Raw genomic sequence first — 68,090 nt, forward strand, 5'->3', positions numbered from 1 at the left:
CCAAATCATTGAGATCCCTAATTTCGTCCCTTACTCCATTGATTTGGAAATCCTACACTTGTTCTTGTCCATCAATTTTGTAAGTTGTACCATTCATCTGTCAATTTCTTCTTCTTGCCTTTCCCATTACACCAGAAGCACCTCTCTCATGAAATACTTTGTGTTCCTCTTACTTGAGTAATGTGCGGGAAGGGGAGGATTGTTTCATATTAACAGCGATCTGAAGGTAAGCAGACGACCATTTGCTTTGACATTTCTTCCAAGTTTATGAAGCACAAATCTTGAGGGCCATATGATTATTTCTCATGAAGTCTTACTTCCATCTTCTATATTGGTGCTCTATCACTAGGAATGAGAACCTAGATGCTGCTTTGTTCATCAGGTTAAAAAACCCCATTTTGTTAGTCTTTAGGCGTACTCGCCGAGAAGCTAGAACCAGTGATGAGATAACAATAGAGATGGCTCATGCTCAGCTATTTTTACTCAATCTTAAGATATTCTTCAAGGCAGACTTTCTGGTTTAGCTAATGCCTGATTCTAATGTTATTGTATTTTCTGAAGTTGATTGTATAATTTTATTGTATTTTCTCGTTTACCTATGAAGTTGCCTTGAGGTTAGAATGGCTGGAAATACGTTGTTCTAATGTTTTTTTTGGGAGGTATTAATGGAAGTAATTGTCTTCTTAGGGGCCATAAGTTTGGTTCATCGATAGCTTTTCTTTGAAGTTCCCATGATTGAGAGTTGTGTCCTTGGGTACTTCTTGTTCATGCAACATACTCTATTGTCCTATGAAGGAGTGTCTCACGTGACTGAACTGGAGAATGAAAATGATGAAAGTGCAGAATATTTTTTTGTATTTTTGGTGGAGAAAATTCTATAGTTTCTTTTCTTGGGCAATCATTTGCCTTGTTTGGACTTAAAGGCAGAGGCACAAAAAGATGAATCTGAGCCTTTATATATTCTTGTAGGACTCTCATGTTTATTTTTTAAAAAAATATGGGAAATTGGATGTCTTTGAGAGCAGAATGTAGGAATGCGTATCTTGTTTGGATATAATGCTATTTTCAATCTTGCTATGTACTTTTCTTATTCATTTTTTTAATATCAATTTCTTATTTTCTTTACAATTTTAGTCTCACTTAATATCATTATTTAAAGATTGTTTTGTGTAGAATGAAGGTCCCTTGCTGTGTTTAAATACACATAACCCAGAAATTGGTAATCCTTAAGTTTGACTACATGCAGGGCTCTCTCTTCTTTTCTTTTCCCTTTTTTTTTTTGAGATTTTACTGGTTCTTTTTCTGTTTTTATTTTACAGCAACGTCCATGTGGTTTTCCATTTTGCCTTATAAAGACTTCTTGATGCACAGGTTGATGCAGTGGTATACTTGGTGGATGCTTATGACAAAGAACGCTTTGCTGAATCAAAGAAGGAATTAGATGCACTCCTGTCTGATGAAGCCCTTGCTAATGTCCCTTTCCTCATTCTGGGTAACAAGATTGACATACCATATGCTGCCTCAGAGGATGAGTTGCGTTACCACCTTGGGCTAACTGGTGTCACCACTGGCAAAGGGAAGGTAAATCTTGGAGATTCTAACGTCCGTCCTTTAGAGGTGTTTATGTGCAGTATCGTGCGTAAGATGGGATATGGTGATGGCTTCAAATGGGTCTCTCAATATATAAAGTAGGCTAATCGTCAGCAATATGATAGTTACAGTCTTACTCTCCTTGCTGAGGGGAAGCAGACTCAATTTTATCTGTTCACTGTCCCAATTTATTATGTCTCTAGTTGGCTTAGATTTGTATGGTTTGTACTTTCAGTTTGCGTCAATTGGAGAATTACGCAATTCTTGATGCCGTGTAAAATTTACTTGTAGCCAGGACTGCCCAGCGTTTAGATTTGTCACTAAAACATTTTTCCCCAGCTGCCAATCTGCTCTTTTATTGTGGTTGAGATAAAACTGAGGCATATCCTCTACAATTCTCTGCTTGTAGGAAATAATACCATGCTGAGTTGTGGACACCTTCTAAATCCCAGCTTGTTTTGTGTTCTTGCTGATCGTAGCACTTCAAGAAACAACATTGCCAACAATGATTTTGTAATCGCAGGGTGCCATCCATCTCTTAGGATTAGTCTGATGGAAAGAAGGGGGGAGGTGGTGGTGGTGTGGCTGCACATTGAATTTGATGGGAATAATGTTCGGAACAGGATGAGCAGTAGTTCAAGGCAATGTGCGGTTTATGAGCAGCAGTATCAAGCTTGTGTGTACCATTTGCGACTTATCTAAATTCAAGGCATGCCCAGTTTTGGCCTTGGTTTTGGTTTCGATCGGTACCCTCTTTTCGTATCTCTGGATCACGATCGGGCTCAATGGAATTCGGTTTCGCCGCAGCTCATTACTGGTGGTAACATAAGCTGTCAGTCCAAACAGGTAGCAGCAAGAAGGATCATGAGTTTATGGGATAATTGTAGAAACATCCCCTGAGATTTCTGACATTTGCACTGACCTCCCCTGTGGTTTGAAAAATTACACTGACTTCCCCTGAGGTTACTAACTCTTTGCAAATTCAGTCCAATCGATTAAAATATTATTTTAGGGAGTGAAATTAGAATTTTTTTATCAAATTTGTCCTTTGTACTGCATGTCTAATGAATGACAAAATACTACAAATCAATTAATAAATTAATAAACTTTAAGGAGTATAGTTTATAGATAAATATGCATTATCTATTTAAAGTACCGGCTCTTTATGGATATTTTATTTTTAAACATTTAATTTAATACAAATATTTACACTCAAATACATATTTGTATTTACTTTCAAATATTTAAATTTTGTTAAATACAAAAACTACCAATCTCTCTTTTCGTAAAAATATTAATATAACGCTTTTTAAATTTTAGTTACAAACATTTATGTATTTAACATAAATTAAATGATTCAAAATAAAATACCCATAAAGAGCCAATACTTTACTCATGTAATGGATGAAAGTCATAAAAAATTAATACTTTATGGGTCATTTTTAAAATATATATATATATTTAATTTATATTAAATAAATAACCTACCGATTTCCTTTTTGCAAGAATATTACTGTAACACTTTTTGAATTTTACTAACAAACATTGATATATTTATCATAAATTAAATGTTTGAAAGTAAAATATCCGTAAAAAACCGGTACTTTAAATGAGTAATGCATGTTTGCCTATAAAGAGCCGGTAACTATTTAAAGTATCGGTTCTTTAAGGGTATTTTACTTTCAAACATTTAATTTAATACAAATATTTACGTTCAAATACAGATTTGTATTTACTTTCAAATATTTAATTTTTGTTAAATACAAAACCTACCAATCTCTCTTCCGTAAAAATATTAATATAACACTTTTTCAATTTTAGTTACAAACATTTATGTATTCAACATAAATTAAATGATTTAGAATAAAATGTACATAAAGAGCGAATACTTTACTCGTGTAATGGATGAAAACCATAAAAAATTAATACTTTATAGGCCATTTATTTTTTTTAAAAAATTTAATTTATATTAAATAAATAACCTATCGATTTCCGTTTTGCAAGAATATTACTATAACAATTTTTTAATTTTACTTACAAATATTGATATATTTATCATAAATTAAATATTTGAAAGTAAAATACTCGTAAAGAGCTGGTACTTTAAATGAGTAATGTGTGTTTGCCCATAAATTATACTCCTTAAAATTTATTAATTGTTAATTGATTTATAGTACTTTGTCATTCATTGGATATGTAGCACAAAGGGCAAATCTGGTACAAAATTCTAATTTCACTCCCTAAAATAATATTTTAATCGTTTGGACTAAATTTGCAAAGAATTAGTAATTTCAGGGGAGGTCAGTGTAATTTTTCAAACCACGGGAGAGATCATTACAATCAGTAGTTGCCAGCGAGGCGATTGACATCGAGTCAACCATCTAATTACCTTTTTACTATAGTAATTATCTTAAATAAGATCTTATTCAAACTCTCAAGATCAAAGGCAACGAAGAAGTACTGTAAATAACTTGGTAAAAGCTGAGAGAACAACAAAAGTAAAGAATAATGAAACATATTAATATTGCAACGCAATTGTATTAGTAATTTATTGCATAATTACCCTAAAACTTTTTTAAAGTAGTAAGTTTTATAAAATTTAACAGAACGTATGAGATATACGACATTCGAAGTAGATAAATTGACATTGGAGCATAAGAAAAGGAACCATGATATAATACTCATCTAATATCTGATACAATAATTCAAGAAAAAACACCACGAGTTCATATAGTATTTTGACTCCCCATTTATCAACGTTTATTTTTGTTTACTTTTGGACTTACGTTCAACAATTAATAGAACCTGAAGAATGTTTTATGCTGATTTTGGACACCGCAAAGGAGGCTAAAGTTAAGATTAAAAAGAAAATTGGGGGGGGGGGGGAGGTGTTGAAGTCGAATTCACTTGCAAAATCGAGTCAACCATGAAGTTCATTTTTCTCAGACTTTAAAAGAATCACTGCAGAAAACAACTTGAACCAGCTAATTGCAGCCTAGAAAATAAAGGAATGAAGCACTGGATCAATAACACTGGATTACATGCAGGCTATCAAACTGGTCTTGAGCAAGGTTAAGGAATAAGGATGGGGAATGATCAAGGTCCACACTTCTTGCACTCAAGTTCTAAACATGGTAAGGAAACAAGTCTCAAATGACATCGGCATAGCTGCACATCTAAAGGATATCAAGGACTTTAACTCAATGTTGAGGAAATGCCCATTTAATAATCCTTCACGTGAACTTGAGAGACCAAGTATAAGATTGAGTAAACTTGCACTAGATATAGCTAGCTCTTGACGAGGAATTTCTAGATGCTCAATTTAATGTTTGAGTACGCTTTTGTATAGTTCAAATTAAGCCCTTGCTCATATAATGTAATTTTGTCCTATAAATCTCTCTATCGTTTTTGCAGCTCTGCAATAACAATAGTCTGGACCATAATTAAGAAAGTTGATTCTCACTTTTAGGCAGAGATGAACCTCAAATAGTCTATGCAAATTTGTTACTCCTTGTGAACTTCTTGTTGCAATAAACCCCACGAAAACAGTAACGAACGACAAGAAATAGACAGCGCCCAATGGGCGATGGGCAATGGCAGGCATTAAAGTAACAGGAGCAATTGCGGTTCAACTGTCCCTTCCCCTCCCTTTGACTCTCACAATTCCTGGTTTGGTAAGACTCAGCATGCCATGCCACTGTGGCTCCACAAAGGCCAACTTCATCCAAACCATTAACCAACATAATCAACTCAGAAACTCCAATCTCAACCTTAGCCTGCTTGGAAATTATGAACACGTTTTGTTAGTTACCCCACTGCGTTAGATATGAATGAGGAGCAGGTGAATGAGGAGCTGTTAAGAATTGATAAATGCATAGATTAGGGACAACTGACGCATATGTAACTAACCGTACCATGAAAATGAAGAAAAAGGGCATTCCCAATCCCATCCACCTGCTATTCGGATCGGCACTTCCAAATACCAGCACTTAGGTGTTGCAATCAACCAGAAATGTATCCACATACGCATTTATTGTTAATGCCCAGTCCACCATTCCACCTATCACTAGATGGAGCGGTTTAACAAACACCTTCCTCCCGCAACTGACAACTAACACTTCGAGAGAGTTGACCGACCTCTTTAAAGATGCTGCTCTACCACAAAATTAATTCTAAGCTTCTACTAGTAATTAAGTACTAGTAGAACTAAGTGCAACAGAAAGGAAACGCATTTTGCTTTTACTCACAAAGGAACCCCTTTCCTCATTCAAGTCGTCATTAATTCTTCTTTTATTTCCTTCCAAGAAAAAAGAAACTCCAATTCTTTTGAGTTCTCCCCAGATTCTATCTGACCCCTGCTGATAAAAATTTAAAAAAAAAAAAATTTACTACATGGGGAATGCAATTCCAAACCGCCTTCCAGAAGCCACCGCAAAAGTTATTCTACCCGACGGTACCATTCAGTACTATGACAAACCTTTGACGGTTGCAGAGCTGATGTTGGAGTATCCTCAACAAGTGGTGATCGAGTACCAGCAGCAGCGGCAGCACATGATTATGAAGAAGCCTGCTCTGTTGCCAGCCGATAAAAAGCTGGAGATGAATAAGGTTTATCTCATGCTTCCCATGAGGAGAGGCAAACCTGCTGCTGCAATATTGTCATCCCAGGAAGCTCGCCTGCTTCTCCTCAAAGCCAACTCTATTCTGAAATCCAACTCCTTCATATCTTCTACAACTGGGTTTCTTCCGTTGTTTGCCAGGATCTGCGCAGCAGGCTCCGGATCAGAGCTGCATGATCTTCAGTGTTCACCACCGGAGGGGAAAAAGAAGCCAATACTATCATCAGGTATGGATCATCGTCATCATCCTAATAATAATGATAATGCTAATAATAGTTGCGGCAGGCAAACAGAGGAGGTGGCAAACTGCAAACCAGACTACTTCGGTGATGTATTAATGGAGGAAAGACCAGTGTTTCTGAGCAGGCAAATGTCAGGAAAAGGAGGATGGAAGCCCAGTTTAGACACCATCACGGAGAAGACCGTCCAGACAAAGCTTCGCCATTGGTTGTTTTAAATATTTCGAAAACTTCGTTCCGCGTCTAGCTTTGTCTAGTTATTATAGTCGCGTTCGCGCATGTATTCAATTGGGAATAGGATGGCAATGGGGCGTGGTGGGGCGGGGGTTCCTTTCCCCCATCCCCCGCAGCGTTGTCAAATAACCCCCGTACCCCGTCCCATCCCCCGCCCCTTGCCCCCCACGCTTCGCCCCGTTCCCGTTCTCGTTCTATTTCTCCGGCGAGAAAAGAAATCAATTTATCGTAAAATATTTATTTATAATAATTTATTAAATTTTTTATTACGTTGCACTTGATTGTCCTTTTATATATATTTGATTTTTCAGTTATCAGCTACTAAAATATATCATTTAGAGTTATTTCAGCATTATATATATATCTATGGCTATCTTTTTTTTTATAATACTAAAATCTTAAATCATTTAATTACCGTAAAACGAGTATTAATACATAAGATGTCAGAGATTCATATCCAAAGTCACATCATAACTTTACAACAACATAGAGCTTTTCCCATTAAGTAATAGCATTCACAGGTCTCCTGAACTAATTAGTTAAAGATGATCCCCACCATAATAAGTTATATCCATGACTATCTAAAAGGATTGAACAACTTAAAAATTTATGCACACAAAAGCCTAGTACATGAAGAAAAAAAAAATCAGAAGCAAGCCTATACGAAAAGCAAAACTCTCCTTGTATGTCCAAGCATTTTTTAGAACTAACAGGAGAGAGAAAGAATTTCCAAACACTAACAAAAAATACCTTGAATAGTGAGGAATTTTGTTACTTTTGTGTATTTATATATATATATATATATATATATATTTTATGCGGGGGACGGGGCAGGGGTAAATATTTTGCCCATGCCCCGCCCTATTTGTATCCTCGCGGGTGTCCGCTCCCATTGCCATTCCTAATTGGGAGCGTGTTCTGGGGCATTGAAAGCGGGTGAGAGTTTTTAAAAGTTGATACTAAGTTGCCACATTCCTAGCTACCTAGTATTGTACTATTCTTTCCTGATGATGATCTATGGAACGTATTTGATTTAAGAGATGCTGCCTTATTAAGGTTGTGTTTGGATTGCATTTTTTAGAATTTTTTATAAAAAATATTACTGTAGTTATTTGATGTATGTGAGAAAAAAAAAGTAATAGAGAAATGTGATTAAAAAAACAACCCAATTTCTTTGTTAAACTTTTTGATCGCTTTTGGGTGGTAATAAAGGAAAACGACTCGGTGCGCTTGGGGTTCCGTACGATTCGGCATAGTTGTTGTACTTTTTATATTATTTAATGTATATTTACATTGCATTGTTATATCCTAGTAAAAGTGATATATATAAATAAAATATTTGATACTTATTTAATATAATATTATAATATATTTGTATACAAAAAATTTAAATATGTACAACAATTGGACGAAACTACATAAAGCACGATCGCACTAAGTCCTTGTTCAGTAAGAAGCTAAACATATGAGAATTTTTTTTTCTCGGATTCCAATTCTATTCCAGGCGACAAAGCCCATCATGATTTTATGGAGTAAAAACTTTCAATAGATTTTCTCACGCTCCGCATCCTATTCTATTTTCTGTCCCTTTTTTTCTTATATTACCATTTTTTCTTCATGAATACTTTTTTTTTTTTAATTTTTCTTTATTTTCTGATGTTCCAATACTACTGACAGGGTGAAATATAAAATTCAACAAACTGAAAAAGATAAAACATCACAAAAATGGGAATGTTATGAATTTTCTATTATATGTTGTTTGTCAAGCCTATTGACTTTTGTGTTTTACCCTTTTGACAATTATTGGAATTTAAGAAAATAAAAAGAATATTTGTGAAGAATAAAAGAAAATATAATGAAAAGTGGAAGGGGATAATATAAAAAATGTAGTAGAAGATTTATTGCGGATAAGAGAGAATAATTTATTTTGAGAGTGCAGAGTTTTAACACATCTAAACTTAAATATGTACAATCATCAAATAATTTTAAAATTTTGTGTGGACAAAACTTTAAACTTAATATGGTATTCGCTCAAAGGTAGAATTTGAGTAATCAGTGAAAATGTTCTACAAAAAGGATAAATCCGACTTATGAGTCCATTATTATATGGCAATTCAAAAGTTAAGCGGTTATTCTTTATAGTTGCTACTACATGATAACCCAAAATAATAATAACACTTTCAAATCTTACCATAAGTACCTTTTTGTTTGAGTGTGTACATATATTTCGCTGACCAAATTACTTCATCAAGTAACACCCGCTCCAATGTATTGTTAGCACTGGGCCTCGGAAATGTATTGGTAGACCCGTGAGCCGCACGACGAAACCGGCCGTAGGGCATGAATTGCTAGACCACTTGGAACCATACTTGAATCATTACACACATGAACTCCACAGCAACGACAAACAACAATTCCCATCAACAACAATTCGATGAAGATTTTGTATTTCAGAATGACCCATCGAAACAGCTGCTAGCCACCGAAATTAATTACGTTTTAATCATTCGAGATAAATGATTGAGTTTTGTCAAACCCACGACTAATTTTACTTGCCCATCAGCACAAAGTTTGTGTTATCGCTGCCCTTAAGGCAACGATTAGGTGAGATCCAAATGCTTTAATCTTTAAAAGGATTTGTCTAACGCGGCGGTGTAGAACGCTTTCGGCGACTTGGTTCGATCAAAATATGAAATATAAGCTCACATCAACGAAGCTCCAGAAAGTTGCCTTGGAAGTGGAGGTTCCTTTACAACCCTGAAAGGGATGCCCAATCAGAGCCCGTTGTTTCTTCCAAAATCAACTTTTCCAACAAAAAAATATACTTCCTCCCTTTTTTATAATTGACGTTTAAGAAATTTGCTCTAGTGTACTTTTATCTGTCGTTTTATTATCCCCATACAGTATTAATTATTTTTTCACAATTTTATCCTTTTATCTCTCTTTTCCAATACATGGTTCTTAATTACTACTCCTAGTAATTATTGCTCCTCTCTTTGTAACAACCCTAGTGAGAGAAACATTTAGTTTGGTGGGAGTTAGTTTGCATTGCTTTTGGTCTAGTAAAACAGCATCATTTAGTACTCTAGTGAGAGAAAACATGGGTGAATTGGACAATTAATGAGGGTACAAAAAGAAAAGTAGTGTACAGATTTAAGCAATCAAAAAATTTTCTTAATTAGTGTGCAAAACCTTAAACGTCAGTTATAAAAAAAGGGAAAGAGTATTTTCTGGAAAAGGTGGCGTAATCAAGAGGAAATTCTTATTGGTGCTGATCTAAGAGTCTCGTCAAATGGCAGTGCAAGAGCTCACCCACTTATAATGATTATGAGCACATTAACAACCGAGAAAGAAAGTAGAATGATAATAATGATGTGTAATCTCCAATTTTTCAGATGGGAGGAGGGTTTGCAGAGTATATGACAAGCATTGACGTTCAAGGAGCAACCAGCAACAACACGCTAGCCACCACCCCACGGACTCAACACGCTAGCAACCGTACCAGGCGATTTTGGTCATTATCAATTACGCGTAACTTTCTTTGTACATCGTGTAATTTTTTTGCACATCACATAACTTTAGAGCAAATTTTTGTGGGACCCACACATGGCGTGAAAATCGAGTTACAACTTGTAATCTCAGCCGCACAAATTTTTGAAATCAAATCAGGGCCATTAACCGTCCAGGGACGGTCCCTGCCCCATTTCCATGGACTATCTTCCTTATCTGTGCTGCAGCACTGCAGCTTGTGTCAACTTATGACAGAAAGCCTTACAACTGAATAATGGCTGCGTCAAGTTAATGATCATTTAATCAACTTGCCAATTTGTATTCATGAACAATAATGTAAATTACTAACCACATTATTGCTTCAAGGGCCTATCAGTATTGGGGTACAGGTTCCACATTTCAATTACGACAAGGCTGTATATATTATTATTGTAGCTTTTGTCAGCTGGTCAACTTTATCATGAGTCATGACCAGGTAAAGAGCAAGCAAAAATGAAATCCACCTTATCCAACATCGTTATGCTGTCTCAACCAATTTGATCCTCGTCGGTTAATGGTTCAACCAAAGTTCATTTAAATGAGTGGTTCGTTTGGACAGTGAGTTATTTTTTTAAAAATATTTACTTACATCATCATTATAATTTTTAATATAATTTTTTTATTTTTTTAATTATTATTTTATCTCACATATATCACATCACAAAACAAAAAATACTATACTAAAAATGTTTCAAATAATTTACAATCCAAACAAAGCAGAAGTCATCAAAAATTGCTGTCAGTCTTGATTTCTAATGATTAAGTACTAATAATACGTTCTTGTAGAAGTATGGTGGGACGGTTGTAGGATAACCATTGTGACAGCCGCAGTCCCCCGTCCGTGTCATAGGCACAGCACACAATAAAGCTCGAAGGACCTTTATATATATATATATATATACACACACACACACACATATATATATATATATATATATATATATATATATATATATATATATATATATATATATATATATATATATATATATAGCTCGAAGGACTCGAAGGACTTTATTTCTTAAACCTCCCACCAAAGGATAGGAAAGGAAAGGAAAGGAAAGGAATCGTAAATTTTCAGCAAGGTAATATCAATACAACAACATTAAGAGAAATGGACCGGTGGCTGATTCTCCTCACTTTCTGTCTGCTTCTTAATTTTTTTGTGCCTTTTCTATTCCTTCAAGAAAACGCATTATTGTTAACATGATGGATAATGCTACGTTGTGTCCCTATGTTTTTTTTTTTTTTTGTTTTCAAGGCAAAAAATACAAAAGCCGTAAACGTTGTGATAGTAGTAGTAAGCAGTAACAACTTGCCAGTTGCATGATGGGTTGTCCTGACCTGACATCAAGCCTTCTTTTTGCTTTAATTGTTAACCCTTTTTTTTTTTTTTTGGCCCTCTCTCTCCCTCAGCCTCTGTTTCTCGAAATAATTATTATGAAAGCAAATTCATGGGATGGGAAGGGGTCCAGTTGGGTGGGTTCTTTGGGATCGCACAGCCCATTCGCCACACCGAACCCCAAAAGATCGATCACCTATTTATACTCCCATCTTCTCAAACCAGCCAGCCATCCATCCATCCGCAGAAAACTAAAGATGGCGACAGTGGTGCCTTCCAAAACGAGGAAAGGTACGAGGAGCGCAGCATGCAACGCCAGTGCCCTATCCTCTCTCTGCTGTTTCCTGCTCATTGTAACTATCACCATCTTTGCTAGTGATGGGAATGCTGAAGGCCTGCGTCCAGCATTCGCTTGCGACGCGAGAGACGCAAGAACCAAAGGTTGGGGGTTTTGTGGGACCAATTTGGGAATAGCAGAGAGAGTGAGTGACCTGATTGGAAGGTTGACACTGCAAGAAAAGGTTCGGCTGCTGGTGAACAATGCGGCAGAAGTGGCACGGCTGGGGATCAAAGGGTACGAGTGGTGGTCGGAGGCGCTTCACGGGGTCTCCAATGTGGGACCCGGCACCAAGTTTGGAGGAGAATTCCCCGCAGCCACCAGCTTCCCGCAGGTCATCACCACCGCAGCTGCTTTCAATGCTTCATTGTGGGAAGAAATCGGACGGGTGAGATGCTCCGACAATGAATATTCATGTCATAATCCTAATGATGCCGCATTCATTTGTCATTCAGAGTATTTGAAATTTGCTTTTTAAGGGAACACAACAGTCGTTTGTTCTTTTTCATTTTTTTTCGGCTAATTGAGCCACCTTGGGACTGGGACAAGCTGCACGGTTTGCAATGAAAACACATGTTGCCGCCCTGAGGTAATCGTCAGCGTAATCATGTCGTTAACAAAAATATGCGGGGATTAGTTACCTACCGCATCTGCTCCTGCTACAGTAAGCACATTTTGTTTGCGTAATCGTTACAGTTTCCAAAGAGTAGTGCAAACTGTAAAGCATCGCCGTCCCCCGAGTCACGAAAGGAAAGAACAAAAGTGCAAGAGACCTTAGATAGATGCCTTTTGTGGGGTTTTTTTTCTTTTCTTCTTGGTAACCAATCAAATTGTAGAATTAATAACTAGTATTATTATTATTATTATTAGCCGCGCATGCATGTTAAAAAAAAAAAAAAAAGGCGTATATTTATACATATAGGATGGATGCAGGTGGTATCAGATGAGGGTCGAGCGATGTACAACGGAGGGTTGGGCGGACTGACGTACTGGAGCCCAAATGTGAACATTTTCAGAGACCCGAGGTGGGGGAGGGGGCAGGAGACTCCCGGGGAAGACCCTGTTTTGGCCGGCAAATACGCAGCAAGCTACGTGAGAGGGTTACAGGGAAATCTGGACGGCGGCCGCCTGAAGGTGGCAGCATGCTGCAAGCACTTCACTGCCTACGACCTCGACAACTGGAGTGGGGTCGATCGTTTTCACTTCAATGCCAAGGTAAACCGCCGCAAAGCGCGCCCACACCCGCTCTGTTCCCCCCAGGCCCCCCCCCCTTCCCCCTGCTCTCTTCCCAACTTTGTTTTCACTTTTCATTATGAGTAGTACCTAGTACGTCGTAATAATTGATTAATTCCCTCAAATTCAATCAATCAATTCGCACATATGACATTCTCCTTAATTTCTTCGGAGTTGGGACCCCCCCCCCCGGCAAAAAAGGAAAAAAAAAAAAATACAGAGGGAAAGTAACTCCACCATTATCACTTCTAGGTGCTTGGAGTAGATGACGTCCCTATTATAACTATATAATTATGGTAGTAGTAGCAGTCTTATTATTGCGAGACGTTTACACACGTGAGCTTCTTAATTGACGATCCCAAACGTCTGCACTGCATCTTATTCCGATTTGGATTGCTTTGGAAGTCGTACGACACAGATTGACTTGCACACTTTTCTATGACTCACCCCAAAAAAAAAATTTTTTTTTGGGCTTTAAACTCCTCCACTTCTGACTTTGCTGTAGAATTAGCAACGAAGTGGATAACTAAAATACCTACTAATTTTTTTAAAAAAAAAAAAATTTGATGATTCAGCTAGAAGAAAGTCAAACGTTAATTGTATATCTGCGTGCTGCGCCATTAATATTTTACGGTAATCTAACGTCGAATTTTCACGAAATCCAAATCCAAATCCAAACCCAAAATTGATTATTTTGCGACAGGTGAGCAGGCAGGACATCGAAGACACATTCGACGTGCCATTCAGAAGCTGCGTCAAGGAAGGTAAGGTGGCAAGCGTGATGTGCTCCTACAACCAAGTCAACGGGATCCCCACCTGCGCTGACCCTCAACTTCTCCGCCACACCATTCGCGGAGCCTGGCGTCTCGATGGGTAAAGCTATTCCACCTCACGTCCCTCCTCCTCCTCCTTCTTCTTCTTCTTTCTCATCTCGAAATCCACTCACCCCATGGCATGCATGCATCGTTGAAAACACTTTCTTCATTCCCGAAACAGGTATATAGTCTCTGATTGTGACTCTGTTGGAGTTCTTTATGACAATCAACATTACACCTCAACACCTGAAGAAGCCGCGGCAGATGCCATCAAAGCAGGTCTGGACTTGGATTGCGGACCATTCTTGGGATTACACACAGAAAGGGCCGTGCAACTGGGACTGTTGAAAGAGGCGGACATCAACAGCGCCTTGGCCAACACGCTCACTGTCCAAATGAGACTGGGAATGTTCGACGGCGAGCCATCAAAGCAGCCCTTCGGTAACCTGGGCCCCCATCATGTCTGCACCCATTCTCACCAACGCCTGGCACTCGAAGCTGCTAGACAGGGAATTGTTCTTCTTAAAAACCGCGGTCCTTCCTTGCCTCTTTCCCCTCGCCGTCACCGCACCCTTGCTGTCATCGGACCTAACTCAAACGTCACTGCTACGATGATCGGGAATTATGCAGGTATGTAAGGACTGCACCAGCATGCATTATTAATTATGATCCTACTGAAAACCAAGCTGTCCCGCTTCGTTATTAACCACTTGAAGTTGAATACCCATTACTCCCTCCCCCATCCCCCCTTCGTCAAACTGCCACAAGTTTTCTCAATTTGAATAGCGCGACAAGCAGTAAGTAACATAAAACAATCCAAATGTAGGCGTTGCATGTGGATACACAACTCCACTACAAGGAATAGGAAGGTTTGCGAAGACAATTCATCAACAGGGTTGCGCAGGCGTTGCTTGTAGCAGTGAGGAACTCTTTGGTGGTGCCATTGATGCTGCACGTCAAGCAGATGCAACCATTCTTGTAATGGGGCTAGACCAGTCGATCGAGGCGGAGTTCAGAGACAGGGCAGGGTTACTCTTGCCCGGTCATCAACAACAGCTCGTCACTAGGGTGGCTGCGGCCTCCAAGGGTCCTACCATATTGGTCTTAATGTCTGGAGGTCCTGTGGACGTGTCATTTGCCAAAAATGATGCACGAATTGGTGCAATTCTTTGGGTAGGCTACCCTGGCCAAGCTGGAGGAGCTGCAATTGCCGACGTCCTGTTTGGAACCCATAACCCAGGCACGTAGTAGTAGTACAACATCCATTCAAATTAAATGTCCCACCTGCTCCTCCTCCTCTCCGATTTTTATTTTTTTAAATTATTTTTGTGGACTGAGGGAATCGCGTTTACAGGAGGAAAGTTGCCAATGACATGGTACCCGCAAGATTACCTTTCTAGTTTGCCCATGACAACAATGGACATGAGATCCGACCCACGTAAAGGCTATCCAGGCAGGACCTACAGATTTTATAAAGGCCCGGTGGTTTATCCATTTGGGCACGGCCTGAGCTACACCAGCTTTGTCCACACAATTGCTGACGCTCCCACCGTAGTTTCAGTTCCGGTTGACGGCCACCGCAGATGGAACACCAGTGTGTCAAGCAAAGCCATCAAGGTCACGCATGCCAGATGCAGCAGGCTCTCGCTTGGGGTACACGTTGATGTGAAGAACGTTGGTGGGATGGATGGTTCCCACACATTGCTTGTGTTCTCGTCCCCGCCTGGTAGTGGTCATTGGGCTCCCCACAAGCAATTAGTTGCCTTTGAGAAAGTGCACGTACCAGCAAGGGCACAGCAGCGGGTGTTTCTGAAGATTCACGTCTGCAAGTACCTGAGCGTGGTGGATAGAGCCGGAATTCGAAGAATTCCCATGGGCCTGCACAGTCTCCATATTGGTCCCATTACCCATTCCATTTCTCTCCAGGCAGCAGTCCTAGGCGTCATTAAATCCTAGAACTCATTCTTTCTTTCTTTTTTTCTTTCTTTTTCGTGTGGAAAACAATCCCGGTCAGATGAAACTCAGCATTTATTTGAAACTGCAAAAATGAAAGATCGCCAGGGCCATGCATCAATTTTCCTCCTGCCCTTCGTTGAACTTGGTTTGGTTTCTGTTATGCCTTCCATAGAGCCCGCCCGCATACTTGAAGAAACTCTTTTGTTTTGTCGCTGACAGGGGTTGGGCTCAAAGCATTGAACCAACCAATGAGCCCACAAACTTCAAAGATCCCTACAGGTTGGATCATATCCTTTCATAAGTGTACGGCCTATAGTTTCAACAGTTTTCGACAATGGTGTGAATATACCAGTGCTGAGAGCTTATATGATTTTTTTAAATTAGACTGATAGTTATGTTGGGTGGTTTTGAGTAGAATTGTTAAGAACGCGTAAGATTGAGTTAGTATTTTGACTTTTTTTTTTTAAGTCAATATTTGAGTATCAGTTGAGTGCCGGGAAAGGGTTGGGTTGAATGATAAGGTGAAAAAAATTACAAGTATATTCAAAACATTCTACTTATTCAAAAAATTTTTTTTTTTAAAAAAGGTGTCAGTCGAGTAATTGAGCATTTGTAACATTGTGTACTAGCGCTTTGGTATCGTGGAGATATAATTTAGCAGCCGAGTTATTTAGTTGAATACATACAGTAAGAGTACAAGAAAATGAAACGAAAGTATACCAATAATTCATCAAGGAGTCACGGGCACTAGTTTGAAGAGCGAGATCTTAAATACTGTACATAAATTAGATAACCAAAAAAAGGATAACTAGTTGTTGGAATCAAATTTCACAATCACCATCACTATTGGGTATAATAGAGTGCTGAAAGATGATAACGGGCCTTGATGAAAATCCATAGTGTGCTTGTTAGCGTGAAATGAATTTTACAAATTATTATTTTTCTTTTTTTTTTTTCCCACTTTTTGAAACCAGCACAAACGGAGGCCAATTGAATTAACTATGGCATCAAGGAATGAGGTGTTCGTACAGATACAGTGAACGAGATGAGATGAGAGAGTTCCACTCACTGTGATTCTTTTCTTAGAAAATTGAGCGCCTAGGCGGCAGGAACCGGTATTGATTTGTAGCTAAATTCATAAAGTTAACGATAATAATGTGATAAACGTGGCTCCCAATTTGCAAGGCGAGATTTGGGTTTTTTCGCCAATGTTGGTCCTCTCTTATTTAGAGGGTTGACCCAAGACGGAAAAAACAATTCTATCGCAGCGTAGAAACAAAGAGTGTGACGAATAAAGAGGGAAAGCCCATCAGTCAGACACCAACATTCGGCCGGTAGTAAGAGGACGATCAAATTAAGCATTTGGTTGGAACAGCAGCGCTAACAACAATATGTAAACCCTCCTCCATATTAGTCAGTAACGAGGGTTATTGTTAATGATTTCGCAGGGGCGAGCGAGTGTTGGAGGCTCCAGGCTGGCTGTTTCTTGGCTGTCGTCGGTGCCAATTTGATGAATTGGCTGTGGGTAGTGACGCGCACGACGCTGTGCCCCCGCCTGCACGTGAGAGCGAACTGGAGTTGTGCAAGGGAGAGCGGTCACGTGAGCGTCCCCAAACGACCCAAGCTGGTGATGATTGGATCGGGCTGAATTTTAACCCCGCTACTGATTTATTAATCTTATTATTTATTGTATTCTGGAATAATTGTGCTACTACAGATGGTCAGATACAGAGGAGGAGGAGGAAGTGAACCATACACTGATTAGGGATTTCCCAATAAAAAAAAAACCAACTCCACAGTCCACACACTGCTGCCTCCTTGGATGCCAGCATGTCTCGAGAATTGAAGACCAACGGCTCCGTTTCTGTTTCTATTATCCGCTCTGCTGCTAACTTTGTAGGCATTAGTATTATTAACACGCATCTTTTCATGGAGTGCTAAGGTAATGCTGCTACTACTAAGGTGCCAGTATTAGTAACTATGGCAACTGATACAAGGTAAGGTCGCCAGAGAGATAAGAGATCTCACTCCCCAGTCCCCACCCTCTCCTTTAAATATGGATCATGCCGTCAACAATGCGTTGGTTGGCTGGGGAAGAATGGTGGTAGTGCGGTGCCTCACAAATTCACGATGAGTTGGATTCATCTCTTCCCTCGTTTTTTTTTTCAGTTAAATTTTTTAAAATAAACTGTGCATTGATCAGAGAATGCACGCATCCTTGCCAGCTGTATTTGTATGTATGCACGAAAACTTTACGTAGATCCTCGTTAACTGGTAGGCGTGTTTAGTAGTTGTTTTTGAACCAATGAAAAACTTCCACGTGCATGTACGAGTATTTCATTTTTTGTTTTATTTAACAAGCCAAGTGAATTCCACTTGGTTAACATGTGAATTAGCCAGTGAGGGAGGTCTTTTCTGTTATATGCACATAGAGCTTTTTCTACTGATTTGACCACCAGCTGCTGAACATGCCTTTTGGTTGCTTCGCGCTCACATGAAAACTTCTCTCCCTGAGTACTTCACTTTTGATGTTGTCTTGTAATTGATCAAGGGATAATTTCAAAAACCTCCTCTGAAATTTTTGACAATTTCACTGACCTCTACTAAAGTTTGTAAAATTACACAAATCTCTCCTCTCCTCGCGTTAAGATTTTGTTAACAAAGTTAGTCCAATTTTTTTTTTTTAAAAAAAAATAGCATTAATATAAAGTACTTTAAAGAGAGAGATTTTAGTATTATGTGGCAGACATACGGAGAGTCATTTCTTATTGTTATTAATAGTCCACGCATATGGTGGATACCACGCAGACTCGGTTCAAAAAACTAGAGATGGCTGTCCATAAAATTCCGCCTCAGTCAAGGGTGAAGCATTTTCTAACGCTTAAAAAGAAAAATTCCGCCTTGTCGGCTACGCTCAACCGTCATCACATTCGAAAATATCGCTGATGGTCTGCAGCCAATCAAGGGCTGATTAGCGTTTTAGATGTGTTCCGAAAGTAAAATTCTATACTAAAAAACAAATACAATTTAAGCCATAAGAATAAATTAAAAGGATGACCCATCTCGTCGATATCAGGAATTTTCGTGTCGCGGAAATGCCATGCGGTGATTTTCAATTGATTTTTTGTGAGTGGACTCGTTCGAAAATTGGTCGTTACAACTGCTAAATCACAATAATACGTTCCATCTAACCTCCACAGCGCGAGCGAAACGAGAATGACTTTTTGATAGCAGCATTCAAAGCTCAATTTGTTGAAAACAAATTTTTATTGGCACGAAAACGATGGCGAAAGCAGCAGTCGCAGTTGACCAATCAAATTCCAGCCTACGATGGCCACGCTACCAACGAATGGAGGCAGCTCTAATCCTCTGTTGGGTGCGCGAGTGCGTGCGAGACATCGAAGCTCCGGCATTCACTTGCGTATTTCCCCCAACTCCAACTCCAAGTGAAAGAGGTCAAATTCGATTACAGAAAGAAAGATGGCGACGCGGCATGTGTTCTGTACGCACCCACGCGGATAATTGCTCGTTTGCTCCTTCTCGGCTTTGTTTTCCTGTTACAATAATAATTAAAGCAGGTTAGATCTACTCGAACCAGGCATCAACCCTAGCAGCTGTTCCACACTTTTGTAGCAAGACTTTCGTGATTTGACCACCAGTTACCTACCCTATCAACAGCATGAACTATTGAACAAAGTCATGGCCAGGGGTAAAGAAAGTCAAAGGTTCATGGATGGATGATGGCAGCTCTACGTACTAACTACGATCCGGACATACGAAGCCCCAGTCCCAGTGCGGTTTGTTATATCATATATACGTAGTAGGGAGTATTAGAAAGTGGACTTTCCTTTGTCTGCGCCCCCAACAAACATGCTTAGAAGAGGGAAGAGGAACACACTCTCTCCGCCGGGGCCCCAAAATTCATCATACTATCCACCGCTGCTGCAACGTTTGCTGCATTATTACAGTGCTGGTAGGAGATTAGGGACACAACCTACATGATATGCATTAATGATTCCGACCTAGAAATGGGCCACTTTCTCTCTCTAACCTGGAGAGCTTATCTGTACCGAGAATTGCGCATTGCAGATACTCCTATGCACTATTAATTCATTCACTTTGATCTAGTGTACACACAAGAATGCCCCTGCTGCACACTCATATAATATACAAATATTTAACGAATGTTGTCTGAATTCGATTCGTTAGTTCGTATAAATATTAAAGAGTTGTAATTTGAGCTCGACTCGTTAACTCTAACGCGAATGGAATTCATGTAGGTGGATTGGGTCACTTCCACAATTTTGAATGCAGTAATTATTAGTTTAGTAAGTAGAATGGTTGCTTGGGAGTTCTTGGTTGTCATGTTCATTAAGGATGGATGGGAAAAAAAAAAAAAAAAAAAGGTACTCGCAGAAGACGTCAATCTATTACGCTGGCCTTACGGGAGCTATCGGGTGATGGAGAGTTTCACGCATCGGACCAAACAGAAATGTAAATGGTCGTGAATGTGTGGTTGATTTTGGTGTTGGAATTTGCCATTGGTCCGGTCCACATGCGCCTGGATACGAGCATCCCGAATGGGCGGTTGCAAATTCCAGTTGGCATGCATCATCATGGTAGTTAGTTAAACAGGCAACCAGCTAATCCAACATTGCCCCGTGATTTGATTTGATCATCATCAGCTGATTAAGATGTGGGACAAAGAGTGTACGAACTAGTAACTCATATTTATGTCTTTTTTCGTTCTCATAATTAGGGTAGCTAGCACTCTATAATTGTGGACTTTGTGAATTATGAATTCAGATGCTAAGGCCTGAAGGATTTATTTGAGAGCCACATGGATTCATTATTGAGTCTCGAAGCTAAATCTTCAGTACCCTACTCTTATATATATATATATATATGTATGTATATATATGTATATGTATATGTATGTTCGGGAAACGTGGCTTTCAAAGACATATCGGAGTAGGAGCAGTAAAACTATGCTCTCAAATCATACGACTTGATCCGTAGGAGCAGTAAAACTATGCTCCCACTACAATACAAGATGGATGGAAGAAGAAGGATCGGCTCGCCGGCGGCTGGGGAATGATAATTTGATACGTTGTGGAGGAGGCTGAAAGAGACGGAGCTGGGAATGGTGGGACCTGAAGTAGAAGCCTGACACGTGGAAACGTTAACAGGAGGGTTTAGCGCGAAATGAGTGATGTGGAAAAAAGGAGTGGGGCCAAACAAAGCACGAGATTGTAGGAACTGTCCTTATTAAACTACAAGTACCAGTAGCAGTATAAACTACTAGTATAAAGTAAAGGGGCAGTGGGCCTTTGCGTCGTGCGGGGTGGGAAAAACGAAAAAGGCGGGTTGGAGAGACTTTAAGGCTAAACCAGCTGCCCCAACTCCTTTTGGTTTCATAATTTCATGTGCGTTCATTCATTAATCAAATGTGGGTGAAACGTAAAGCAAAGGAACCTCTGAAAGGGCGAATGGAAAAGCGCCCCCCCCCCCCCACCCCTTCCCCCCAACAAAAACAAAAACAAAAAAAGGCATGATTCTTGTGGGTTATGAGATGAGCCCCCGCTTTTCCCGTTGCATAAATTAAGGGTGTGTTTGGATTGTTTGTTTCCGTCGGAAAATATTGTCGTTTTCCGTGATCACATTTTCCCTCACATATATCAAATCGCTACAGTATTTTTTCCATGAAAAATGACGAAAAATGCAATCCAAACACATCCTAAGTTTGCGAGGGGAGAAATGAATTGAATGGTACGAGATAAGCCCCCGCGTTTTCATTGAATAAATTAAGGTTTTGTTTGAATTGCGATTTTTTTAAAAAGAATTATTACGTAAATACATTTTTTAATCACTTTTTTTATCTCACATATATCAAATCATTACAGTAATTTTTTTTACAAAAAATTCAGAAAAATGCAATTCAAATGGGGCCTAAGTTTGTAAGAAAAGAAATGAATTGAATGATATGAGAGATGATATGTAAATGAAAATTTTCTTTTGTGTTAAATTAAAAAAAAGAGAGAGAGAGAGAGAGAGAAAGCCTGCAACTCGCAGTCAGTTTAGTGACGGACTGCTCGCATAGCAGTGGTATCCATTCATTTATTCAGAAGAAATTCTTTGTTCATGATAGGTAATCCATCCGGAAGTTAAACAATTTTTTTTACGTCAGGTGGTCATTCATTAATTTCAGTCCTCGGTCGATCCCAATCAACAGATTTTAATGTTTACTGCCGATGATATATGATCGCTTTCGATACATTCAACACCCGCTTAAAACGAATAGTAGTATAACAAGTAGGAATTTTACATGCGATTCTTTTTATTTTATTTTAATAATTGGATTATGTCAACACATCCGAAATGTAATTACTGGACAGGAAACGGAACGACATGCCATCAGCATTCATTAATATTAAGTAGAAGAAAAGTGGAGGTGGGAACGGTATTTGAGGTTATCCAAACATCAAAGAATATTGACTCTGCTTGGATTGCTTGTTTCCGTCAGAAAATATTATCGTTTTCCGTGATCACATTTCTCTATCACCTTTTTCTCTCATATATATCAAATCGCTACAGTAATTTCTTTCATAAAAAAATGTAATCCAAACACAACCTGCATTTTTCATGATTTTTCATGGAAAAATTATTGTAGCGATTTGATATATGTGAGGAAAAAAGGTAATAGGGAAATGTGATCACGGAAAACAACGTAATTTTCCGACGAAAAATTGTAATCCAAACAAGGCCTTAGTATTTCAGAGTGGCAGAGAGTTATCCAAAGCCATACGTCAGTAGTTCTGCTTTTCCATGACACATTTTTAAGGACACGAAAACATTGGAAAGCTACAAAAGTCCTTTTGTGAAGTACATCTACAATCTTGAGGGCAAAAAAAAAAAAAAACACTAAACAACCATTAAAGCATTTCAATTTTTATACATTTGGCCACTTAAAGTGTACAGGATTGGAATGATTCAACGGGTAACACACAGTTTTCTACCCTAATCTTGAAACAAGCACTTAAAATACAAACGCGGTTTGAAGTTTAAGTTACCCTCTTTGCATTTACTCCACATAACATCCAAACATGTCAAGATTTTTTATTTTGTGATATGGTGGTACTATTAGAAATTTTTTTTGGAAGTAAACAAAGGGTCTGTTTGGATCGTAAGTTATTTGGGATTATTTGATATATTTTTACTGTAGCACTTTTTGTGATGTGATGTATGTGAGATAAAAAGATATTGGGAAGATAAAAAGGTGTATTGGAAATTGTAAAGATGATGTAAGCAAATAAAATTGGGAAAATATGAAGCAATCCAAACAAACCCTTAAAGTAGCTTATGAATATCTTTATTCAGGAAAACGAGCAAAAGGTAGATTAGAATTTTTTGAAACTTTTGTTACACCGAATAACCAAAAATAAGGGAGATAAATTATTTTTCAAAGCTTTAGAAGTGCCAGGTAACATTAACAGAAACTTCACGGAAGGTTTTTGATACTAGTATCCCTTTAAGAAAATGGCAGTAGGTGCAGGATATTTGAGAGGGGGTTGGTGGGGCTGCACTAGACAGGCATGACTAGTAGGCCTATGCATTTAAAAAAAAAAATTTGAAGCTATACATATTATAGAGATTATGGGTTGGCCCGGGGAAGGGGCCGGGGGAGGGGGTGGGGGGGGGAAGCATGGGGGGTTTGTCCCGGAGAGTAATGGGAACGTGAAACTAGACCGTGACAATTGGGTGCTGAGGGGTGGGTGTGGTGCCAACTATGAGGGAGAGGATCAAAGGCTCTTTTTACCTGAGAGGTCAAAGCTGGAACCTCCTTTTCGTTGCGTGTTGCGTTAAGGAGCCATGCCATTTTTTCTGTTTCCTTCTCATTTGACAATTAATAATATTTGTTGGCGTAAGTTTTTTTTTTTCTGACATTTTCTTGAAGAAACTAAAAAATTCTGACATTTGTTGGCGTAAGTTCATTCTTATAAACTTGCTTCTAAAGCTACAAATCTGACAGCAATTATGTGCCTCTGCATACATATTTTATTTTTGTAGTCTAATTCAAATTATAATTATGTACTTCTACACATATTGTACTCAGACGTATACAAAATTCAATGCCTCGCGTGATGATCCAGGGTAGCGGCTCTCACCGGTGATTCTTAAGGTTCCAAGTTCGAGTCTCCGTTCCTCTGAATTCTTCCGCGCACTTATCGCATTCAGATCAGGTTGGGGCGTCAGACCCGGATCGCAGGGGATTAATCGGATCCTGTAAGGATTGATTCAGACACCTCTGTATCGACAAAAAAAAAAAAATAATAATAATGATTTGTTCACGTCTGTCCCCAGCCAAGAGGTTACAAAAGGCTGCAGCCTACAGACTTCTTGTGGGGGGTCCATTAACTGCAACAACTTATTTGTATGGATTTGAATAATAGGCGTGCACTAACAGTCGTTAATGATATATTAATTTGTTAGATTAATTTATTATGCACTGATAATATAATATTTTATTATATTAATAATTATAAATATATATTATATGTGCCTAATTTAAATTTATATTATATAACATTAAATTAAACTTATTAGTGTAAAAAAAAAAAAATTTGTAGACGGATATTAGTTCAAAAAAGTCCTCCATGTGAATAAATATAAAACATGCAATAAATATGAATGCGGCATCTACGTCCATAGGATGAATGGTAAATTTGGGGTGGATGAATGTGTGTACTGTGGGCTCCACTAGTGTTACCGTGCCTCGTTTACTTTTGGATTCAAATAAATACCGCAATGCCTTTTATTCTCTCTCCCACCAAATAGTGATGGGAGGGAACTGGGAAGGTGAAATTCGTGAAATCTCCTCCGCCGGCATGCCTGGATCAAAGAAATATATATAAACAGGTACATTCCTGTATTTCTGAACTGAGGGAGCGCCAGCAAGAGAGAGAAACTAAGAGAGATAGAGAGAGACGGAGACAGAGAGGGAGGGAGGGCGGGTTTCATGCATTGAACGGGTTGACCCATTTTGCACAACCATCATGGCCGTCGCAGCACCATCCCTGACCTCCGCCTCCTCCTCCATCGCCGGAGATAATAGGAAGCACTGGTGGGTCACCAACAAGAAGGTTCGTTCTTTCTCTCTGCTTGCCTTTCTCATCCCAAACTACTAAAATTAAACTTCCTAATAATGTAGTAATTTGTGTTGTTGTGGTTCGGATTTAATGGGGTTTTAATTTGGTGGCGGTGGCGGTGGGACGTGGACGTGAAATTCAGATTGTAGACAAGTATTTGAAGGATGCCAAGGTTCTGCTGGGAACTAGGCAAGACCAATCCGAGATCCTCTCGGCTCTCAACCTTCTGGACGCTGCTTTGGAACTCTCCCCTCGTCTCGACCTAGCCCTCCACTTGAAGGCTAGGTCTTTGCTTTATCTCCGCCGTTTCAGGGACGTCGCCGATATGCTTCAGGACTACATTCCCAGCCTCAAGATGCTCTCCGACGACTCCTCTTCCGATAACTCCTCCTCCTCCTCCTCCGCCCACTTATCCAGAGAGCGGGTCAAGCTTCTATCATCCGACCGGCAGGACCAAGAGCCTACCTTTAAATGCTTTTCCGTCTCCGATTTGAAGAAGAAGGTCATGGCTGGCCTCACTAAAAACTGCGAAAAGGAAGGCCAGTGGAGGTAACTATTACGATAGAATTCCTTTCCCTTTTCTTTTCTCTCTCTGTCGCTTGTCTTCAAAACTTCTAGTACTAGTAATGTTGCCGACTTCTTTTCTTAGACCTCACCAAAAAAAAGATTTTTTTTTTATTGCTAATATGCAAAATCCGGGCAATGCAGATTTGCTTCCCAGTCCCCTCTGTTTCCCGTGTTATACATCATCATTCCATGACTTTTTGTCTAATCTGTTTGTATTCTGTCGTTGTACTGGCCGGAAAGTAATTAATCAAGGACGTACGCGGGACTAAGACTCTACTGAGGGAGGGAGTAGTGCTAATGATCAGATTTTCTTCCGTGTTAATAAACTTGTTCAAACTCATGACCCATTTTCCTTTTCCCCCCTACGCTTAGGTACTTGGTGTTGGGTCAAGCATGTTGCCATTTGGGCCTAATGGAGGACGCCATGGTTCTCCTCCAGACTTGGAAGCGCCTGGCTACTGCAGCTTTCCGCCGTCAGAGTATCTGTTGGTCCGACGATAGTTTTTTCTTTCGCGAATTCCCAACCTCAGCTGACCTTCCCGCTCCCATTAACCAGCCGACTACGCCTCCCAAGACTGAGTCTGAGAGCATTTCCCATCTCCTTAGCCATATCAAACTCCTCCTCCGCCGCAAGACGGCCGCCATTGCAGCCCTTGACGCTGGGCTTTACTCTGAAGCCATCCGGCATTTCTCCAAGATCGTTGATGGGCGTCGCGGGGCCCCACAGGCCTTCCTTGCTGAATGCTACATGCACCGAGCCTCAGCTTATCGATCTGCAGGTAGAATTGCCGAGGCAATTGCAGACTGCAATAAAACTCTGGCGTTGGAGCCCTCTTGCATTGAGGCATTGACCACTCGAGCTGCTCTTTTTGAAACCATTCGATGCCTCCCTGATTCCCTTCACGATCTGGAGCATCTTAAACTCCTGTACAATTCCATTTTACGGGACAGAAAGCTGCCCGGACCTGCATGGAAACGTCAGAATGTGCAATATAGAGAAATCCCAGGGAAGTTGTGTTCATTGGCAACTAAAATCCAGGAGTTGAAGCAGAGGGTTGCCTCGGGAGAGACGGGGAATGTAGATTATTACGCTCTGATTGGTTTGAGACGGGGTTGCTCCAGATCAGAGTTGGAGAGAGCCCATTTGCTTCTTACCCTTAGACACAAGCCTGATAAGTCTTCCAGTTTCATTGACAGATGTGAGTTTGGGGACGAGCGTGACATGGAATCTATTCGGGATAGAGCAAGAATATCGGCATTGTTATTGTATAGATTGATTCAGAAGGGGTATACCAGCGTAATGACAGCAATTATGGATGAAGAGGCATCGGAGATGCAGCGGAAGAAGGCTGCTGCTGCATTGCAAGCTGCACAATCATTGCAGCTTCAACAAGCTCGTGAACAGTCCAAGATTGTGGAAACGTTCAACTCTGCGTCAACTGCCAAGGAGGTGTGCAAGGGTGATAACGGTAGTAGGCTCGAGAGTAAGGGTGGTTCAAATGCGGCAGCATCTTGTTCGGCATTTCAAGGAGTATTCTGCAGGGACCTTGCTGTTGTTGGGAATTTGCTTTCTCAAGTGGGATTTAATCGTCCAATTCCAGTGAAATACGAGGCTTTAAGCTGTTGAAGGTAATTGAACGAATGAATGATTGATGATGATTTATGAGGCGTTATCAGGAACAACCGTGGATCTTGAGAATCAGAGGTGAGCATGATTGAAACAGGAATAAGATTTTATCAGTAGACCGGCGGGGGGAGGAGCTGATTACGGACGATCAACTAGTATCACGTAGCATGTTTGTACAAAGGGAAAATTTAGTCACCGTCAAAGACTGCCGGGGAAATTTTTGTTACCTGCCTTATCTTTCCTTTCCCATCTTTTAGTTTTTATTACAATGTACCTGTACAGAGTTAAATTCAGTACCCCATTATTTAGTTCTGAATATTTGTTACGAGCTTTTAAGATTCGTTTGGTCAAGTTTCTTTTTATTTGCACCATTCTATATAGATGGATGGAACAGGAGAGGGGGTAAAACTAAAATTTGAGGTGGGGAAGCGGAACGGATGAGGGAGGGGGTTATTTCTGGTGTTATTATGGCTGCTGCAGAGGACGGGATGCATGAGAGTGGCTGTGCAGCGGCCATGAGTGCCACTCTTCCTTCTTTTGTCAGGCTTATCCTTGCCAAAACCTGACACTACACGAGATTTCATTAAGACGCAGGCGCATTCGATCCTTTCAATCTACTAGCAAGTAATGGTTTGCTTCATTCCATTCGATTAAATTACTCAAATCGCAACGAGAAGTACCATTGTACAAGTACTGCGGAAGACGGGGGTCAACCTGAACCTCATTTGTTTCCTTGGGACTAGAAGCCCATATCTGCTTTGTTGGAGCAAACATTTCGTTGGTCACCCGTGTCTGGGAGTAAGTATGCACCTCTTATCCTGCAACATTTTGCACAGGCAAACGCATCCGAGTTACTCGTGGATGACTTTTGTTTGTTTTTCCTTTGGTTCAAATCACTACCGTATATACAACACAACGCTTTGCATCCAAAAGGGGGCCACGGGTATTAGGATGCCGGATGATGATGATGTATCATAATCCATTGGCATTGCTGATGTAATGTGTGTCTACGGTGGGTGTATTTGCTGCCTTGTATGTATATATATATATATATATAGTGCTGGCTGGATATAAATAAAAAGGTAATCAATCAAAAAGAGCGGAAGCAGTGGCCAAAAAAAAAATCTGAACAAGTTTTCAGGGTCAGACAGAAAGCATGCGTCTCTGCAGCCAGAAGAAAGTAACTTAACAAAAGAGCGGAAGCATCCAAGACGATGCGTACTCGAAGAAAAGCTTAATCGCAGAAAAAGTGCGCCATAATGATTTCGGTCTGTGCTGCGGCAACCTCCTCAGAGGAGGGGCCGTACGCAACCTTGAAATTCAGCTTTTTCCAATTTTCTTTCTTTTTTTCTCTTACATGAAACATATTATTGATTCATTATGGTAAATATAAACCCCCTACTAATTACGTGAATAAAAACTTATGAGGCCCCGTTCGTACCGTCATTTTTCTCTAATTTTTTAAAAAATATTTTTCAATCATTTTTTTTTGTACTTTATATACATCATCAACAAATAAATCGATGGTTTCTTACTGAGGAAGAATTACTAATAAAGTTCCATCCGGCCACAAGAAGAAAAAAAAAAAGAAGCATATTTTAGAAGAGCAATTAAAGCATATTTTGTTGCTTGTTTGTTGCGAGGTGTTTGGATGACAGAGAAAGAAAGAAAGGTGGAGAGTTGTATAAAGAGTCACGTGCAAGCCAGAAAAAAGACCATATTTTGGGGGGGGGGGGGGGGGGGGGTTGTTTGAAAGTTGGTGTCCAAGTAAGGCATCATCATGGCCCCTGTTGGGGTTTCCAATCCCACATCGGCCGGGGGATTAGGGGGATGGGTAGTTAAGGTTGTGTTTGGATTGCATTTTCCGTCATTTTTCATGGAAAAATTACTGTAGCGATTTGATATATATGAGGGAAAAAGGTGATAGGAAAATGTGATCACGGAAAACGACAATATTTTGCAACGGAAACAAGCAATCCAAACAAGGCCTAAGTCTCTTGGATCGTCGTCAAAAGTTGTCGGCTTTTGACGATTGGTTTAGGGTCCAGGTTTGATTTACGCTTCTCTCTTGGTTTTCCAAGAAGGTGAAAGAAAAAAAAGAAACTTCCACTGCGGGTCGTCTTAGGTTGGGGATGGGTTCTTCTTTAAGACCTGATAGCAGTTTCCAGCGCAGGCTTGGCCCCTGTTGGGGTTTCCAATCCCACATCGGCTGGGGGGGTTAGGGGGATGGGTAGTTAAGTCTCCTGGATTGTCGTCAAAAGTTGCCGGCTTTTGACGATTGATCTGGGGTCCAGGTTTGATTTACGTTTCTTTCTTGGTTTTCCAAGAAGGTGAAAGAAAAAAAGTAAGGCATCATCAGCAGGCCTGCCAATGCCATAAAGGTAGCAACAGGTAATGAAAAACTTCTTCATCTGGGTTCTTACTCTAAATGGAAATGGAGGTTGTTTATTTACTTCACTCGGGCAATCTAGTAGGTGGTGAGAGTTAAAAAAAAACAAAACAAAAAAGTTGGGTCAAAATTCTTTCCCAACAAACTAGAAATTGGTTGATAGAAATTAGGACTTTGTTAGTGTGGGAAGTTCGAAGCAGTGGTGCAACAAATTGACAAATCTGGACACAAAGAATCTACTAGTTATTAAATTATTAAACGTGCACTGAGGATGCTAATCTTCTTGACACATACACACTACTAGATAAGAAGAAGAACAGGAAGAAGTTGAGAATTGGGATGTAGTAGTAATTATTTGTAAGGGGGAAAAAAACAGGAGGTGGTGTTTGTGTGTTGGGAACATCGGAAAGAGGAGAAGTCGTGGCCAGATATGATGATGTCAGTGGCTGCATGTGATGGAATCCATCATCAACAATCATCATGTGATGTGCCATGTTCGACGCCTTCCTCCCTCTCATTTTCTCCCAAAACTCTCTCTCTCTCTCTCGTTTTTTTTTTAATCAACGACAATTTTTATTTTTATTTTTATTTTTTTAAAAAAGAAAGATCCCAGTAGACTTGTGGAGACGGCCCGCGGATGCTGAGTACGACTAGCAGCGGAGCAAGGCTGTGTACAGTGTGTCGAGGATGACAATTGTGAGTTGTCAAAAGCTGGTGGACCAATTCCAAAACTGTGAGGTCTCCTTCCTTTAAATTAGATCTTAGCAGCAAACTGGTGACATTCAAATCTGACCGCCGCAAATAGGCTAATAGTCTCCTTACATTAGATCTTAACACTAAGCTCCCCCCTCCCCCGGGCCCCGCAGGCGGGGGCGGGATATTTTTAACTATTTTACTGGTTTCCTTTTAAGTTTTAAAAATTATATTAATCTTCCTTCAGCTCTATCATCTTATAACATTTATATCTAATCAGCAGCAATTGAAAAGTGGCAATAGAAGAGAGAATATAACATGATTTTAGCATTATCCCTTACTCTCTACAATAGATAAAAGGGACAATAGCATAATCATATTTATTATCTTTTCTCTCCTATTATAACTTTTTAATTGTTGATTGGACCTGAATGGTGCAAACTAATAATTATTAAGCGAGGAGGTTAGTATAATTTTTAAAATTTAAAAAAAGAGGCCACAAAAATAGTCTGAAACCTCAAGGGAGGATTCTGCAATTATCCCTTCCACTTTTCTTATCTGCAGGCAAGAAGGGCCTGGGCCTCTTATGGGAGAACAAAAATTTGCGCTTCCATTGCGGCCCATCAAAACGCGGTCCACTTGGACGATGGACTATTGGCAATTCAGGTTGGGAGAAGTAGTCCTGCTTGCAATCATTATAGAAGTAGTCCCTAAAAAATTGCCATATGACCAAATCTATATTAATTTGGTTTAGATTAATATTGGACTAAACTCAAAACGATTATAAGAATCTGATCACAAAATCATAAATTGTGCATTTCAGGATGTCTCCAAAATGAAAACTAAAATAAAAACCAACAAAACCATTAAGATGGATATCCAAATTTGTACCAATGTTAAAACAATTATATCAATAAATCAAATTAGAGATTGTGGATGGGTAAAGATAGAGGAGAAGATTGGTAGTGTCGTGTAGAGTAGGAAAGAGAGGAAGATTTAAGAGTTCAAGGGGTAATACAAAAGAAGTTGAGAAAATATGTGTTAAAAATAAAGGAGTAATAAAATTGAATATGCATTATTGAAGAGATTATCATTGGGAAGATTGATTATACGCTATAGAAGAAAACATCATAAACTATAAATTACGGAGAAAAAAAAGAGAGAGGGAAAAGAGAGTTGAAAAATACAAGAAGCTGTCTAGGAGTGAATCAAGAAAGGGGTTAGAAAAATTGAGAGATCATTTTTTGATTAAGGTACTTTAGAAAAGAGTTAAAAACCCAATTGGTTTGATTTTTTTTTTTTTATAAAACATCATAATTTCATAAAAATCTGCACTAATGGTAAAAGTTACATTCTCAAATATGCACAAATATCAAAGAACAGATCCGAAAAATGGATATTATAAATTTGAATAACAAATAAAAATTACATTATAAAGCTCCAAATTTTAAAAAAGTGAAATAAAATAATTATAACTCTATGAACATCTATGCATTCTATGCATACATAAATAAAATAATTGTAACTTCACGAATGTCATCAAACATAATTAGATAAAATAATTGTAGTTCCACGAAGATTCGTACATGTTTCCAATCGTTAAAACATCTATGCTTGTTTTCAATTGTCAGACTTGTTGATTAACGGTTTCAAATTCAGATATTATGTGAGGCTTACAGAATAGATCCAATAAATCGCAGATCAGATAAATCAAACCCTGGAAAAGCTCAGATCTAATAAAAGAAACATGAAAAAAGAAAAAGAAAAAGTAGGTGATTCGGGGACTAGAGAAGAGAAATCAAGTGTCCAGAAGAAAATCATGAGCAGGTAGGATTTTTTGAAGTTATTAATGAGATAAAACTATATTCATACTTTCTCTCATGCTGATTTCGGTTTAACAGGAGTAAGTTGCAAAAAATAAATAGATTAGATAAGGCGGTAAAACGCTAAATTCATAGTTTAGGGGGCAAGCTACGAGTTAATGATAATTGAGTGGAGTATTTTACAAATAACTGTAGAGTAAAATAAAACAGGGGTTCAGCAGTCCAACTTCTGGAAGTGCCGGTACTAAGCGAAGTTGGTGGTGGCTGGTCTTCCTCTTCGCCTCACTATATAATTGAGCAAGAACCCACGTTTAAAAGAAAAAAACAACAAAATTAGAAAAGGGAGAGATGGGTTGGATGAGCAGATTCCTAGCTGCAGTGACGTTCTTGGCCGTCGGGGTGATATTCTCCCCTGAAACCTTCGGATCAACATCCCCCCAGGATGGCCAGCAGCACCATCTTCCAAAGCTTCTTTCCTTCCTCAAACTCGCCCACCTCCTCTGCTTCTCCACTGCCTGGGGGGCTGCCCTCTGGGTCACCTTCATCGGCGGCATCATTATGTTCAAGTATTCCACAGTCCCCACCCCAACACCCCCCCCCCCAAAAAAAAAATCTCTTCTTCTCACTGAAAGTCTTGAATAGTGCCTACTAGTAGTAATCAGGGTTTTTTTGGGCCTCATTAATTTTTGTTTGTTTTTTATTAGGAATCTGCCTAGGCATCAATTCGGGAATCTGCAGAGCAAGATGTTCCCTGCCTACTTCTCCATGGTCGGGGTGTGTTGTGCGGTCTGCGTGGCGTCCTTTGCCTACCTGCATCCCTGGAAGACTGCCTCCATGGCTCATAAATACCAACTCGGCTTTCTCCTAGCTGCTTTCGCTTTCAACCTCACCAATCTTCTTGTCTTTACTCCCATGACCATCGAGGTTTCTTTCTCCCCCATTCCTTAATTATTTTCACCTATTCTTGATCGTGTTATCCGGTAATTTTCACCTTAGCAATATGTGTTATTCTCTCTTTCTTTCTCTCTCTGATAAAATAGTATAACGCTTGCGCCATCTTTTAAGTATCGGTACTATCCCCTCTCAGTGTTATTAATGCCTTGACAGTCCGCGGGCTTGAAACCCTGCCTAACACGTAAGTTCAATCTGCCGAGCTTTCCTTCTTTTCTTTGCTTAAACTTGGGCTGAGTGACGCACGGAGAAGCTACTTGATTCATTGCAAGTTCGTGGCATTCCGTTTTAAGTATTTAGAAGTCAAATGGCCTTCTTTTCTACCCGTCTCTCTGCACTAGGCAGAGGAAGATTCCCGAGATGGACCATTAGCTTAGTAGTGGAGAGTGCAATTCTATTAACTACCATGAAATTAAATTCACAGTGCTCCAGACTTTTTGGTTTGGATTGGAAACTCTGAATACTGAGCATGGTTATGGGAAGGCTACACATTTTTCTTTCCTATTGTTATTCTTGTAGAATGATGGACGTTTGATACAGAAAAATCTGGTTAAGATGGCATTAGGATATTCATGACTGCTCAATCTTCTGACTTGAGAGAGTTTGGGTTCTCAGCCAGACTAGGTTCCCACTCTCTAGTGTTGCAATGATTGGTAACAACCTCTTTCATGCTTCTTTTCTCTAACTGCTTCTAACACCTTCCTTCTATAGGGGTATCGTATTGCACCTTTAATGACTTGCTGTGCATAGCCTAACATGTTACTGATAAAAATTGCTCTGATGTCATTCTTTCACAAGAACAAAAAGAAGTTAATGAATCAGTTTTATTTTCAACTTCACCTGTAAAGTTGCATGGCGAATTGTCTTGATTTGTTAAAGACTTGCAGTCGGTACTGTGAAGATTCATCAAAATGTAAAGGAAGCATGGAGGAATATATTTTGATTTAGAATATGTATAATATCAATATTGAATGAAATAGAGAGTTACAATTAGACGGTTACATACAGTGAAATCACATACCCTTAGAGACTAAAGAGGACGGGGAAAACATTACTCCTTGCTGTATCTAGCTTGTGTTATCTGGTACAATAACAATTTGTGGTTTGGCTGTTGTGGGAGGATAATTGGGGGATATATTCACATTGGAAACAATGTCCTTGTGGCTTCTTTTGGATCCACTGAAGAAGAAACAACGGATTAGCGAATATAGGATATTTGGGCATCACATAACTCGTTCAGATGCCTTAATCTATTTTTCGAGCCTTTTAGATGATATAGCAAATCATGACATTGTCATTAGGACCTTGTTAAACAAAGCAGGAGGTTTGACCTTCTTTAGCCAACCTCACTGGGCAACCATTTATACATGTGTTGGCACTGAAGTTGTTAATATAAAGTCCTCAAAAGCGAGCTTAGATGGTGGGGGGATTAACCAGGTGTTCCTGATGTCCTTGGTTCGACCCTTGCTTCCCCATCTGCCCTTGGAATCTATATTTCACCAATGAGTCTGCAGTGCAGTATGCCAAAGGACTGAAAAGCCGAATTACTTGATGTCCGAACTTTCATTCACCAGTCAATAAAAGTCAATATACTCTAGAATTTGGACATGCAATATTTTCTTGTTTTATTTTATCAAAATGAAATTTTGGACAACTTGTTCCTTTTCTAGGTAGGTGTTACATTTTTTTGGACTGTGTGCTTTGCTTTCCTGTCGAAGACTCTGACTGTCTAATTAATAGCTCATGTAAAGCTTAACATTTAATTTTTACATGGCGTATACCACCTTGCTGAACTGTTTGTGCTGCAGAAAGCTAGCAGAAAATTTTGGTAGCAGCATAAAATTATTGGAATTGGTTAAGGGTAAAACGCACAAGTAAATTTGCTTCTGGGCTGTTTGAGAGCCCAAGAGAGCTGGTACAATTTTTGGGGCAATGGCTGCAGCAGTACAATATGGCAACTTACAGGGCTACAAACATATTATAGTGACAGAAAAACTAAAACACCATTAATGGGGGCACATGCCTAGCGCATGCGCACCAACTACACAAAACAACTTTCAAAATTACAGCAATGCATAGCAACATAGATGACTAAAGACATACTTAATAACAACAGAATCTAAGATCAACGTGCTCCTGCCCTGGTTTATTGGTTATGTGACGAGCTGAACTAGTCTACTCTTTAGCCGCATTCTAACTACTGCATCTAATGAGAGATGATATTTTATTGTGAGGCAGATGATGAAACAAAGGCACAAGATAGAAAGAGAAGCACAAATTGGGGAAGAAGTTGGGTGGACGAAGAATCAAGAAGTTGCAAAGGCAAATCCAAAGCTTGCTGCCATGAATAAGAAGTTCGGCATGATTCATGGACTGTCTTCTCTTGCTAATATAATGTCTTTTGGGAGTCTTGCCATGCATTCCTGGTATCTGTCTGGTAAGATCAGTTTTTAGGACACAGATTAGGAGAAGGTTTCTGGCCATTCTTCTACATTACATTCGAATGTGGACTTGTGTAAAGCTGGCTATAATTGACAATTGACACCAAATCTGTTGGTTCGGTGCCGAGTTATGTACGCTACTGAACAATAGTAAGAATAACGAATCCGCTGTGTCATGTTTGTATTACTGGGCATCATTCTGAGGAAATACAAGGGCGGTATGTGATAAAAATGATTTTTTTTTTTTTCAAGTGTTGGTGGTGGAGGACAGGAGGAGGGCTTGAATGGTCTCTTGTTTTGTAGAAGATGATCTAATCGTTTCTTGATAGTTGTCAGAGTGGACATGTTATATTGCCTTGAAGGTAGCTTGGGACGCCTTTTCTGATGCGAATTCGAAAGTCAGTATTTACTTTCATCTGTGTGCTGCGGACTATGACCAATCTCTCTCTGCCCTGGGCGGAAACCGGCACCCTTGCTGCTACTCCCTCATCGTGGCCATCAAATATCCTATGCAAAACCAAAAGCTTCAGGAGGAACCAGTACTGTAGTGTTTCGAGCTTTCCTAGACATTTTTATTTTTCAAAAAAAAAAAAAATCGTCAGTTTTCGGCCATGTGATTCGTTGTGGTTTATCCAACTGTGGCGGCGTGCACCATCAAATCGAAAGGCGCAATGCTTTGCCTTGTATGTATGGTGCGGTGTAGGTGTACCGATGTCATTTGGGCTGCATATCGATTCGACACTGTTTAAGTAATTGACGTATATTTAGTTGTAAAAAATGAAAATTAATTTGTTAACAGATTTTCTGAAAACAAGTAAATATACTAGTTACACAACTTTGGGTGGTAGTTAACATAATTAAAAATTAAAAAAAAAACTTCAAAAGATGACAGAAATGGAAACAGCACAAGGGTTTTCCTTCATGCATTATTGTATACTAGGAGTAAAATTTAGGCGCGTCATCTAGTGTAGGGATGAATGTAAGTCTGGGACGAGGAAATAAATTGCTACTAATCCATAAACAAACCCACCATGCTATATATATATATATATATTTCAGACTTTTAAAGTTAGTTAATTAAACCTAATCTCATATTTAACTCCAAAAGCCGGCAACTCTTGAGGTAAATCTGGGGACTTAACTATCAAACCCCGAAGAAACGATGTGGGACTACGGGAAAGTTAGTAGGGCAGCCTCTACTAGACCTTAAAGAAGAATTCACTATCCCAGATACCTCTCCTGCGTCTTTGTCTTTTTTTTTTTCAAACTTTTGAAGTTAGTTAATTAAATCTAATTCCAAATTTAATTCCAAAAGTCGACAACTCTTGAAACAAACATGAGAATTTAACCGCAATGGATCTTCTGTCCCACACCCTGTGCCACTCTCTATCCCATTTTTTATTATATTGCTATTTTTCCTTCATAAACATCATGTTTTAATTCTTGTTTGCTTCCTTAAGATCCAATAACTATTAATTCAGTAAAAAATAAATACAACAGCTTCAAAAAAAACAATATATAATAGAAAATTAAAAAATACAGCAGAAAATTCATAAAAAATCTCATTTTTTATGTATTTTAATTTTTTGAGTTTGTTAAATTTTATGTATTACTCAATTAATAGTTATTAGATCTTAAGGAAGCAAACAAGAATTAAAACATGATGTTTATGAAGGAGAAATAGTAATATAATAAAAAGTGAGACAGAAAGTGGCACAGAATGTGGGACAGAAGATCCATTCCGGAATTTAACTATCCAACCCCGAAAAAATGACGTGGGACTACGGCCACCATGCTCTATATGGTGAAGAGAATTAGTATGTTGCAGTTGACAAAATCAAATAAATAAAATCTATGGCTCCGTTTGATAACACTGAATCTGAATTCTGAATACTGAAATAATTAATTTGCTGAATTTTAAACACTGAAAAGATATATATGAATGTCTGAATCTTAATACTGAATTTATTTATACTGTTTGATAAATATTCATAACTTAATGCTTAATAAGTTGAATTGTACAATTTTGCCCTTCTATCTTTTAATCCAAAAAGGAAATAGAACCTATGATTTAATTAACTTAAAATTGTTAGGTATGAAAATGACAATGATTGTGAAGAGCAATGCATACAATGACAATGTTTCTTTGTGTGGGAAAAGGGTATGGTTTCATCATTTTGAGAATGGAAAAACGAGCTTTTAATACTCCAAAAGCACGTTCAATTACATTTCTCAATCTTGCATGTGCTTGGTTAAAGCGTTTTTCTTTTGATCTTGGACGAGAAACATTTCAAAAATCAGACAATCAATATCTAATATTTTGATATGGTGTCATAAAGTCACGTGTGTGTGGATAAGCTACATCACATGAATAATATTTATCTGCACAAAAAATATATATATCAAAATATAAATGTTTGTGAATGAAAATTACTTCAAAAAAATACTATTGTTAAAAAAAATTTTGAATAGAGAATATTAGGTTGTTTTGTTTAATTAGATAAGGATTTTGAATAGAGAATATTAGGTTGTTAATCAGATAAGGATTTTGAATGTAATTAATAAACAGGGATATATTTGGTAGATAAGATAAAGTAGTTGAAGTAAATCTCTTGATTCTTATCAAATTAAGCATTCAGCTACGATTCTTATGCTGAAAAAAATACATACAAATTCAGCACCACTTAATAAGTTCAGCAGGTGAATTTTTATTTATCAAACACCCACAACATCTGAATGTCTGAATAAATTCAGTTTCAGCACTTTTTTATGTTATCAAACAGGCACTATATCTATATGTATTGAGAAAAGGGTTTTTATCAGAGATCCTCTCAATGGCTTCTAAACTTCTCATTCTTTTTTTCTAGATTTTTGTATTTATTTTAATACATAAAAAGTAATGGTTATAACTAACCCTATCACCAATCAAATTTAAAATTTAAAACATTTCCACTATCTACTTCATAAACTGTTTATACCTTGTTGTTTATACTTTAAATTCTTTGTACTCTTTAATTAAAGACAAATGCTTATTCGTATGCTATTTTAATACAATGTTACATTTTTATAATTAAAAAATATTTATCCCCAAACTAACCCTATAACCACCCCTACAAATGAGCTTTGCAAATTACAATCACATTTCAAAAAAATCATAAATGTGCAACTAAATGTAAAGTTGATGGGTAAAGTGCAGCTAAATATAAAGTAAAGGGGTGTTGAACTTCAACCCATCACGTTTCCGATTGCCTTGTGTTATTTATAATTTTACAACAATTAAAACTTTCATAAGATCATAAGAAAAAATAACAAATATAACATCCATTCATGTTTTCTTATTAATTTAAATAAGTAAGATTATTTACACTCCATTTTTGTTATTCACACTCTAATAATCATTTTGATCATATAAGTTTCAATAATTAGACTATATGATAAAACAAATGATGGAATTGCAAATAATAAAAAATTGAGTGCAAATAACATTTTCTTAAGTAAGAAATGACTCCCGTGCCTTTCTAATTTAAAAAAGTAGTAGTTCCGCTTATATAGGAATTTGGTTTAAAGTTTATTAGTGGGAGGGTAAATAAAAAGAAAATATTGTCAAACTTAGTAAAAGTAAAAAAGTAAATGATAATATTTTATCTTTAAACTTAACATTCCTAAGTAAAAGGGCAAAATTAAATAGAAAAAAGGAAATAATGTCGTGGATTTAAAAAATCAAGAATGGTACCGTTCATGAAATCTAAATTATGAAATCACTAAATTAAAAACAAAATACCACTAGCCTTTTAACGTGAAATTTTTTTTTGAAATATTCATTTTTGATAAAAAATAATGATAATAACAACACCAGTTCTACCAAAAATTTTTAAAAAATTAATATTATGGTTTAAGAGAAAGTTGTAGAACATTCAACCTTAAAATACTACTTAATTTGTAATTTAACATTAGATTTGAATAAAAGTGTAAAACCCAAACACTAATGATAACTTTTGATATCATTAATTATTTTATGTATTCTTATTGCTGTCTTCATATATAAATATGTATTTGCTATGTTAAAAAATATATATATATATATAATAAGAGTGTAAAACCCAAACACTAATGATAACTTTTAATTGCAACCATTGTAATTAATTTTCAATTTTATATTTTTATTATGATAGGTAAAGTTAAATATATTGGATCGTAGGGATATGAATTTATATGTTAAGTATAAGGGGAGGAGCGAGGGAAGAAAATGGTGAGGTGTTAAAAAGTAGCAGGAAAGGTTGAAGAAGAAATATGGATTACAATGATGGGCGGAGAAGGGAGAGAAGAAGAAAAGGGATTGCAGGGATATGACAGAGATGACAAAAAAAAAGAAAAAAAGAAAGGGTGGTACCATGATAGAAGGTATGAAAGTCATAGGAGGCATCGATGACTAACTGGCGTATAAAAAAAGAGAGAAATGATAGTGACTGCGTTTGGATTGAGTGTTTTTGCACCTGTTTTTGAAAAACTGTTTTTCACATTCCAAATGCTACAATAATGTGTATTTCAAAAACAACTTCAAAAACACCATATCCAAACAATATATCAAAAACAACTCCAAATATATTTCAATTATGTAATTTAATTTGTATATTTTAATAAGTATATTTCAATTTGTATATTTTAATTATGTATTTTAATATGTATATTTCAATTATATTTTAATATGTATATTTCAATTATATTTTAATATGTATATTTCAATTATGTATTTTAATATGTATGTTTCAATTATGTATATTATATATATTATATTAATATAAATATATTTATTTCAATTATGTATAATATTATATATATTATATCAATTGAAATAAATATTATATATTTATATAAATACATTTATTTATATATAAATTTATAAATATATTTATTCAATTTTGTTTTATAATATATATTAATATGTATATTTCAATTATGTATATTATACATAAATTATATTAATAATAATGTATCTTATATATATTATACATTTATAATATTATATATTTATACATACATATTATAAATATTTTATTTTATTTATAATATATTTTTATATATTTGTAATATATTTACATAAATATTATCTGTTATATAAATTATATATTATATTATGTATAATATATTATACATTTATATAAATGTACATTTATACATAATATATAAATATTTATGTATATTTATAATATACATTTATATTATGTATAATATATAATATAATACATTTATACATAATATTAATATACATAATATTAATTTTACATTTATACATAATATTAATACATGTATACATTTATATTAATTATATTAATACATTTTTACATAATATTAATATATATTTATAATTTATTAATTTATACATTTATATAATATTCATTTATAATTTATACATTTTTAATAATATACACTTATACATTTAAATATACATTTATATTATGTATTATATATATTAATACATTTATACATTTATATTAATATACATAATATTAATTTTACATTTATACATAATATCAATACATATATACATTTATATTAATTATATAAATACATTTCTACATAATATTAATATATATTTATAATAAATTTATTTATAAATTTATACTATTCATTTATAATTTATACATTTATAATAATATACACTTATAGTTTATAATATATTTATAATATTCATTTATAATTTATACATTTATAATAATATACACTTATACATTTATAAATATATTTATATTATGTATTATATATAATATAATACATTTATATATTTTTATATGAATATATAAATATATTTATTTATAAATATCTATAAATGTATTATAAATGCATAAATGAATATTTATATAAAAATATAAAAATTATAATTTATACATTTATACATTTATATAATATTCATTTATAATTTATTCATTTATAATAATATACATCTATACATTTGTAAATATAAATGGATTATAAATGCATAAATGTATATTTATATAAAAATATAAAAATTATAATATTCGAAAAATACTCAAAAATATGTTTCAAAAATACCTCTAAAAATAATTCAAAAAAATCTACAGTAAAAGTTTTTCATATAGTTTTTGAAAAACAACCCCAAAAACAACTAATCCAAACGGACTTGTTTTTCAGATTCAAAATGATACAGTGGTGTTTTTGAAAAACAAACCCAAAAATAACTAATCCAAACGGAGCCAGTGATTTTTAATAATTTTAAGAACACTAAAAACACATAGTACAGAGAATTTTCTTTAAAATATACGTTAAAATTTATGAAAAATGCTAATCGAGATACATTCAACAAATTTAGGGGCACAAGATAGGAGAAAGATCTTTTTTTTTTTTTTTCTAAAAATGGAAGAAAATAAATTGGTTATAATTTATTTTGTTTGTATTATAAGTTTTGATATATAGGTATAACATAGTAATATGTTTTGTTGGATATTGATAAATTGACTTTTTTTTAGAAAACTCTTATCACCTTACTACCCAACCTAACTCTCTTCTTAAATGCGTTAACAATTCTTTTATCATGTAAATCATTATAGATTACAATTTTTTTTCAAGATATTAAGCATGCGCTTCTTTAAAAATTATATTCTATATATATTTATTATTTTGTAACACAATATATAAATATATAAAATATTATTTTGATTTGAAATATAACTCGTGCATAGCACGGGTCAAAACACTAGTATTAGTAGTAATGCCCCAGACTACTCGTACATATATTATTTATAATGAAGGGTGAAAGGGGCTTTGGAACATTTGACTGCAATTTAATTTCTTCCCGTAAAATGGCAATTTAATTTGTTTTCCGGCCGGGCAACGCAACGGAGCATGCTATCCACGACATTGTCGATTTCCACGACAAGCAAAATAATCTTTTCTTTCCAAGACAGAAGCGCGGCTTGTTGAAAACGTGACTGCAATTTGCGGCCTGTTCACGTCAAATCAAATGTACGGACAAAAAGTTTGGCATTTTGTTGAGCAGCAAAAATTCAAATGGTACAATAAATACGGACACTAGCAAAAAGCAGTCCTCCAGATTGCTAGTTTGACTTTGACAAATCTGGAAAGGCGTGGAAGCTTCTAGCTTTAGGCTTAGGTCAGAGAGGAGCGGGCATGTCATAATTCATATGTGGGAGTGAAAATGAAATGTGAATGACGCGCGGTGGGTGATAATGGCGAATAATAATAATAATGTGATCCACGCAAGAAGTAAGCAGTAAGAGACTGAGGAGACCGGAGGAGGGTCCATTGTTTTCGTTTTTGCCTCGTCGCATTGGATAATGGATACACTCTGAATTGAAAAGAGTTTTAAGTTTTATACATTATGGACTGCGGATTATATTATTAGGAGTTTCATATTGGAGAGAATAATAATCAATTTTGTCTCCAACTTCGTATTTTTGTTTCATATTGGAGATACTAATAATTTTTTTAAAAAAATTTTGGTGCAAAAGGAATGGACCGAATGGTGAACGGGTGGAAATAATAATTTTTTTTGAAAAAAAAAACAAAAATCCAAAAAGAACTACTACTAGCAGTGCATCATGGATCTAATCTAATAGCTGTTCGCGGCGGCGACTGCTGTGGTTAATAATACATATTCATATGAGAATTATATATTATGATAATTGATTGAAAGCGAAATTTAAACTCTTAATCTCTTATCCCCTACCAAATTTTGAAGTGTCGATGGTCACCGACTACGGCCCAAAGGGGCTGTTGGTCCCTTGCTACTCTTTTAAGGTGACAACGAAGCAAAGTAAAGAATGTCGGCATAACCTCCATGTCAATTGTCATGCCCGCCCTTTGACAATGGCTAACATTATACTCCCTCCGTCCCGTTTTATTAGTCTTGGTTTTTTTTTTTCACACAGATTAATAAAGTGTAATTAATTTGGTTGGAAATATAAATTTAGATTAATAATTTTCTAAAATACCCTTATGCTAATCACGAAGAGTGCATTGGAAAAGCTCAAAGTATTCAATGTAGTGAGTTAGTATTTAATAACAATGTATTAATAGCAAGATATTTAATAAGGGTATTTTAGACAATTTGAAAGATTACTACATTCCTTAATGGGGAAGTGGACTACAATTTGGGACGGACGAAAAAGGAAAACAAGACTATCAAAGTGGGACGGAGGGAGTATTTGTTCTCAAAAAAATCTCCGTCTGTCGTCCCAGACTGACTGCGGTTTTGATTTTTTTTCCGGCACGCTACCCTCATTTTAAACGGCAGACTCTAAAGGCTGCCCCATTTTTTGTTTGTTTTTTATTAGCATCGGAGCATCTAGACTTCTCAATTCGCTTGACTAGGCATCAATTCAGAAGAAACATGTACTAAACATGTACTAGGCATCAAAACTCAAAAAAACAAAAAACAAAAAAAACCATCCATCCATCCATCCATCCAAAAAAAAAAAAAATATATATATATATATATATATATATGGCATACAAATTGGCGTAACACGTTTTGCCCGATCATATGGACTGTCTCACTCACCGAGCTAAACGGCCAATTACGGAAACGTTCGTCTCACTCAATGCTCAAGTTTCCCTTTCTTTTCCGTTTGGTCTAACTTACTCCTTCCGTCCCACTTTTGATAGTCCTATTTTTTTTTTATATAATTAAAAAAAATAATTAATTTTATTAAAAAAATAAATTTAAATTGTTATTTTTTTAAAATATCTTTACATTAAATATGATACAACTTTATGAAAACTTGAATTGATAGTAAAAAAAAAAATTAACTCTCACTAAATGGAATAGGTTTATAATAACAACTACTTACATTAAATAAAAGTATTTTAGAAAAATTAAAATACAACTACATTCTGCAATTGAAAAGTAAACTACAATTTGGGACAGATGAAAAAAGAATACAGGACTATCAAAGTGGGACGGAAGGAGTAACTGACAAATGAATGAAAATTCCCTCCCCTTTTCGTTTGGGGGGTTAGTAAAAATCTCTTTTCAAGAATTAAATACAAATTTGTTACAAGCTTTCGAAATCAGTTGCATGATTTCAAGAATTGAATACGAAGAAAAAAATCAAACTGCTTTCTTTCAATTGGATACTTGGACGATCATATTCGCCCATTGCCCCCCCCGTTCACAAAATTAAGAGGGCTTCTGAAGCTAATGGAATGAAATGCTACTTGCCACCGAGAACCTACTAGTGTCATCAATGGAAACGGATAACGCTATGTGCCCCCATAATTAACAACCTTGCAGGCAACAAGAGCACCACAAGTAAATGCATGTGCTGCGATGCAACCAGCCTACTGAACCTTTTCACAGATTCCTTCCCCGTGTGAATGATGCCAGCGAAATTAAACAGTCCTTTCCCCGTAGTAATGAATTCCACAGGGCTGCCTATGATGATGCCAGGATTGACCCCCCGCGATGCCACCAGTGGCCACCAAACTTTGCGCCTGCGTTCTTTCCTCGCTTTCCTTGTGCGGTGGAGCTCTTCCTGAATCACCCTGCGTACAGATCTCAAGTACGAGTTCATGTCATGATCCCTTTGGATTGTCCCTCCAGAACCATATGCAGCCCGGTCGCTCAAAATCTCGAGTGGGTGTGGTGAGTTTAAGAAAACGGCCTGTGCAGCCTGCATCTGCCTTTCTGCCTCACTGCCATCAGTTGCTTGGCAGCGCAATAGATATAGGCCACTTCCCGAAGGAAGAAGATGATGGCTTGGTGAAAATTTCTCATCTGGCTGAAGAATGAGAAGCTCCCCCATTGGAGCATATAGCAACTTCTGTCGACAAAACAACATTTCTAAGTGTCCAACATTAACATGACAAGGGACTAGCAATGCTAGGATGAAGCAAAGCATTTACCTGGTTTGTAAGGCATGGTAGAGTGCGAAAATTTCCATTCACAGCCTTGAGAAACTCTGCAACGTGATTGGGATAGCGACAAGAGAATGCTCGGGGTACAATGTCGCGGTGCATGGTGATTGCCTTGACATGACTTCGAGGCAATCCAAGCTTGTGTAGGAGCCTATCTCCTCCACACATTACTGTTGGTGCTCCAAAAGTTATAACTGGGAGTAATGAAGAAGCAGGAACTTCTCCCCTTATCAGTAACATGAGATTAATAAGCAACGATAAGCTTCCTCCAAGAGAGTGCCCAGTGAAACGAAAAGTAGCTTGCTTGCATGATTTCAAATGTGAACGAACTTCAGGCAATATTTGTTCATAGATCCCCTTGGCAGCCTCATATATACCACGATGCACAAGTACGTCAAGACCCTGTGAAGAAAAGTCTATTAACTTCCCAAATATAACAAACCAAACCGAAAGTCGATTTTCTATCCCATCAAGAATGAGTTCAGAGAGGAAATGTTGATGTAAGTGACTCCAATGTCAAGCACATTATGCTTGTATTACATCCCTTACCTCGAATTGAACGGGTTCAAAGAGTAGATTGGCCTGCCATGATGCCAGTGACTCAGATCCCTACAGTCATAAGGAATAAAACAAAGGTTAGCAAAAGAACGATCCAACTAATAGAAATAGCAAAAGTTATAGACCTAGCAATCCCATTGATGCAATTAACTTGTGTGGCGTACCTGAATTACGAAGAATCTCGTGGCACTCTGATCATCATCACAGATGAACCACTCACAGGGTGAGGAAAGAGTTGAGTTCAAATCGTCTGCTACAGCTTGTTTTACTTCCTCCTTGGCAGCAACTACAGCTGTCACTGAATCAGTGGTTGCCATTACTGAGGCCACCTCTTCATTCATCATATTGACAACTTTGGTACTTTCAGTGTTGTTTTCAGTTACATTTTCATTCATCCTTGATTTGGATATAAATGGCAGTATGCTCTTTGTATGAGAATGCAAATAAGAAGCAGCGGAGGCAGCAATTTGATAGGCAGCAGCTGCACTTATCCGGTTCCCATCAATCTTCTCCTCCTCAAGTTGTATTTGCTTTTCCTTGTTATCTTTGACTTCTTGACCTTCGGCTGATGACCCATCCTTCCTTTGCTGGCCTTTAGCTGCTTCATTGTGGTTTTCATGAAGGTCTTCAGATGCTGCCTTCTCTTTATCAGCCTGCAATGCCTGTTCTTTCTTTTCTAGAGATGAAGTCACAAACCGCAGTCCACGATTTCTCAGGAGATTTCCTGGCTGCAAAAGCAATAGGATACACCAAGTTTACAAGGATGACTTCGCAAACTGAGACAGCAAGGTGATGACTCGAGGGACTGAAAACGAGTCAAGCAAAGGACATGAATCTGAATATCACCCAAAGCTGCCAAAGAGAAATGAAATTTTCCAACTTGGCTCCTGAAACCAGCAAACCACAACCGTACCAAGTAGAGAATTTTCCTCAACAGTGAAAAAAACAATTGCAGAACTTTGGAACAGATAACGAGTAGCAGGGGGGCTCTCATTGACAACATGGGGTTGTCGAGCATCTAAACCATGTAATACGTTCTTTAAATTAAAGAAGAAAAAATTCCATCAAACAAAGCAAGGAGAATCCGCCGTGATCCGATAAGTCCATTCAAAGAAAATAACTTTCCCACCCAAATATATAGCTCCTAAAAGGGAAAGCAGGTCCTTTCTGGCAGACGGCAGTTAAAGGTATCATAAAGGAAGCCCAAACAAACAATCTATCAACAGATCCAAGGTAACAAAAATTAAACAGACCATTATCTTCTAAGTTTTGCAAATCATCGCATAATAATTTTTTTCAAAAAAAAAGCAAAAAGGAGGGATTAGATTCTAGTACCTTGATTTGGGGAATGCAATAAGCCAAGTTTCCCAAATACGACATGTGAGCATACAATCTAGCTTCCGCCAAGGAAACCCTCCGCAGCAACTTTGTAAACGAATCTCTATCTAAATCGAATTTTTGGTCATCGCCATCATCATCATCACAAACTGTACAAACATCACACTCCTCATCAACATCACAACATCTTGGTCTCCGTTCATTCTCGTCAGAAAGCCCATTGTTTTCTAATTTTTCTTCTTCCACCGGTGTCCTCACCTCTAAATCTTCTTCTTCTTCTTCTTGCTGTTCTTGCTTCCACAGGGACCTAACGTGCAAAATCTTGAAAACCCAATTCCCATTTCGCCCATCATGATCCAGCTCATATTTTTCCTCATCATTATCGTCCTTTTCCTCCGCCAAAACTGGGACGGCGTCTTTCACGGATTGGGCGGCGTCATAAGTGCTCTTACCTCCCTTGGGCCAGAGAGATCTAAATGGGTATCTAAAGGAAAAGCCCCAGTCCCTGTGAGAAGAAGACGCGGAAGGCTTGTCGACGGAAATAGCGGCGGACGATCGACCAACCGCGTTGGCGCAAATATGCGAAGGATGATGGGCTGAGCGGACTTCGAAGCTTCCGGCGACGGCGATGGGAGGCGGCAAACTATGAATTCCCCCCTTCAAACAGAGAGTATCCATGGAGAAGGACTGGTATCCGTCCTTTTTTTTTAAATTTCTTTTGCTTGCTTGGGTGGGAATATGGGGGATATAGAAATTGTTGGTGATCGGTAGTAGAAGGATTTTAAAACTGGTTAATGCCAAAGGTCGAGTGCGGATGGAGAAGAACGGGAGGGGAGGACGGGGCGTTGTAAACGAGAAAAAACCAAAAAAGAAAAAAAAAAAACCACAATCTTTATATTTGGAGAAGTCCTGCAAAATGCTGCTTAGAAGGAAGAAGTAATTGGGAGTTAGATTTGAGAGAAGGAAAGTCTTTTTAAGGTTGAATTGAAATTTGAGAATGGAGGGGCGGAGACTCAGGACATAACCGGAAGGCAGAGAGGTTGGTTTAAGTTACGACGTAAAAGGCAGGCAAATAAAATTTGGTCACCAAACTTCTCCTTCCCTCTGTTTCTCACTTTATTCTCCGTCAGCTTTGCTTCGTCACGCCCGTACTCTCTCTCTCTCTCGCTCCTGCGAATTTTTTTTTCTGTAAAGCCCAACGGGTGAATTTAAATCCCATTTTCCTGGAGCTGGGGTGGTCAACACGACTACAAGGGTGAATTTCAATTTAGCCCTTTAAATTATACCAAAGTCTTGATTCAGTTCCTAAAAGGTGAACAAATTTTGATTAAGCCCTCCAAACTGCATATTTAGTTCCAAATGAGCCACTCATGTTTGACCAAAGCTTCGGTAGAATAGTGAAACCCTACCAATTTCTTAGGAACTTTTTTGTAATTAACTTTCTATTTAAATGAGCTAAATAAGGAGTGTGTTTGGTTTGCACCTTATATACGCACACTCTGACTTGTTTTACGTCATCAACACATTTTTGAATCATTTTTTTATCTTATATACATCACGTCAAAAAAAATGCTACAGTATATTTTAAAAAAATTATTTCAAATAATCTCTTATCCAAACACATCAAGGCTGCACTAACAAAATGAGCTAAAAAGGATTAAATAGTGCTATTTTTTAATCAAAATTGGAAATTTTAAAGTGGTATTAAAATCTTTAGCTCATTGATGCAGGAAGATAATTATTTTAAAGTTTTTCTAAAGAATTTGTATTATGTCACTTTAAGACTAAAGTTTTGTCAATTGTTAAAGTTTTTGTCAATTGTGTATTTGATAGTAGAGTTTGATTAAAACTTAATCAATTTCAAAAATTGCATTAACAAAAAAAAAAAGGAAAAAAACTATATGAACGCTTTGCATTAATGCTTTGATCTACTTTGAAAGGTTAAAGTGAATGATGTTGGTAATGTAAATATTATTTTACACTATTAGACTTTCAAATTTGAATATAAATTTTCTACGCATCCAATGTAAAAAGAAAAATATTAGTAAAAAATTTTTACTTGCAAACATATTTTTTAAATATTAGACAAGGGGAGGTAAGTATAAATTTCAAAACCTAGATAGGGCTCGGGAAAATTGTTAGAAACCTCAAGGCGTGAAAGGAAAGGTTATAGTTGCGGTTCCCACTGCCATTGTTGATGCAAGAAAGTAAAGGGCAAAAAAATCAAATTCTGTATGCTAAACTGGGGCTTTTTTTTGTGTTTTTTGTTGGGGGGAGGGCGGATGTTCATCTGCATGATCGCCACGTCAGTGAGATACGGATGGAACCACAAAGGAAACGTGACGTGTCGAGGAAGCTCACAATACCCGCACCCGCACCCGCTGGCGCTGTACACTTTCCACGTACGATACGGTGGGGCGTACTCGTAGAGCCGTCTTAATTCACTCTTTGGTACACGCATTTGGAACAGTTCAAATCTATCTATTTCCACGTTCAGCTGTCGGGATGCCCGTCCAACCCAACCGGCAACCGGCTCTGACTCTTACTTGTGCATGTTCTGCTGACGCCGCCGCCCGGCTGCGTGAGAGTTTACCAATTTCCAGTCATCAAGAAATCACAAATTTTGATGCCCACCTGAGATCCGGCAAGTTGTTTCGTGTAAATTAGCCACCAACGAGAAAGTAAGAAATGATGTGGAGTTTAAGCTTCGTACGTCGGTTGATTATAGTAGTTGGCTTTTGGTCCATCTGTCCAACGTATTGATTTCAGTCATAAAGGTCGCCATATTAGGCGATCCCTAATTACGAGCTACACCTATCAACTGTCAACGAACGTGTGATAACTGCATTCTGCTATTTCTTTCTTTCTTTCTTTTTAAAATGTCATAACCACACTTCACTCTAAAGTTTTATTGCTGCTTCTAGTAATTTTACACGATACTTCTGCTTGAAACCCTTTTTTTCGTTCCGACAATTTTTTACGCTACTCTCCCCTGCAATTCTTTTCTGGCTCCCCACATTAACAAAGGCGTTGCAAAATTCTTGCTGTTTGACCCATCCGTTTGATTAGCAAAATTAAAAAAAATAAAGTGTTACTAGAATTTTCAACCACTTTTTTTTTTTTAATCTCACAATCATCATATCATACAAAGTGTTATAGTGCAAATAATTTTAAATAATTTTTTTCAAATAATTGTGCAAATAATAGAAATTATGGTTAATTGTAAAATTACTTTCACAAAAATTAACATTGCACTTTGCAAATTAATTGCCTTAACAAATCAAGACATACAAAGATTTTTTTTTTATTATATTATTCAACTTGCATTATAAACAAAACTTCTAATCACTTTTAACCTCATGTACATCACCACACAAAAGTGCTTGGAAAAGTATTCTAAATAATTTTTTCCAAATAATCACTAATCCAAACACACTCCATCATATTACTTGCTATATTAAGATTTAAGATACCCACTTTGTCACGATCTAAACATCTCTTTTTACCAAACATCAAGTGCCAGAAAGCCCGAAAACTATAAGAGGAAATCCCTTCCAATGAATATGATAATATACTACGTCTGGTAAATGAGAAAACTACGATGGAAAATGGCTCATCTCGAAGAAGAACCTAATGGATGAACTCGAGTCGCACATGCTGAGTCAGGCTGACTATTCTGACCCAGACCCTGCCCATCGACCAGCAGAACAACACATCAAGCTCGGGACGACACGGCAAATAACAAATTCAACAGAAATCTATCAGACAGCTAATTTACAAATTCCCGCTAAACACCACATCTAAATGCCCGTTGATTTAGTAGGGTCAGGACAATGCCTCCAGAATGCGGCGTTCTCACAGGAAAGCAGACAAGTTCAAGTATTATCGTTGTTAGATGTCCACAATGACCGGGCTAGCACTAAATACCTCGGAGCGGCCGAAAACAATAAGCAAAGAAAGTGGCCTACCGGAGGATACCTAGCATGGATTACAGCAAAAATTTCTTGGAAATATGATATACTTGTGACCCATCATCAGGGCCAAAGAATGGCAAACGCTAGGATGGCCTACCCCTAAATGCTTTCCTACTTTGGAGCAAAGCCTAAATGCTTTCATGAATATCATTACGCTACAGTGGAGAAGCAAAGCAGGAGCCGCTGAAGATACAATATTTAATATCTCATCTCAACCAAGAATTGCCTTAATCTGTGTCTTCTGATCTTCCGTTAGTGAAGTTGGGAACAAAACCTCAAATGTGACGTAAAGGTCTCCCTTCTTGTTACTGAAATGCAAGGGCATACCTTCACCCTTAAATTTTCTCACTTCCTTGGGCTTTGTAACTCCCTGAGCAATTAAAAATGTGAACAAAATAAAAATCAATGCAATTTGATTATATCATTGACCTTCATTGAACAGCCATTTGGACAGCCATTTTCCGCCGGAAAATTGCGTTGTTTTCTGTGATCACATTTTCCTATTATATTCTTTCCTCACATACATCAAATCGCTACAGTAATTTTTCTACAAAAATTCCTAGAAAATGCAATCCAAACACAAAAGCTACAGATCGATCTTATGTCTACCAAACTTGCAAGAAATTTTCTACACAGACGGTCAAGATGCACTCATGCATCCTTTATCAACTTTGGCATGTAATATTTTGCACATATTGCATGGAACTATGTCCACTTGATTAAAAAATTTCTATCAAATTGGTGTAAGAAAGATTGATCCTTAGATCAAAACCAAAATGTACACAATACGTACTTACCTTTGTGCCAATGTCCACTAAATGATCATCGAGATGTTTGATGGTTTTCTCAAAACCAACAAGAGCTTGCACCTAAAACAAGTCCCAGAAATAAGCTCCATAAGAACTTTTTGATCTTGAAAGGAGAGAGCTAAACAAGTCAACAAAATGAGTAGCCAGAAACATATCTACCATGGAATATAACATACAAATGATCATCTTGTTCATTCTTGATATATTTCTCACAAAGATTCGGCTATATAGACAAAGGGAAAGTTATATTCAAGTTGAAAAGCCTGTCATAGGTTTCCTATTTAGATGCCAAAAGCAACTAACTGAAGCAAATAGACAGTTGCCCAGAAGTCCAAAAAGTTGGTCCTTCAATGGCCCTCTTCCCTACCTGCCACTTCTTAACCATTTTATGCTTAAGTTGCATTTGTCTCCTACGCACTAAGCAGCTTACATTCTTAACCCTTCTCGGGGCTTAAGATGAATTCATCTCCTATATTCAGCACAACAGCAGATCTAGGATTTTGGGTTCTTATGAAAATTATGCCAATCTCAACATTTAACTTCGAGCAGAAAATGAAATTTCACAATTGAATCAATCAGTCCGAATGAAATCGACCAAAAGCTCATTTAAAAAAAAAAATCCATCTGTTAATCTAGCTATCATAAATTTATGTCTACAATATGTGCGACTAATGGAAGGCTATGTCATTAGAGTTCCTACCTGTAACACTTAATAGCTACTTGCCAGTCAAAATGATATCAAGCTGGAAATGATAACAGTAGAAAGAGGCATCCACATTGCTTATGATCGGCAAAACAGAAGTGGAATGCCAATTCCAACTTTACAACCCAACCAATTAAAAGTGGTGAAATGCTGAAAATCATGCTGAAAATTTGTTAAGATGATTATGTTGGCCAATCTGAAATTTAAGAATTATTTGGACGCAAATTAGCATCAACAAAATGAAAACACGGCAAGGAAGTTTGAAATACCAAGGTTATAGTAACAGTAGTGTGTAGATCATTGCCTTCCCTCCTGAAGAGGTCATGGGATGCGGTATGGACGCGAAACTGCCCAACAATAATAATAAAGGTATTTTGATCAGCTTTTTTTGTGGTCATGACATCCTAGATATATTCAATCAGAAGCCAAGGATAGAGTCAAACCCTCAGATCTCCAGCTTCCCCATCAATTATGGCCTCACCATCCTCGTAAAACACCACTTCCTGTCAACAGAGCAGTGATAGTTACACAAGTCTTATACCAGAACATCTAATAAGTGGAAAATAGATGTTTGAATAACAGCTTAAAATACCTCAAAGAAAAAATTACTCTATGCATATCTTTACATTCAGTACCAAAGGTAAATTCCATCCAATGAGAAACAGTGTGGATACAAACCAGCTTGAGATTACTCTCAGCACAATATTGACATATTAAAGCAGAAGATATGGAATGCTTTCTGCATTCCGAGACGGAATTTGCTTTTTATCTTGTTCAAAAATATGTTTTCATATTTATTTGGTTCCACTTGCCACTACTGCTAACAATGTTGCCATGTTAAATCTCAGTACTAAATGTATATGTGACAGACAAATGGCAATTAATGTCCTCCTCACTCTTGATGCTACTTCCTCTTGTACATCTCCTATTTTTGACTGCTGCAATTAGATCCACAACAGGTAACTTTATAAGAAAGAAATGAAAGGGATGGATTTGGAAAATAGAAGCACAAAGCCAATCCATCGTGTACTTTGCAGTATATTTGACACTAACAAGGACAAAATGTCAAATTGGATTTTCCAAATTACAACCATACGCCATTTCACAGACAGTTAATGAACTGTAGTTCCAATAAGGGGATCTTACAAAAATGTCTAGCGACAATTGCTTCATATTCATTACATCTGATCACTTAAAGCAGCCTGTTGGGTTGTAATGCAAGGTTCTGCTTTCAGAAGTAAAATTCAGAACTTTGCATCTTTTTCATCCAACCAAAACAAAAGCACACAAATAAGAAAGTTATACCAATCACATCTAGGACTTAATATTTATGAGAAGCCAAAGAAGAGTTAAACGAGATCATGCATGATCTCAATGTGTACCAAAGGTAAAAAAAAAAAAAAAAAAAAAGAAGAAGAAGAAGAAGCTTTATAGCAGTATCTAATTCGCAAAATGACAGTGAAAAGAAAAGTAATACTGTCTTGAAGGAATTAGCAGTTGGCCAGGACTAGGAAACACTAACTCTATGTCAGTAGATGAAAATTTAAAGAGATCGATCATTAACATATACTCAACTGAATCCTCTCAGATATAAAGATTTAGAAAGTTGATAGAAGACTTGAACAAGACACAAAGACATACCTGCCCATCTTGCATCCCTTTCTCAATATCAACAGTCACAAAATAGCCTTCCCTTTCATACTTCACATTAGGGCATTGTTCACAGACCTGAAAGAATATGTCAAAACAAGTTAGGAAATATGACCTAGCCATCAAGCAAGAAGATAAGGATCAGCCCAAAAAACACTAAGGTCAGAGGGCATACATTACTGAAGTGGTCAAAGAAAACTGAAACTATACCTGCTCAGTCATCTGCTGAAACATCCCTGGACCAATTTGCTTGTGATAAACCTCGTTTCGGCAGTTACAACGTCTCTTACCAGGGGCTGGCTTTATGACATTTTTCTCCCTCCATACCTATGAATTTGTTTTAGAGCAAGAAGCAATAAGCAGAAAAAAAAAACACGGAACCAAATCTGAACTAGTGGCACTTGGCCAACTACATCAATTTTCAATTGTATTTTTTTTTTTCAAAGTAACTACCATAGAAATTCCTCATAATTCAGAATGATAAGATGGAAACTACACAATTCAAAAGCAATACCATTTCCAAGTCAGCAAAGTCAGACCACACAGATATTCCAACTTAAGATACAAAATAAGGACTGAAAGCGTAAAGTTTTCAGAAGTCAAAAGCAACACTACACTCAGTCCTCAAAAGTTTACAGACGCAAAATTACCTTCAATGACCCCCCCATGTATAGATCTTCCAAAGTTGCATCCAATTCAACAATCACATCATCACCTTTAACAATCTTCTCTTCTTCTTCCATTGGACCTCCACCAAAGAACCTAGAAGTTTAAGTTTTCAAAATCTTTCAGCAAACCGTGTAACTTTTAAAATGTATTTAGTAGACAACGACACTCCCCAGTTCAGCATCAGTTATCCAGTAGAAGAGAAAAGAGCAATCATGGGGAAAAAGATACCAGAAAATAAATGTATGCAGAGAAATTGCTCATACATATTGCTAACATCTGAACTATTCCTAGCTAAATATGTTCTCCACAAAGAAAAATACTAAACGAGGATAAGGGAAAAAACCATAAAGTCAAAGACTGAGTACAAAAGAAATACAAACACAAAGACCTCTCTCAACCACTTCTTCAGAGAGGGTCCAGAATTCCAGATTGTATAGTGTAGAACTGAGTACAGAACAGCAGTGAATTGGTGGGAAAAAGAGGAGTCAAGAGAAGTCACCACGACCAAAGTATTTGGGCACAAGTAGTTTTAAACTGCATTAGTTTGCTACGGATTTCAGAGATATGCATGATTACATGGACCTGTTTAGAAATTTATTAAAAATTGTTAAACATCCAAAACTAAAGACATAAAGAACCGGTATGAGATGGAATGCACGGTTCTTATTTAATTTGTCTAACCCAACTGCATGAACAAGTAGCTTCTTAAATCTCAATCATCAGATTTTGCTTAATTTCATTTACTTCATGTTTTGATCTATCCCGCATGAACGACTCAGTCTAACTTCAAGCCAATAATGTTCGACTGCACCTTAGCTTATACTGGCAAAGAATAATCGCAACTCAGCAGAACAAATACGATGAAAAATGTTTGCACATTTCACAATATACTACTTCTGGAACACCAAAAATCTATAACAAGAAGGGTAATTAAAACCATGTTTCGATACGTTTCCACAACTCACGAGATTTTTTAACCCACTCAATACGAAATATTCAAACAACATCAATGTGCCCCATCTTATGATACCGACTCTATATTTTGTTTACGATAAATAACTATGGAGCATGACCTCCCGAATTAAAGAAATACGGGGCAAAGGCAAGACTAAACAATAATTCACAGAGAAAATAAAATAAAATAAGAGTAAAAGGAATCCACTTACTGGCTAAATATGTCTTGAATGTTCATCCCGCCACCTCTGCCACCACTGGCAGCGTGCTGTTTGAGACCCTCCTCCCCATACCTATCATAAATGCTCCTCTTTTCGCTATCAGAAAGCACTTCGTAAGCTGAAAAATCCATCGTGGATCAGTAAATATTTCCGAGAGAGATAGAGAGAGGGGGGAAAAAAAGGAGCAGCTGCATAAAGAATGCAACAAATTTGCACCTACCATTATTGATTTCAGCAAATTTCTTGTTAGCCTCCTCGTTGCCTTGGTTCTTATCCGGATGATACTTCAACGCAAGTTTCCTGTAGGCCCGTTTTATCTGCTCGTCCGAAGCACCTCTCGGCACTTGCAGAATATCATAATAGCTCTTCCTGAAATCGCTCAATCAAAACGAAAAACAAATGAAAACCAAACAAATCTTGAATTTGAACAAGAATGAGGTAGCATGAAACGTACGCTGCAATGGCGATTAGAGAACAGGATAAAAAGCATAGCAGGAATAGCAACTTGGATGTTCTTCGGTGCACCATAGTTTCTCTGGCACAGATATATTCAAATTCGAGAAAGAGAGATTAAAGACAATCTATCTGATTGTCTCTCCCCTCGAAATCTAGGGTTTTGGGTGTGTGATCTAAAAACTTAGATGGAGAGCGAATAATCTTCGATATTTTGCACCGGAGCTAAATAAAAATTCGCTTTAAATTTGTTCGTAAATGTCTCTTCTACAAAACCACTGAAGCCTGCTACTGAATCACGGGGGAAAAAAGGCCGAAAAGAGACCTCTCCTCTATTTCGCACGCAATGAAACGTGTTCTTTGAGGGAACTGACCAATTAAAGAGCTCTCCCACTTGTTCAGTCCAATAAATTGTAGCCACGTATTCAAGCCCTCACTTTCTGCCCGCAAAGAACTTTTCTTAATAAACTTGAATGTTCAAGCTTGACCCCACTTCGGGTTTCAACGACTTTTTGAAGTCCTACATTCGGAGTTTCAATTCCAAGGAGGAAAAAGACGGGGAAGCGAACGCGCAAACACTCTTCCTCTTCTTTTTTTTATTTATAATGTGAGATGAAAAGAAGTTGCATTAGGCTTTGATTTGATTAGCTGTTTTTTAAGATATTTTTCAAAAATTTTACTGTAACTGTGTATATAAAAAATTTTTACTATTGATGCTTTTTGGATTATTTTTAGAGATATTTTTAAAATATATTTTTGAGTATTTTTACAATTTACCATTTTTTTAGGATATTTTTTTTTAAAAAAATTTTACACGACCCACCACTATCCCCTCCCTTTTGCTCCCCCTCCTCCCTCTTTTCTCTCCTTTCTCCCTTTTCCCTCCTCCCCTCCTTCTCCTCAACCCAAACCCCTCTCTTGCTCGCGGATGGTGGCTGTAATTTTAGCTACCACTCTAACGACGACCATCTTGGTCGCGGCTTCTGGTTGCGATCAGATTTGATGGTGACTAGGAAGGTTGCTAGTCAAGAGGAAGAAAATTGGAGACGGGAAAAGGGAAAGAAGAAAGGATGAAGGAGAATGAGGAAAGATGGGCGGAGAGAGGGTCATGGGTGTGGGGATAGTGGTCATGATGGGGGAGAGTGATGAGTAGTTGTATATGTTTTTGTATATTTGGAGTTGTTTTTGATATATTGTATGGATATAATATTTTTGAAGTTGGTTTTGTTTGTGCATTACTATAGCATTTGTAGATGAAAAAATTGTGTTTTCAAAAAAATCTGAATCCAAACAGAGCCACAAATTATGAGTTTGTCCATTCATATATACTTGCCACTTTTCAAAAGTTGTAATCCTTAATAAACGCATTCTCTCCATTTCTCCCCGTACTTGGAGAAAATTTCAAAAGAATCGTGTTCTCCTTTCCTTTTTTTTTCTTATTTCAAAATCATTCCCACTGTATCCAAAGTTGGACAGAAGAAAGTATGTTATTTCTTCCTCTCATTAAAAAAGAAAGGATTAATCTTTCTTACACCGTCGGTGTATATACTATCAGCGTTGTATGAATAACAAAAATTTGAATTTGAAATTCAACTTTTGTACACATATCATGAATCAAATGGTGATAGTGCATACATCGTTAGTGTGTATAAAATTTACCCAAAAAGAAAATTACCATTTTATTCTCCCAAACCTTTAAATTTGCAAGCCTTCAAGGCCTTCCGTTTGTGCGGAGTCCAGTCGTTTCAATACACGTGCACTCATTTTGTTCGTTTGGGATTCATCTTCATTTTGGGCTTCAACCCCGTAAATGAGCTCGGTAGAGTCATTGATGGTTTGGAATCCTTCGTTTGGGCCTTAGTTCGTACAAGCCCAAAATTCACCCTCATTTAGTATGACCGCCAACCCACAGAGCCATTGCTCAGCCTCGTTCTCAAGTTCTATGGAGAATGTAGATGCAATAACGAGTAAACAAACCAAAGAGCCTCCTACGACACTTGTGGCCACAAACACGTGAAATTACGGGCCTGTTTGGAACCTGAGTTTTTTGGGAGTTTGTCTAAAACTTTACTGTAGTGCACTGTAGAAGTTTTTGAAAAAATTTTGTAGAAGTTTTTGTAAGGTGAAAAACTTTTTTGTAGAAGTTTTTGAAATGTTACTGTAGACTTTTTTTGGATTATTTTTAGAGGTATTTTTAAAACATATTTTTGAGTATTTTATAATTTATAATTTTTATACTTTTATATTCTTAAACATTTATGCATTTATAAATATTTAGAAATAAATATAAATGTATAAATGTATAATTAATATAAATGGATAAATTATAAATGAATATTATATAAATGTATAAATTATAATTTATAAATGTATATGATGATTATGTATAAATGTATTAATATAATTAATATAAATGTATAAATGTATTAATATTATGTATAAATGTATAATTAATATTGTTTATAATTTATAATTTTTATTGTTTAAATATTTATATGCATTTATGCATTTATAAATATTTATAAATAAATATATTTATATATTTATATAAAAATATATAAATGTGTTATATTATATATAATACATAATATACATATATTTATAAATGTATAAATGTATAATTAATATAAATGTATATATTATAAATGAATATTATATAAATGTATAAATTATAATTTATAAATGTATATGATGATTATGTATAACTGTATTAATATAATTAATATAAATGTATAAATGTATTAATATTATATATAAATGTATAATTAATATTGTTTATAAGTTATAATTTTTATTGTTTAAATATTTATATATATTTATGCATTTATAATACATTTATAAATAAATATATTTATATAGTTATATAAAAATATATAAATGTATTATATTATATATAATACATAATATAAATATATTTACAAATGTAATAATTGTATATTATTATAAATGAATATTATATAAATATATAAATTAATATGTTATAAATGTATAAATATATAATATTATGTATAAATGTATTAATATAATTAATATAAATATATAAATATATTAGTATTATGTATAAATGTATAATTAATATTGTGTGTTAATATTATGTATAAATGTATTATGTTATACATAATACATAATATAATTGTATATAAATATATATACATAAATGTGTAATATATATAATATGTATTTTATATATTAAATATATAATATATAATATTTATATAAATGTATAATTACATATTTATATTAATATTAATTTATATGGTATATAATATTTATATAAATGTATAAAAATATATTTTAAATAAAATAAAATATTTATAATATGTTTAAATAAATATATAAATATATAATATATATAATAAATTTTTGAGGGTGAGGGATTCAAAAATTCAAAAAAAATTTTTGAGGTTGCCGGCGGCGCCGGAATAGGTGATCGGCTCGAGGAGAGGTGGTGGAGGCGGTGTCTGGTGTGGTGGGTTGGGTGAGGGAGGAAGAAAATTTTTTGAGAAATTTTTTGTGTATAATTTTTGAAGTGTGTAGGTAAAAAACTTTGAAAAGTTTTTTGGGGTTCCTGTAGCAAAAGTTGTTAAAAAACTAGTAGCTAAAAAACTTGGTAAAAAACTAGGGTGCCAAACAAGCCCTACATGTAATCCCAATAAACTCTTGAACCCAACAATTTCACCATCCTCCATCCTCAGCACAAGATTTGATCCCTTATTGTCAAGAGTGAATCTCTCGGTTGTGCACCTATGGCGTGAAGCACTTGGGATCCTCGGTGACATGTTTTCTATGCCAATCCAATGCCATCAATAGTATTGCGCCAAGTGTCTTGTTATTATTTATATTTGTGTTAAATCAAGCCAAGTTGAATTATTAGAAAATTAAAATGTAATTAATAACAAGACACTTGGCGCAACACTATTGGTGGCATTGGATTGACATAAAAAACATGTCACCGAGGATCCCAAGTGGGCGTGAAGACCCCTTCAAGTGACCCTATACTTAAAACTCCCTGGTATATATTTTGAAGAGGCGTTAAATATGATCATAACATGCCTCTACACAATCACAATGTGCATGAAAAAGATCCAAATGACTCTAATGTGCATCAACTTTGATATCACATGATGCGATTACGGAAGCGTAGAGGACGAAGTGGTTATGCGAGTACCCTTCACACGGGAATCGTTGGACGAACAAAACCTAAAAATACAATAATAGAATGAATGCAAAAAATCCTAAATAGGTTCGATCGCCTTGAGGATCCCTGTTAACACAATTAATACTAATAATAATAATAATAGGTTTGTTTGGATTGTAAGTTATTTGGGATATTTTTACTGTAACAGAATTAAACTCTAAACATTACTAATTAAAAATAAATAGAAATCGACCCTAATCTAGAACTGTTAATGATTTTTTGGGTAGCTTTATTGATACCGAAGATGGATCCCCAGACCGAGGGATTCCTCGTTCTGTATCAATAGTAATGAACCAAAAGCGCAAGAATTTGAAGGAAGAAGCCATTTGGGTCAAACGTGACTTTCTCAAATTGGTTTTTGGAATTAGTTGAGAATAAATCTGGGTCAAACAACTGGAGCATAAAGCTTTCAAATTCTTGAGAATAAATTTGAGATAAAATCAAAATATGGGTTATTTTAAAGCGCACCATTACAAGAATTCCATTTGAACAAATTCTGACCAATGTTTTAAAAAAAAAAAAAAACCAGGCCGTTAATTGAATCGATGAAATGAAAGGGTCGAGATTTAATCGGTCGGATCGGTTCAATTTCGGTATAATGAATTTTTAAAAAAATAATTTATATAAATATATATATGTACAAAATACGACATGTAATGGACTAATTTAATACTTTACATGATGAAAAGTTTACTATTTTTGAATAACTTGGATTTTTAAAAAAAAAAACTATTATTAGACGGGGAGAAAGGGATGGGTGGGCAGAATAATAATGGAATAAAGGGACTGACTAGTGGAATTCCGAGACATATATAGATTCACATGCATTATATTTTTGAGTTTGAGCTAATAAATTTTACATGGTGATTGATAGTAATGGTTGATGAAGGAAAAGATGGCAACATTTGACAGGCAGGCAAACAAACGAAGTTCCATTCGTAAATTTTTGGGAAGCATCGATAGGCAAAAACTTCGATCCGCGACAATCTGCCACATTGACATATTATGAATTAATAATTGAGAATTCGTTTCTTCTTGCTTCGAGACAAAAAGCGTAGTTAATTCTGTCGGTATCAATTTTGCCTTCTATCCCAAACTCGAACATCCATCCACCGCTTTCGTCACCAACCTCCTCCTACGGCTGCTGCTGCCATCTTTCTGCTACCCACCACTCACCAGAGAGATAATCCCAAGCTCACTACACCTTACTTCATTTCTTTCATAGACTTCCCTTTCTCCTTTCCCTTTCGTCCGCCGCCATCGGAGGAGCAAGTGGCAGCGTCTATAAAGAGAGATTTCCAGCCTTCTGGATCCTATTTTCTGGTTTAATAGACTGAAGAAATTTCTCCTGTGGAAGTAGTCGTCAGTTGAATCTTCATCCGACCGCGTGGCCACCATCTTCTCCTTCTTCTCATCTTCCCTTTTTCTTGCAAAACTATATATATATATTTTTTAAAGCTAGTACATAAGTTTTGAAGAAATATCAAAAAATCTTTGAAACAAAAAGTACGCAAGGAACAAGAGGAGACAACTTCTCACTACTTACTTAATTCGCAGTGTCAACGTGACGGATCACAGGCAATGTTTTCAGAACCGGACCGGACCGGCCGGTTCGACCGGTTGGATCGCGAACCGACCATGTCACCGGTCCGATCTAATGCTAAAGTCGGAAGTTCATGGAGAACTGTTGAAACCCGGACGAATCGGACGAACCGTTAAGAATCGTGAACCGGTGATTTTTTAAATTCTTCAACAAAATATCAAGAATTGTGTAGCTAAGATTCGAACTTGGATCTCCAAGTTTAAATATGACAATCTTACCGCTAGACTGTACTTAAGTTTGTTGAGAATTCTACTTGACTAAAAAATATATTAAAATATCAAGTTCTTCTCTTATTTTTTTTTTCAATTTTTTCTTCTTAACCATTTTTAACCCAAATATCCACAACAAGATTTTCTCAAGTCTTCACCATTATTATCAAGTTATTATCTTTAGCAGATTGTAAACAAGTTGAAAATTTCAACTTTTCTTGTTTTCCAACATTTTAGTAAGTTTAATTTTTTTCTTTTCAAGGTTTTTTTCTATATTATTATCTTTAGTTGATTTTTTGCATTTTCTTCTTTTTCCCCTCAATTTTCATATGTTTCCCTCATTTTTGTTTTATTTTTATCGATTAATTAAGGATGAAATTTTTGCAAAAAGTAGTGCACATCCGTGTAGGAATTGGGTAGGAATTACAAATAATAACATTGGGTTGGTTAAAAATATGGTAGTTGGCACATAATCGAAGCTATTGATAATTGAATTTAAAATAATTAATGGTATAGGATCATTGAATTTAATATAACATGTTAATTAGTAATGTTTAGTAACAATTAATTTTTTATGTGTTTAACTGTATATTTGTTTTTCAAAAATTTTTAGTTTTTTTTAGTTTGAGCAATTAGATTTATATTTTTATAATAAAATTTTAACTTTTTCAGCTTAAGTTGATGAAATTGTGAAGGTGATGTGATTGCTTATCATGCCACTGATAAAAGTCTGCTATTCAAATAGTTTGTCTTAACTTGAACTCTTTTATGGATTTTTTTAAGGGTTGTAAAAGAATTTCAATATTTAATTTATTTATTTTTTGTGTTTTTATTTGTGATAATTGGTGCACATTTGGATTGTATCTATTTATGTTTATAATGAATTTATGAAAACTTGTGGTGAATTATGATATTTTAATTATATTTATCATTCCATGTTTTGTGTATAACTTTTAGAAAATTTATTATTATCATAACTTAAATTAAGTTATGTTGGTAAAGTTCAAGTGTAGAATGAAACCTGCTTAAAAAAAAAAAACAGTGAACCTTTGAACCGACTAGTTGGATCGATCGAACCGCGAACCGGCCACCTCTCCGGTTCACTGACCGGTCCGAGTTTAAAAACATTGATCACAGGGCTCTCCGTCTGTGGTTGAGGTCGTGCACCGGATCCATCCAAATTTTTCCTCCCCACCAATAATAATAGGTTGACAAAGACTAGTTTGTCCTACCTAATGCCAACAGCGAAAGGTTAGGCAGCCCATTTGCAAATAATAATAAAAATAATAATGAAATAAACGCACATTCCTAATTCCTCTCTTGATTCCTCCTCAAGGAGGGAGGACCGCAGACAAGGAGGTACGTAATTAAATTAAATCGAGGAGAGATGCGGCAGGTGGAGGTAATAATGGCAGAGGTGGGACTTGATTAGATGATCTAAATTCTAAGGAGGACCGAAGGGAAGGGGAGATACCAGAGAGAGAGAGAGAGGGAGCGTGGTGGTACGAGGGATAATCAACGTGGGAGATGGAAGCCCCGTCACGAGGCTGCCGACGGTGGATGAGCCACGACAGGTGTCTTTCTATGTGGCCCTCGTGGCATCGTCTCTCACCACACCAACTTGCATGTAATGTACATCACCGGTTGTCCCACCTCACTGTTTTTGAGTCCTAACGCGCGGTATAAAGATTTACTCCAGCCTCCCCTGCGCCAACGCACCCTGGGTCTGGTCCATACTCTATAGATTGATAAGTCCTGCACCTCAACTTTTGAGAGCGTGCAATAAAAACATGCATAAAAAGTCTTTGAAAGTCAACCAGCTATGCTAGGCTACCAAGTTTGTTGTTAGGCTCTTCCACCTCCTCCTTTAAAACGCAGGGCCCGTTTGAAAAGTCATTTTTCTACAAAAGTTTCAGAAACTAGCGATTAGAACGGCAGCAGCTCAGCATCTCTCTAATCTGATCTGAAACCTGAAGAATAATGGGAAGAGCCCCTTGCTGTGAGAAAGTGGGCATAAAGAGAGGGAGGTGGACGGCTGAAGAAGATGAAATCTTGACCAAGTACATTCAAGCCAACGGAGAAGGTTCCTGGAGGTCACTACCAAAGAATGCAGGTACCCCATGTTATAGTTATTTGAGCTCTCACTTATTAATTATTATCATCATACCAGCGACAAGGCCTGCCTGCCTGCCTTTGAGTATGGTATTAATACCTTTTTTTTTTTTTTAAATAATGGGTCTCTTATCCGGCTACGTGTCCATTTTGAAGGACTGCTTAGATGTGGGAAGAGTTGCAGATTGAGATGGATCAACTACTTGAGGTCTGACTTGAAGCGAGGCAATATAACTGCAGAAGAGGAAGAACTGATAATTAATCTGCATGCATCTCTCGGTAACAGGTGACCCAGCATTCCTCACAACATGCACTACTATCTTTCTTCCTTTTTTTCTTTTTCCCTTTTGCCCACTAATTTTTGTCCAACAACAAATGTAAATCAGATGTCTCCCTGTCCTAGCACTTATTTGGGGGAAAATGATGAAAAGGGTCCCCATCCAACCACTATTCTATTTTTATACTCAATTTCTTGATTATTTTCTGTAGCCAACTCACGGATCTTGTGAGTTGAATAAGGCCGAGTAGCAACTAGCAAGTACTTTAAATATATCTTTCATTTACACTACCGCTTGCACGTGACCATCTTGTTGAATCGTTCATTCTGAAAAACACTGCTTACCTGGGGAGTTGTGCGTATAAATTTTATTACCACTGATTTATGATTAATAATGATGAGGTGATTGTTAATGATGTCCTCTTTTTTTTTTTTTTTTTTGGGTTCAAAGGTGGTCTTTGATTGCGGGACACATGCCAGGTAGAACAGACAATGAGATTAAGAACTACTGGAACTCTCATTTGAGCAGACAACTCCACAAATTCAAGAAGCCAGATAGCGAAAGTAGTGTACCACCAGGTCCGCTGCAACCAGCGGCAGAGGTGATGGACTTAGTAGTTGAGCATGGAGGCGGTGAAGTATCGAAGAAGCGAAAAGGCAGTCGAACGAATGGATCCAACGTGAGGAAGAACAGAAGGAGCACTAATCCATCGCAACCAAAAGAATTAGCGGGACCTGCTGCTGCAACGGTTCAAATGCCCCGTACTCCAACTCTTGAGGAAGAGAATCTGTCTAGTGCAGTCTCTTTGGAAGAGGGAGGCACGAGTAAATTCGTGGTGTCTAGTAGTCTTATGACGGACGCATGCCCTAAACGAGAAAGAAGACAAAATTTGGCAAGCACTGGTACTACTAGCGACGAATGCACCCCTGAAGTGGGAGAAACCAAGAGCAGCGTGATGTTGCAGCCTGAAGGTGGATTGATGACAAGCGGTAGTGATGGAGCTGTGGGGCTGGACAGCGGGATGTTGTGTCTTGATGAGATGATGAATATTGGGGATCCTGATGGGATTTTGACGTTTCACGGAAATACGAGTACAAAAGAAACGTGTAGTGAAACGGCAGCCACTAACGTGGAGCGACGATGCGATAATATGGACCCGGGCTGCTACACTACAAGAGCATCAAGTATTGTCGATGATCAGGAGGAAACTGATAAGTTGGGAAAAATGGACGTTTCAAAAGGAAGGAATCAGATCGGCTGCACTTCTCCAGCTCATGAAGATCATCACGACGGAAAGCTTGATGACTGGGATGATTGGCAATGGGATGAACCTGTAGTCCAAAACAATCTCACCACATTACCAGGGGAGGAAGCAGACTTGCTGTCGTGGCTCTGGGATTCTGACAACAACAACAACTACCTGAATTCAAGTGGGAATTTTGACGATGGAGCTGGAATGGACGATGAAAAGCACAATGCTATGGTTGCCTGGCTTCTCTCTTGAGTTTTCATCTCTTTATTTTATTTTATTCTTGTTCGTTTTGTGCTTTCTTAGGCTGTAAAATAAGGAGGAGGAAAACATATAATGTAGACCGTTTCCCGTGCATTAATTTTACCATGTAAATGTCTTGGAAAGCGTGCGTGGCAGATGAAGTTGGATACAGTAACAAATTCACCACCGCTCTGGATATAACAAATGAAGTTGGATATATTGACGTTCGAATTTCGCACGTTAACCATGCCTTCTAACTGTGATGAAGCTTGCGCATATGGGAAAGTACACAGATAACGAATTGACAAAAGAGAAGAAATATGGAGCATTTGCAGTAATTACCGTACCAATGTATCTGAACAAACAAACTCCTGCAGTAGTTTTTGATATTCATTTCTAATAACACAAGCCTTCCCAAATTTTGAAGACGACCAAGAGTGGTGTTAACGTTCGTTGTCTTTTGCTTGAAAAGTGGACGCATATTTGGAAATGTCAAGGGTCTTTATCCTTGACTGGTTGACATGGAAAGTGAACGCAATATAAAAGGCTACATTATTGTTTCATCAAAACAAGAAAGAAAAGCTCTTTTGTTATTTTTTGAAGTTGAAAGTAATTAAAGCGATGGGCATACTTTGAGGGGGGGGAAAGAAAAGGGGGAAAGAAAAGAAATGAAGAAAGGTGCTTCTTCTCGCATTTTATTTTGAAATTATAGAGATTTTAATAGCCAACTGACGACTGATATAAATGATTCATGGAGTCGCTCTTTAGACTGAAGCCACTGGACCACCCCTATTAGAGGAAGGTAGAGGAAGCTTTCTACAAATATTCCAAGCCTATTAATGTTGTACGGGTACAGGCAACAAATTCAAAAGATACATATCCATGTCATTGTACGTGATAAACTTTCAAGTCCGCAAAAGACAAGAAAAATATACGACAAATATGTAATATATAAATTTAAGAAAATAAGTGAGTACAGTCTCCGAAATTCTTTTAAACTTGTAGAGAGTTTTCCTCGATTCTTCTCTTCAAACGCTAATCCAAGGGCTTCGTACTTGCTTCCGGATCGACCACCGATTCCTTTAAATCTTGGTATGTAAAATTTGAAGAACTTCGAAGATATATGAAGACTCAAGCCTTAATATATAGACGACTTGAGGAACTTGAGGGTGGAGGGCTTCGTAGCTTGGAGTTTCAAAACTTGAGTGCGTGAGACGTCTCTTCGTGTTCTTTGACTTGGTGGAAAGACCCCTATTTATGACTGTGGAATGAGGTAAAAGTTTAAAACATGTATACCACTTTACTTGTTTGACAAAACATGCAGCCATATTATGACTGTGCTAACTTAAATATTATCTCTTCATTTTGTATTTACTAATAAAGAGACAATACCAATAAGTAATTCCTTGATTGGCCAGACTTGT

The 68,090-nt window shown here is 36.9% G+C and overlaps 7 protein-coding genes and 1 long non-coding RNA gene across 9 annotated transcripts; 5 read left to right on the plus strand and 3 right to left on the minus strand.

Moving 5' to 3' along the window:
* Window positions 1–5,964: 5,964 nt before the first annotated feature.
* On the plus strand, window positions 5,965–6,904 carry LOC113735587 (uncharacterized). Its single transcript, XM_027262583.2, has one exon. It carries the CDS (start codon window positions 5,983–5,985, stop codon window positions 6,664–6,666), a length of 684 nt encoding a protein of 227 aa, XP_027118384.1. The 5' UTR covers window positions 5,965–5,982; the 3' UTR covers window positions 6,667–6,904.
* Window positions 6,905–11,732: 4,828 nt separating this feature from the next.
* LOC140032784 (probable beta-D-xylosidase 2) lies at window positions 11,733–16,032 on the plus strand. Its single transcript, XM_072073550.1, has 6 exons — window positions 11,733–12,298; window positions 12,844–13,125; window positions 13,847–14,016; window positions 14,140–14,588; window positions 14,785–15,198; window positions 15,313–16,032. Exons 1-6 carry the CDS (start codon window positions 11,831–11,833, stop codon window positions 15,912–15,914), a joined length of 2,385 nt encoding a protein of 794 aa, XP_071929651.1. The 5' UTR covers window positions 11,733–11,830; the 3' UTR covers window positions 15,915–16,032.
* An 8,697-nt stretch (window positions 16,033–24,729) lies between these two features.
* Window positions 24,730–27,579, plus strand: LOC113735571 (uncharacterized). The gene is made up of 3 exons (XM_027262571.2): window positions 24,730–25,054; window positions 25,203–25,609; window positions 26,000–27,579. Exons 1-3 carry the CDS (start codon window positions 24,968–24,970, stop codon window positions 27,252–27,254), a joined length of 1,749 nt encoding a protein of 582 aa, XP_027118372.1. The 5' UTR covers window positions 24,730–24,967; the 3' UTR covers window positions 27,255–27,579.
* A 4,796-nt stretch (window positions 27,580–32,375) lies between these two features.
* Window positions 32,376–35,738, plus strand: LOC113735564 (uncharacterized). The gene is made up of 3 exons (XM_027262565.2): window positions 32,376–32,725; window positions 32,864–33,083; window positions 35,349–35,738. Exons 1-3 carry the CDS (start codon window positions 32,508–32,510, stop codon window positions 35,562–35,564), a joined length of 654 nt encoding a protein of 217 aa, XP_027118366.2. The 5' UTR covers window positions 32,376–32,507; the 3' UTR covers window positions 35,565–35,738.
* An 8,771-nt stretch (window positions 35,739–44,509) lies between these two features.
* On the minus strand, window positions 44,510–48,509 carry LOC113735552 (phospholipase A1 PLIP2, chloroplastic). Of its 2 annotated transcripts, none has more exons than XM_027262552.2 (5): window positions 47,339–48,509; window positions 46,168–46,731; window positions 45,995–46,054; window positions 45,434–45,847; window positions 44,510–45,351 (listed from the first exon to the last, which is right to left on the minus strand). In XM_027262552.2, exons 1-5 carry the CDS (start codon window positions 48,017–48,019, stop codon window positions 44,773–44,775), a joined length of 2,298 nt encoding a protein of 765 aa, XP_027118353.1. In that variant the 5' UTR covers window positions 48,020–48,509; the 3' UTR covers window positions 44,510–44,772. The 2 variants fall into 2 exon arrangements, with proteins under 2 accessions (XP_027118353.1, XP_027118357.1); XM_027262556.2 differs by having other exon boundaries at window positions 44,559–45,348.
* Window positions 48,510–51,114: 2,605 nt separating this feature from the next.
* On the minus strand, window positions 51,115–57,119 carry LOC113735545 (dnaJ protein ERDJ3B). The gene is made up of 10 exons (XM_027262546.2): window positions 56,776–57,119; window positions 56,542–56,690; window positions 56,313–56,439; window positions 55,128–55,239; window positions 54,688–54,804; window positions 54,469–54,555; window positions 53,271–53,330; window positions 53,097–53,174; window positions 52,113–52,184; window positions 51,115–51,685 (listed from the first exon to the last, which is right to left on the minus strand). The coding sequence occupies exons 1-10, from the start codon at window positions 56,847–56,849 to the stop codon at window positions 51,527–51,529; spliced, it is 1,035 nt and encodes a 344-aa protein (XP_027118347.1). The 5' UTR covers window positions 56,850–57,119; the 3' UTR covers window positions 51,115–51,526.
* Window positions 57,120–61,759: 4,640 nt separating this feature from the next.
* Window positions 61,760–62,833, minus strand: LOC140032785 (uncharacterized). The gene is made up of 2 exons (XR_011836675.1): window positions 62,519–62,833; window positions 61,760–62,407 (listed from the first exon to the last, which is right to left on the minus strand). It is a non-coding gene; the product is annotated as an uncharacterized lncRNA (long non-coding RNA).
* A 1,668-nt stretch (window positions 62,834–64,501) lies between these two features.
* Window positions 64,502–66,809, plus strand: LOC113735536 (transcription factor MYB12-like). Its single transcript, XM_027262536.2, has 3 exons — window positions 64,502–64,897; window positions 65,053–65,182; window positions 65,625–66,809. Exons 1-3 carry the CDS (start codon window positions 64,765–64,767, stop codon window positions 66,676–66,678), a joined length of 1,317 nt encoding a protein of 438 aa, XP_027118337.1. The 5' UTR covers window positions 64,502–64,764; the 3' UTR covers window positions 66,679–66,809.
* Window positions 66,810–68,090: the final 1,281 nt, after the last annotated feature.

Source organism: Coffea arabica, unplaced genomic scaffold, assembly GCF_036785885.1.
Source record: "Coffea arabica cultivar ET-39 unplaced genomic scaffold, Coffea Arabica ET-39 HiFi ptg000062l, whole genome shotgun sequence".
Taxonomy (NCBI): domain Eukaryota; kingdom Viridiplantae; phylum Streptophyta; class Magnoliopsida; order Gentianales; family Rubiaceae; genus Coffea; species Coffea arabica.

Coding starts and splice junctions, on each gene's coding strand:
- LOC113735571 (XM_027262571.2), top strand. CDS start 24,968: ATGGCCGTCGCAGCACCATCCCTGACCTCCGCCTCCTCCTCCATCGCC. Junction 25,055..25,202: donor GGTGGGTCACCAACAAGAAG/GTTCGTTCTTTC, acceptor CGTGAAATTCAG/ATTGTAGACAAGTATTTGAA. Junction 25,610..25,999: donor GAAAAGGAAGGCCAGTGGAG/GTAACTATTACG, acceptor CCCTACGCTTAG/GTACTTGGTGTTGGGTCAAG.
- LOC113735564 (XM_027262565.2), top strand. CDS start 32,508: ATGGGTTGGATGAGCAGATTCCTAGCTGCAGTGACGTTCTTGGCCGTC. Junction 32,726..32,863: donor GGCGGCATCATTATGTTCAA/GTATTCCACAGT, acceptor GTTTTTTATTAG/GAATCTGCCTAGGCATCAAT. Junction 33,084..35,348: donor TTACTCCCATGACCATCGAG/GTTTCTTTCTCC, acceptor ATTGTGAGGCAG/ATGATGAAACAAAGGCACAA.
- LOC113735545 (XM_027262546.2), bottom strand. CDS start 56,849: ATGGTGCACCGAAGAACATCCAAGTTGCTATTCCTGCTATGCTTTTTA. Junction 56,440..56,541: donor ATTTGCTGAAATCAATAATG/GTAGGTGCAAAT, acceptor TGGATTTTTCAG/CTTACGAAGTGCTTTCTGAT. Junction 54,556..54,687: donor TTCAGCAGATGACTGAGCAG/GTATAGTTTCAG, acceptor ATATTCTTTCAG/GTCTGTGAACAATGCCCTAA.
- LOC140032784 (XM_072073550.1), top strand. CDS start 11,831: ATGGCGACAGTGGTGCCTTCCAAAACGAGGAAAGGTACGAGGAGCGCA. Junction 13,126..13,846: donor GTTTTCACTTCAATGCCAAG/GTAAACCGCCGC, acceptor ATTTTGCGACAG/GTGAGCAGGCAGGACATCGA. Junction 14,589..14,784: donor GATGATCGGGAATTATGCAG/GTATGTAAGGAC, acceptor ATCCAAATGTAG/GCGTTGCATGTGGATACACA.
- LOC113735536 (XM_027262536.2), top strand. CDS start 64,765: ATGGGAAGAGCCCCTTGCTGTGAGAAAGTGGGCATAAAGAGAGGGAGG. Junction 64,898..65,052: donor GTCACTACCAAAGAATGCAG/GTACCCCATGTT, acceptor TCCATTTTGAAG/GACTGCTTAGATGTGGGAAG. Junction 65,183..65,624: donor CATGCATCTCTCGGTAACAG/GTGACCCAGCAT, acceptor TTGGGTTCAAAG/GTGGTCTTTGATTGCGGGAC.
- LOC113735587 (XM_027262583.2), top strand. CDS start 5,983: ATGGGGAATGCAATTCCAAACCGCCTTCCAGAAGCCACCGCAAAAGTT.
- LOC113735552 (XM_027262552.2), bottom strand. CDS start 48,019: ATGGATACTCTCTGTTTGAAGGGGGGAATTCATAGTTTGCCGCCTCCC. Junction 46,055..46,167: donor CGAGATTCTTCGTAATTCAG/GTACGCCACACA, acceptor TTATGACTGTAG/GGATCTGAGTCACTGGCATC. Junction 45,352..45,433: donor TACCATGCCTTACAAACCAG/GTAAATGCTTTG, acceptor TTTTGTCGACAG/AAGTTGCTATATGCTCCAAT.